Source organism: Leuresthes tenuis, unplaced genomic scaffold, assembly GCF_036924035.1.
Source record: "Leuresthes tenuis unplaced genomic scaffold, fLeuTen1.0.hap1 SCAF_7, whole genome shotgun sequence".
In the NCBI taxonomy this organism is placed as follows: Eukaryota; Metazoa; Chordata; class Actinopteri; order Atheriniformes; family Atherinopsidae; genus Leuresthes; species Leuresthes tenuis.
In genome coordinates this window covers 19,790,247-19,845,113 of record NW_027325361.1, presented here as the reverse complement: position 1 = coordinate 19,845,113, position 54,867 = coordinate 19,790,247, and the positions used below count along the sequence as shown (strand labels likewise).

At 40.2% G+C, this 54,867-nt stretch overlaps 9 protein-coding genes across 10 annotated transcripts; 8 read left to right on the top strand and 1 right to left on the bottom strand.

Annotated features, from left to right (window-relative positions):
* Positions 1 to 4,124: 4,124 nt before the first annotated feature.
* On the top strand, positions 4,125 to 5,423 carry LOC140311330 (granzyme B-like). Its single transcript, XM_072388714.1, has 5 exons — positions 4,125 to 4,244; positions 4,334 to 4,481; positions 4,572 to 4,713; positions 4,808 to 5,074; positions 5,182 to 5,423. Exons 1-5 carry the CDS (start codon positions 4,184 to 4,186, stop codon positions 5,347 to 5,349), a joined length of 786 nt encoding a protein of 261 aa, XP_072244815.1. The 5' UTR covers positions 4,125 to 4,183; the 3' UTR covers positions 5,350 to 5,423.
* A 6,199-nt stretch (positions 5,424 to 11,622) lies between these two features.
* Positions 11,623 to 12,824, top strand: LOC140312090 (duodenase-1-like). The gene is made up of 4 exons (XM_072389762.1): positions 11,623 to 11,738; positions 11,838 to 11,970; positions 12,176 to 12,430; positions 12,523 to 12,824. The coding sequence occupies exons 1-4, from the start codon at positions 11,638 to 11,640 to the stop codon at positions 12,682 to 12,684; spliced, it is 651 nt and encodes a 216-aa protein (XP_072245863.1). The 5' UTR covers positions 11,623 to 11,637; the 3' UTR covers positions 12,685 to 12,824.
* An 8,809-nt stretch (positions 12,825 to 21,633) lies between these two features.
* LOC140311329 (duodenase-1-like) lies at positions 21,634 to 23,031 on the top strand. The gene is made up of 5 exons (XM_072388713.1): positions 21,634 to 21,717; positions 21,797 to 21,944; positions 22,046 to 22,178; positions 22,384 to 22,638; positions 22,731 to 23,031. Exons 1-5 carry the CDS (start codon positions 21,663 to 21,665, stop codon positions 22,890 to 22,892), a joined length of 753 nt encoding a protein of 250 aa, XP_072244814.1. The 5' UTR covers positions 21,634 to 21,662; the 3' UTR covers positions 22,893 to 23,031.
* Positions 23,032 to 26,197: 3,166 nt separating this feature from the next.
* On the top strand, positions 26,198 to 31,908 carry LOC140311390 (transmembrane protease serine 9-like). The gene is made up of 10 exons (XM_072388766.1): positions 26,198 to 26,283; positions 26,371 to 26,524; positions 27,067 to 27,196; positions 27,323 to 27,577; positions 27,690 to 27,839; positions 28,440 to 28,476; positions 30,676 to 30,823; positions 30,923 to 31,055; positions 31,261 to 31,515; positions 31,608 to 31,908. Exons 1-10 carry the CDS (start codon positions 26,241 to 26,243, stop codon positions 31,767 to 31,769), a joined length of 1,467 nt encoding a protein of 488 aa, XP_072244867.1. The 5' UTR covers positions 26,198 to 26,240; the 3' UTR covers positions 31,770 to 31,908.
* A 1,590-nt stretch (positions 31,909 to 33,498) lies between these two features.
* On the top strand, positions 33,499 to 35,281 carry LOC140311328 (mast cell protease 3-like). The gene is made up of 5 exons (XM_072388712.1): positions 33,499 to 33,582; positions 33,670 to 33,823; positions 34,245 to 34,374; positions 34,502 to 34,756; positions 34,869 to 35,281. Exons 1-5 carry the CDS (start codon positions 33,540 to 33,542, stop codon positions 35,019 to 35,021), a joined length of 735 nt encoding a protein of 244 aa, XP_072244813.1. The 5' UTR covers positions 33,499 to 33,539; the 3' UTR covers positions 35,022 to 35,281.
* Positions 35,282 to 36,993: 1,712 nt separating this feature from the next.
* Positions 36,994 to 43,462, top strand: LOC140312087 (spindlin-1-like). Of its 2 annotated transcripts, none has more exons than XM_072389758.1 (5): positions 36,994 to 37,095; positions 37,788 to 37,829; positions 39,621 to 39,868; positions 39,971 to 40,204; positions 41,377 to 43,462. In XM_072389758.1, exons 2-5 carry the CDS (start codon positions 37,810 to 37,812, stop codon positions 41,580 to 41,582), a joined length of 708 nt encoding a protein of 235 aa, XP_072245859.1. In that variant the 5' UTR covers positions 36,994 to 37,095; positions 37,788 to 37,809; the 3' UTR covers positions 41,583 to 43,462. The 2 variants fall into 2 exon arrangements, with proteins under 2 accessions (XP_072245859.1, XP_072245860.1); XM_072389759.1 differs by lacking the exon at positions 36,994 to 37,095 and adding an exon at positions 37,215 to 37,320.
* A 523-nt stretch (positions 43,463 to 43,985) lies between these two features.
* Positions 43,986 to 47,331, top strand: LOC140312085 (hydroxysteroid 11-beta-dehydrogenase 1-like protein). The gene is made up of 6 exons (XM_072389757.1): positions 43,986 to 44,235; positions 45,077 to 45,207; positions 45,493 to 45,696; positions 45,788 to 45,881; positions 46,301 to 46,466; positions 46,591 to 47,331. Exons 1-6 carry the CDS (start codon positions 44,151 to 44,153, stop codon positions 46,772 to 46,774), a joined length of 864 nt encoding a protein of 287 aa, XP_072245858.1. The 5' UTR covers positions 43,986 to 44,150; the 3' UTR covers positions 46,775 to 47,331.
* Positions 47,332 to 47,385: 54 nt separating this feature from the next.
* micos13 (mitochondrial contact site and cristae organizing system subunit 13) lies at positions 47,386 to 49,385 on the bottom strand. Its single transcript, XM_072389760.1, has 4 exons — positions 49,225 to 49,385; positions 48,640 to 48,796; positions 48,107 to 48,164; positions 47,386 to 47,877 (listed from the first exon to the last, which is right to left on the bottom strand). The coding sequence occupies exons 1-4, from the start codon at positions 49,251 to 49,253 to the stop codon at positions 47,780 to 47,782; spliced, it is 342 nt and encodes a 113-aa protein (XP_072245861.1). The 5' UTR covers positions 49,254 to 49,385; the 3' UTR covers positions 47,386 to 47,779.
* Positions 49,386 to 50,160: 775 nt separating this feature from the next.
* LOC140312084 (hydroxysteroid 11-beta-dehydrogenase 1-like protein) lies at positions 50,161 to 54,324 on the top strand. Its single transcript, XM_072389756.1, has 6 exons — positions 50,161 to 50,366; positions 51,910 to 52,040; positions 52,326 to 52,529; positions 52,622 to 52,715; positions 53,063 to 53,228; positions 53,356 to 54,324. The coding sequence occupies exons 1-6, from the start codon at positions 50,282 to 50,284 to the stop codon at positions 53,537 to 53,539; spliced, it is 864 nt and encodes a 287-aa protein (XP_072245857.1). The 5' UTR covers positions 50,161 to 50,281; the 3' UTR covers positions 53,540 to 54,324.
* Positions 54,325 to 54,867: the final 543 nt, after the last annotated feature.

The window sequence follows — 54,867 nt, the reverse complement described above, 5'->3', positions numbered from 1 at the left end:
TGAGGAAAAACATGAGCCAAATTGATTCAACACACACGAATACCTGCAAAGGAAATGTAATTTTTATTAAAACAACAGCTCTGTTTCTGTTTGAAGACTTTTTTCTCCATTGTGCCCTGAACTTGAGTGGCTCTTGGACAGTCTTGGCAGACTGCTGCAGGGCTATCAGACTGAGGGCTTCTCATCACTGAATGGATTAGTCTTCATGTCTGAAGCCACTTAGTGGAGTTTAGACAGGGCTGCTGAGTGGCACCTGCGCCACATTTCCCCTTAAGCCCTGCCATGCCAAGCCGCAGGTATGTGGTGCTGACTGGCCAAACCCCATGTCAGGCATTCTCTGGATGCTTGCACCCGTGCCAGACACTAGGGGATGAACTGAAGAGATGAGCGGAAAGATGATTGTGTGAAAGGGAAGCTGGTCCTAAAAGACACATTAACAAATTAAAACAGCAGTACTTGCTTTTTCACAGAGTTATATGACAAGACTGATACCACTCTTTCTTGTCTTTTTGGTAATAGAAGATGGAAACAGTCACAGTCAACCTTGTTCTGTGCAAAGGGAAAAAAAAATCTATCTGCCTTTAAAACATACTGATAAGCACATATTAAGTAAACATTATGTTCCCATCAACATCGTCCATTTAATGTTTAAATGTAAGAGCGACAGCCAGTTATTTCCTTTTCTCCAATGTGAATTGAAAAAAAGAATGCCGCTGTTGCTATGACAACAGAGGATGCTCAGCTGCTTTCCAAAGCATACCTAATTTAACTCTACTAGAGTAAGATAGCTAAGAAGAATCATGGCTGCATAAATGGGCTCCTTCTACATAGTTTGGTCAGCTGAGGCTGGCCACATGTTGGCCAACGTCCCAGTCAACATCATGAGGTTGTCTTTGGCAGTTAGTGACTGGAAAAGAACAAAGTCAGTGCCGCTTCACGCAAAGCTTGAGCTGTGCCAAAGCCTATCCACCCTGCCCCTCAAGCCCCACTTTGTGTGAAGTAATTCTTCATGCCAGTGAAACCAGACAGACTCTGTGTTTTGTCACTGCAGGAACAGTGATATTTCTTCTGCAGTCCGTTTAATTCCACTTCAAAGGTTAACAGGTGGATGGTCTTCTTTCACATTAATGCACAATGTCAAATTCTGCTCTTTTTGCTGCCAGGAAGGTTGAAATAAACACAGTGAGAAGGTTTTTATTGGATTAAAATGAAACAATAAGCAAATCTTAGTTTCCTCTCTCGCGGTCTTTCATCATGTTGTAGGAGACAGAACTTGACACTGGCTGGAAAATTAAAGCACAGTACATGCAACTGCAAATTCTATATTGTTACACTTGAATCCACACTAAAACTATGTATCAAAAATACAAACTGTGTATTACGTATTACTTTATCACATACTAAAATCTCCGTGGAAGGGTAAGACTTCAATGTGAATCTGCACAGGCTGGTCTGTAGGCCAAAAGATCTGTACATAAAAAAAAAACCAGTTAACACATTTATAAGAACACATCTGTCTGCTATGCCAAAACAATTATTGTGCCCGCACTAAATTGGAAAAAAGAAAAAGCTGCTTAAATATGCTGCTCGCTCTGCTTGGAATCAGCAGTAAAATCATGTGAATCAGAAGGAGCTGCTCTCACTTAGAATATTCAAATCTTAAACATACTGAAATCAGATACGTCTGGTTGTAGTGCGGTTGAACATCCTGTCCCAGTTTAGCTTGTGATGATAAAGGCAACAGCAACTTGTTTCTTATGCTTTTGATGTCTCTAATCATTGATGATAACTACATGTATATATTATTTTGTGCACAGTATGTGCATCGTGTTCATTTTTGTTTACCTGAGCCACTGCCTATCTAGGCTAGGACACTCTTGTAAAGGACATTTTAAATCTAATTTTGTCTAATTTCCTGATTAAATAAATGGACGAACAAATAAATAGATAGCGTTTAATAACTTAAAATTTCCGTTTTTGATGTGTTCCTTCATTGCATAAAAGCTGCTGCATTAATAAAAAACTTTTAATCATACAAGTTTGCAACAAACTATTAGAAGATGCCCATTGCAGATATGAAGTCAGCGTAAGATATTCATGTCTTTTCTGTCCTTCTTTTTCCCAGTCTTGCCTGCATCTCACAAACCCAAACCCACCCCAGTGCCGTTTCCCGGGTCATCTTTAAATCATGACACTCTGGAGTACAATTCCTTACCCACAGACAGAATCAAATACTATACATCATTTGTAATGAGCTACTCTGTGTATGGTCTCTCTTAAAATTAAAGAGTTTAGATCCATTTGAGAGTTTAGGTAGACAGATGCTGTGAGATTTGTTTAACATCTTCATTTCTGTCTACACACTTTTGGAGAAGAGGCTCCCTCTGATGGTCAACAAGATGCGAAACAGTGGAAGTCTTACAGTGAATTCTGGTGCTCTCTGCTGGACATCAAGAAATAATAACCAAGGCAACTGTTACAGAAGGAAAAGGGGATTAGATACTCCATAAGGTACAGTGTGGGTGTTTCTGTGTACATGCCTTTGTGGTGATGTGTTTTTGTTAAGTCAAAATAAGACATTAAGACATTCATCCATTCTTGATACCTTTATCCAACTCAGAGTCTGGGGGCTTATCCCAGCTGCCATTGGGCGAGAGGCAGAGTACACTTCAGACATGTCGACAGGGCCACACAGAGACAAATAAGACAAAGAACCGTGCACACTCATGCTCACTCCTAAGCTCAATTTACAATCACAAATTAACCTAACATGCATGTTTATTTTCAACAAGAGGAAGCAGGAGTTATGTGGAGAGAACCCACACATGCACAGGGAGAGCATGCAAGCGTCATGCAAACTTTATCCAACTTTTCATGTCAGTTCTAGCAAATCTCTGCAGAGTATTACTACACTATACAGACCATTTGGCCACATATTGCTTGACATCTTGTTGTTGTGCAGCCAATCTTAAATCACTTCTGTACCTAAAAGGCTGTACTGAGTAAAAGCAAATCTGACAAATGTTTATGGAATATGTCTGTATACAGTTGTTTGCTACAGTCCAAATGACATCATGTCACTTCACTGAGGAGCGTCTTTAATTCCTACCTGTTAAAACATAAAAAGACTGTGTCACGATATTGCTTGGAATTGGTGACTGTTTCACAGCTTTGATGGCAGGGGTGCTCAAATCTGCAGACGGAAACTGTGGCTTTTGTGGTTCACGAAGACTGCAACTGCGCTCTGAAAAAGAAAAAAGGTTGAAGTTTATTTACATCCATTTCAAAGAACATTATTTCTGTTTCTTCTCAGCCTGCTTTGTCCACCTTAAGTTAATTTGAATAACGAAATGGAACCAGTATGGTCCACAATTAATTAACATCACAGACTGAGATGTCATAATGTGAACTGCACTAAAATGACTCATGTTTAAACTACAAGTAATTACACTCAGTAATTACCCAGCAGCAATGTAATGCATTGCTTTCCTCAGTAATTTAACCAAAAAGCAGTTATAAATATTCTGGAATAACTTCCTGACCATTCAGTAGCTAGACTCAGATTGACTTAGCTCTTCGCAGAGGAGTTTATCCCAGTTGCAATCAGAAATAAGGCATGTTGCAAGTCCATCAAAGGGCCAATATAATAACAAATCATGCACTCTCACTCTCAGAGCAAATTTAGAATCACCAATCAACCTAACATGCATTTTGGATGGTGGGAGGAAACCAGGGTATCTACTGGCACAGAGAGATCATGCAAACTCCACAGAGTAGTTCGAACGAAGAATCAAATGTTCTTTCAATTTCAATAAACAAGAGGGTCACATGCTTCATTGCAGAAGCCAAAAGTGCTCACACTCGAAGGTACATGTCGCTTTCTGAGGGGTTTCTGAGAAATGACACACTGAGTCATGGTGATACTTTAGACTTCATGCAGCAGGTTCAGAGACGCTCAGTGAATGGAAGAGTGTCACTTTTGCATGCGTTGTGAAATTAGTTATCAACAAAACATCCCGCAGAACAGCCTAAATTTGAGTGATGTGTTAAAAAAGAGAATTGAGGACTTTGGGGTAATTTCACTGCCCCCACCCCCACCCTCGGTGCAGAGGGGGTTTAAACCACAGGCTGCATATAAGACAATGACTTCATACACCAAAGACAGACTGAGCTTGCTGCCAAAATGATGCTTACTCAGCACAACCTGATGCTTCTTTACCTTCTGACAAGTCTCGGGCAAAATGGTAAGTTTATAAAATGTAGTTTTAATTCTCAGGAAAAAATTAGTATACATTAAATTGTTCTTGTGTTCCTTCCTCTCTTATTTTTGCAGCTCAGGGGAGTGAGATCATAAATGGTAGAAAGGTGCCTGAGAAACTGATGCTGTATATGGCCTCTGTGCAGAGCAACGGGGATCATGTATGTGGAGGATTTCTTATCAGCGAAGACTTTGTGGTCACTGCTGCCCACTGTGACAAACAGTGAGTTAATGAAACGCCCAGTTTTTGGAAATGTTGTTAATTTGATCTATTCAGCCAGCAAAACCTCTGACAAAAACTTCCCTCATTCAGGAATCCAACACATGTAGTTCTTGGAACCCACAATCTCAAGAAGATTAATGATGAAACAATGAGATACAATGTCACCAGATGCAAGCACCCGGATTTTGACAATGACAATGTTAAGTCTGGTAATGACATCATGCTTCTCAAAGTAAGTTTCTATTTATGCACTCAGCTTGCCCATGTGATATCACCTGACTTCTACTAAGTTTTAGATTTGAGATCATGCCTTCTTGCATTCCCAGCTGTCTAGGAAAGCTCGACTGGACAGCAATGTGCAACCGATTCAGCTGCCAAAGACTGGGATGAAAGTGAAAGATAAAGCAAAGTGCCGTGTTGCTGGATGGGGTTTCACAAAAACTGGTGGTAAAGTTGTTGATACACTGAAAGTGGCTGAAGTGTCTATTATTGACCTGAAGGAATGTAAGAAAAGATGGAAACCCCGAAAAGTTGATCTTCCAGACAAAGTTATTTGTGCAGGTGGATATCAGACAAAGAAAGGCTTCTGTCAGGTATGTTTCTATATTTCTTCACATTCATACTCCTTTAACAAAGAGAAACATCTGGTGTTCAGTCTTAAATACTGAAAAAACTAAATCAGGCCATTTTCTCCTGACAGGGCGACTCTGGTGGTCCTCTGGTGTACGGACCGGTGGCCATTGGCATTGTGTCTTTCAACATGTCAAAAAACTGCGATTACCCAAACGTGCCCAACATCTATACGGACATATCAAAATATCTGCCCTGGATCCGGAAGATTCTAAAGCAAAAGCATTGCAAAACATAAGATAGCATGGCAACATTTATAATTCAGAGGTATTTCTGTGTTTGCTCTTTAACTGAAATGCAAATAAAACCAGTTCCAAATTCTGTTTTGTTTCATATCGCTTCACTTTCATTTGAACACAAACTTTTTTTTTTTAAACAAAAAAAACAAAAAAAAAATCTCCCCTTCTGACATACTAGAAGTAGTAGTAAAGTATACGTTAAGTTCTTTCTTTTTTTCTATTGCTGTTGTATAGCGTGTCCTATGGATTCAATTGTCATTACGCCATTAGTGTTTCACTTGTGTTATTTCAGCTCTAACTAACATGCATACTGCATACTAAGTTTGTGAATGTTTCCGCCTGCAAGGGGCTGCAGGAATAATTGTTCATATGGTTATGTTTGCACTTAGTCAGAATAGTAATTTGGAAAGATATTTAGAGTTTTCAGTTAACATATTGATACGAGTGACTTTGCTAAATTTTCAGTAAATTCAGTAAATTTTCAGTGTTTTAAAAAAAAGTGTAATCAGATCATTACTCACGAAATCGTGATTGTGAAAGAATTCATACTCAGATCTGGATGTGGACACTGGTTTCTGAGGTTTTCTTATCCTGTCACAGAGATTAAGCAGCTTGTCTGGTAATCTTAAACACGTCAAAACTGTCATGGTGGCTCTTAAGTTTTTCTTTTTTTTTTTCCTGTGCAACTCATTTAGATAGGGCTCATGTTCTGTGGTTTAGAAGTATGTATAAAGGCAGATTGTGATTGGGGGGGCAGGAAGAAAAAAATAAGACAAGCAACCATGCACACTTGTACTCACTCCTATAATCACCAATTAACCTAACATGCATGGAAGGAAGAGTACCCTGAGAGAATCCACACTGGCACAGGGAGAACATGCAAACTCCACAGAGTAGTTCGAATGAAGAATCCGATGTTCTTTCAATTTCAATAAACGAGAGTGTCACATGCTTCATTGCAGAAGCCAAAAGTGCTCACACTTGAAGATCCATGTCACTTTCTGAGGGGTTTCTGAGAAATGACACACTGAGTCATGATGATACTTTAGACTTCATGCAGCAGGTTCAGAGACGCTCAGTGAATGGAAGAGTGTCACTTTTGCCTTTGTTATGAAATTAGTTATCAACAAAACATCCCACAGAACAGCCTGAATTTGTGTGATGTGTTAAAAAGAGAATTGAGGAGTTCGGGGAAGTTTCACCACCCCTTTCAGGTATTAGTCTCATGACAGTAAAAAATTAAGCTTGACACTGTGGTTTCCATTTCTCATCATGCTCCGTTTTAGTGCAGCGTCATGGTGAAAAAAAAAAAAGAACCGCTCAAGAGTTTACTCATGAGAGAGGCAAAATGGTATTCTCAGAAAAGTGTTGTTAAGCATTGTGGAAAACATAAATTGAGACAAAAATGTGTTGAAAAGTTTGAGTCTTGCGCTTCAACTATTCACATATATCACTGAAGTGCCTTGAGATGATATTTTTGTGATTTGGCTTAATATAAATTTAAAGTAAACACAAGAAACTTGTGCTACAAAAGAAAATGGACCAGACTCATAATTCCCTAAATTCAACAATTCACCTTCTAATACTGGCTCAGTACCTGATGAAGAAAATCCTGATCCCTATAATTCCTATATAGACCAGTGAGCAACATGTCATTGGGGTCATCAGGTGGGAACCTCCTTTCATCAGTGTTTTGTCTAGTTTGGCCCATAACACCTCCGGGAGGGCTAGACAGTGATCACTTTCCCAGAGTCACTCTCCTAATGCCAGCCATCACTGCTCCTCACACCACAACAACTATCTTTTCTTCCACAACCACAAGCTACCCCAGCCAACTGCACACCAGTCATAGCGGGGTGGGGATACAAACCCTGGTTTGGGTAGGGGGTAGTTAAAGTATAGAGGGTGCCAGAGGTGGAGGCAGGACAAGACACACTGGCAGATTCAGCAGACAAACTCCCCTAAACAGTCCTATAGTCACTAAAAATGCCAGCAAACACAAGGCCATACAGGCCAACTCACCTGAAATGGCTGCCTGGTTTCAAAAGGCTCACACGGGCCACACTTTCCACTTAAATACATCCTGGATTACTTCCTTGCTCCTCCCAAGAGTCTGTTTACCCTAAGTGCTCCCCCTGCTGCCCCCCCAGCTACTATTGCTTCTTCTAATCCAAATCCACTGACTGGACCTTACTGCCTCTGACATTTCCTTCACCATTTTCCTCACACTCTGTCCACTTATACCCAACTACCTCAACAATGAGACAACAGACTTTGCAACAAATCCTCTACATCCTACTTTCACTGAACATATCCTAATTTTACATCCTTGCTGCTCTGCTTCTGCCCCCAACCCCACAAACCTAAGCTTTTTCCTTTCATATGCATCCACCACTAATACCTCCCAAGGAACAGTCAGTTCTATGAAATAGACTCTCATTCTACTCCTAGACCACAAGACTATATCAGGCATTAGATTTGTAGAGGCTATTTCCTGGGGAACAACAAGCTTTCTTCCTAAATCTACCAGCATCTCCCAATCACAAGCATCCTCTAAGCTGCCTTGCCTCCTTATTGTATTTTTAACTTTCACCCCCTCTTGAAAAAAAAGAATTGCCACTCTCTTCACCTTAGAACCTCCTAAATTCACCTGCCTTCGTTTATTTTCAATACCTGCAGCTAAGCTTCTTAATACTTGGTTATGTCGCCACATATACCGGCCTTGTGACAGACTAACCTTACAGCCTGACAGAATAATACCTGAACATAATGGGTCTCCATTTACCCAGAGCTTTAGGTTCTGGGGAGTTGGCAATACATCACATGTTGTCCCTATCAAAAATCTAATACTCCACAGCTCTTTCCAACTGAGCCTTTTCTTCTCTACACCTTCCCAATTCAACCAGTCCCTGCTTAGCCCGAGCCACTGCCTTTGTAACCCTTAACATGTCTTCCTGTCTATGACCCTACTCAACAACTAGCTTTCTCTTCTTCTTGGGACCTTCTCTTTCCTTGGGACCTGCTCTATTCCACAACAGTATGTCTGGGCCAAGCCCCAAGCCTCCCCGGCCTATTTGAACATTACCAACATTCTCTGTATGTCAAAGAGTTACCTCTGCCTCCTGAGCTGCCAGTCTTGGATTCCATTTCCTCCCCTTGGTTGGGTTTGGAACCACCTTACTAACTACCACATCTTTACTCCCAGCTAACATGAGCTTTAAACTCCTGTACTAGACAAGATAGTGGGAGCTGGAGTATGCCTTTCCCATACAGTGCCAGTACTTAAACGTTGTCACGGTGCGTGGTGCGAGAAGGGACCCAGATGCAGTTCTTTTCCAAAAAAATCAAAAGGTTTATTTACAAAACGGGGAGCAGGAACAAAAGGCGCGGCAGAGCCGGATTATCAAAAATACTTAACATGAAAAAACACTAAACAAAACAAGGCTATGAAAAAACACTATGACTAAGGCTATCTTAAACAGGCTATGAGGCAGGCAATCAAACTTATCCTTTGTCGTGGAAGCATGAAGGGATAGTGAGGTAAGGATTCTGCAGTGACTGAAAGGAAACCAGAAGACTAAATACTGTGGATGGAGTGATCAGTGAATGAGGTGCAGCTGTGAACAATTAACCAGGTGACTTGAGTGAACTGAGGTGGCAGGGGAAAAACAGGACTAGAACATAACTGAAACCATGATTAAACAAACTGTGACATAACATAAGCTTCTATAGCCGACTGTGACAAACGTCTAGGAACACCACAACTTCAACTTCCCTGGAAGCCCTGATTTATCTATTCTATCCAGTCCCTCAGCAACATATTTCCGAAACTGCACTACCTGCTCTCCATCATTCAATTGAATGATGGAGAGCTGAATTCAACAGAAAATGATAAGTAACCAACTTGCTGCTTAATTCAGTTTTGCATCAGCCTCTGAAGCAGCACAAACCCAAAATGGTTTATCATATCAAACTGTATACAAAAGCGGTCAGCTTTACAAAAATGAAAAGAAGATATTTCTCTTAACTGTTTACAGGCAAACTGGTTGTTTGTTCTAGTATCAAAATATTAGATAACAATTGGTATTAAGTGTCATGCTGAGCGGTGTGTGTGAGACATGCTTTATTGATGTAATGACAGACTTGGTGTTTGTCTTTGACTAAAACCTTTGCACATCAAGTGCATGACTGATGAGCATAAGAGTTCTGAATATAGAGTCTGTGGTTTGTCTTTGATAAAGCGGTCTGCAGAATTCAAAGAAATGTCTCAGAGAGTTGCGTCAAGTGTTTCCACACAAAAGAGTCTTGGTTTTGCATCTGTGTTCTTCCTCTGGATGGTCGAAACAGAAAAAACAAATACAATACATTTACACATTTGTAAAGTGTTTCTGACAGTCAGTTGCATTCTAATTATTCCTACTGTGTCAAACACTGTCAAACCTGCAAGCTGTTGCATTAAAAATAACTTTGACTAGTGGCTTTTCTGTTCAGAAAAAGCCAGTTATTTTATATTATTACCTTATTTGATAGAAAAGTTCACACACGCACACACATTTACACAATCACACACGTTACCTAATGGGGAGAGGAAGTACAAGTACCCTAATCTTAACCCATATAGTATGTAGTCCTGCAAAAAGTTTAAATAGATTTACTGGCTGCGAAACAACCAATCACAATTAGACAATGAAAAACATTGTCTTAATAGCATTGTTATAGTGTTGGATTGCTTTTCTAGATATTGCAATCTTTGGTAATATCAACCATTGCGAAAGAGTAAAACGGCTTTTAGCAAAACTGAAAGAGAGAAAACTAAGTTCCGGATCTCCTCAGATCCACAGCAAAGACTGAAGAATGCAACTTATACTCACCAACTGCAGGTGTTCTTGTGTTAGGAAATGAAAATGCAAAATCATACATCCCATATTCATTGCTTCAAAGGTTCCTGTCCATGCCATTAGGTTGGCAGGTTCCCTGAAACAACTGTAGGGATCAATAAAGGCAAGCAACGTGTCTATTTAAATTTACAAATTTGTCTTTAGGAGCAACAGAGAACTTCTTTGTCTTCTTTCTTGCAGACATTGTAAGCACCTTTGTAATCCAAGACCATGAACTGGCACACACAGTAAACCTTCCTAAGTGTGATGCAGTCCTGAATAATGCACTTGTGCTTTTCTGTGAGATGTAAAATGTATTGATAAAATCATTATGGTTAGAGCTACCAAAGTTTCCTCTGTGACCAGTACCCACCAATGTCACAGACTGAGCTAACTATGATATACAGCTTGTACAGTACACCATCAGATTAAAATAAAATAAAACAATAACAGATAGAAATCAATATTCTAATGTTTTATCTCATATCAAAGTAAATGGACTTGTACAGCGCTTTTCTAGTCTAGCTGACCACTCAAAGCGCTTCACTACATGCCGCATCCACTCACACACATTCATACAGCACGTCTTAGGATATATAACTACGTGCTTTCTAAGCATTCACACACATTCATACCCCCAATGATACACTGGGGGAGCAACGTGGTTCAGTGTCTTGCCCAAGGACGCTTCGACATGTATCCTGGGGAAGCCAGAGTCGAACCACTGACCTTCCGATTGGTGGGCGACTGCTCTTCCTCCTGAGCTACAGCCGCTCAAAGTACATATCATTGTAAGCTTCATAAAATGAATCAAGTCTGAAAGATGCAGAAATGTATTCATGCATGAACAAAATATGTGATACAAAAGAGCAAAATTAACACTGTGATAAAGTTCTACACCAAAGCCTCTTATTATTAATCCAAAATAAGTTATGTGACTCGAAAATAATAAAGAAAGGAGGTCCAAAAGGTACAAAGTGTCCTAAATTCAAAATATGAATCTAAAAGTGAGTGACAAATTAAATGAAATGTAGAGCAAGGAGGAAAATAAAATCAACTCACACGGAAAAATAAAGAGGTTTCAAAGATCATGAAAGATGATACAGGTTACAAACATAATTTCTACAAAGGATGTGGTTCGATATCAAGATAATGTTGATCACGCCAACAAATCCTAACTGCAGTATAAATGGGTCTGCCTGACACCATTATGAGCACAAGTTTGATTCGCTGCCATCATGTACGGTCTGGGCACATTTCTGCTTTTCCATCTTCTGACATGCGGTAAGAAATCCTAATCTAGTCATTCATGAGCTATTAAATAGGAGGTTAACCTGATTTTGACTTTTACTTATCTCTGCAGTGAGTGGAAGTGACATCATACATGGGGAAAAAGTGCCAGAGAACTCAATGCAGTACATGGTCTCCCTGCAAAACAATAAGGGTCATACATGTGGAGGATTTCTCATCAGTGAGGATTTTGTGGTCACTGCTGCACATTGTAGGTGTAGGTGAGTTATCAGACTTTTTCTAATGCAATTTCTCCTTGATGTCATCAATTATCCGCGTTTGAAAACGTACCAATAATGTTCGAAATATCAATACTTCAGTGAACCTACACACGTTGTTCTGGGAACCGACAATCTCAAGAAGGACAATGGTTTGAAAATAAACATTGAAAAGAGCTACATGCCTGATGAATACAAGGCAGTTGGACTGGGTTACGACATCATGCTCCTTAAAGTAAGTATAATTCATATTAGAAACAGTCTCAGATGATATACTGCTCAAATGTTTTGTATTGATTATATTAATCCAAGTGTCATTCCAGGCATCATAAAGCAATGTAACTTCATATTAAATAATAACTTTGCTCAATACTCCTGCTGCAGTCTGAGGAGGAAAAAGAAGTATGACACTGCTAAGTTTTTGCTTTTTGTGTCTCTAGTTGTCCAGAAGTGCTAACATTGGCACCAGAGTGAAAAAAATTCAAATTGCAACCAGTGAAATGAATGTAAAAGAAAAGGAGATATGCTCTGTGGCTGGATGGGGTAAGAATAGCACCAATGGTACAACTGTTGATGAGCTGAGAGCGGTGAATGTGTCCGTCATAAATCAGGAAGCCTGTAAGGAGCAGTGGGATAATCTTCCTCTCGGTGTCATCTGTGCGGGTGGAAGTGGCACAAACAAAGGATTTTGTCAGGTATGTTTCCTGCTTTTATGTTTATGAATTGTTTAAACATCAAATTAAGTCGCAATTATCAGTGAACTTACCAATATTCCTCCTCCTCACAGGGTGACTCTGGCGGTCCTCTGGTGTGCAATGGGATAGCGGTCGGTATTGTTTCTTTCAACAAAAAACAAAACTGCAGATATCCAGATGTGCCCAATGTCTACACAGATATCTCCAAATACATTTACTGGATCGACAAAATTCTGAAGAAAAACGATCGCTGAAAGAAAACGTGTTACACTTTGCTTCACCACACGTTTATTGTACTGTGTGGGAGGTGAAGTTGTGCCTCTTCAGTTGCTCTGTCAGCATATGTTCTTAAACAGAAATGAATAATTAAATGATAAAAACATCATTCAAATAATGTTCCCTCTTTTCATCATCAGACAACAGAAACACATAGACAGAAATGTCTCAGAGTCGGTTTATGTAATTGGTTTGTGCTGACACATACAGTACGGTCAGAGAACAGATCAGTGACATCACTGAGGTTGAGACGTAAACATTTTGAGATAAAGCTATGTCAGGAAAACAATAAAAAAAACCAGTGAATTGTCATTCCCTTATTTCACAGCTCAGGGGAGTGAGATCATAAATGGTAAAAAAAAAAAAAAGGTCCCTGAAAAATGTATGCTCTTCACAGCCTCTGTACAGAGCAACAGAGATCACTGCTGCACACTGTGACAAAGCATGAGTGCTTAAAATTTACAATTCTTTGAAGCTTTGTTAATCTTATCTATTCAGCCAGCAAAATCACTGACAAAAACCTCCCTCGTTCAGGATTCAAACAAATGTATTTTGGGACCCACAATCTCATGAAGAATAATAATGAAATAATGAGATACAATCTCACAAGATGCAAGCACCCAGATTGAAGATGAATCAATAATGAAGAGATGTTGACAAAGATGAGGAGTCCAGGACTTTACTAGAATAGTAAAGAGTTTTCAGTAATACAGGCCTTGTCTAGGGTTCAACAAAGTCCCTTATAATGTCGCTCATTCACACAAATGCTCGTAAAGCATTTCTGCAAATGAATTTTAATTTTCAAATTTTACATTTCAAATTGAATTTTGGTATCTATTAGCTGGGGTGTATTTTGAAAATAATTTTTCATTTTAATTAAGTGAAAGATTGAACACTCTTGAAGAAGAAAATTAAAATGCAAACAGGATGATTGATTACTAATTTCATTTATGAGTCAAATAATGCAGCCACATTCTTAAAATGAAAAAGCATTTCTGCAAATGCATTTTAATTTGAATTATGGTCACGATTCGCTTCCATAGTTTCCACCTGTTTCCTACTTCCCTCCATGTGTACTTCTCGTCTCGCTTTGTCCTGTGCCAGTGTGTTCATTACCAGCCTTATGTTCGTGCGTTCATTCTTGCCTTTCCATAGTATTACCAAGCCTTGTATCACAGCCATTGCATTCTGCTTCTTTTGCCTCCAACAGAGTGATTTTGCCTCATAGATTTAGTTTAGCTCTGCTAAGTTTTCATAGCCTTTTGTTTCCTCCGTTTGGAGTGATTTTGGTTACATTTCATAGTGCCTCTGTTTTTCAGGAGTGATTTTGTTTTGACGTTGCCTCTTTAGTAAAAGAGCTTTTGATATTGATAAGAGTTTATAGTTTTTCGTTTTTCTCCTAGAGTGGAGTGATCATTGTTTTGATCATTTTTATAGTCACACTTTTTCTTCTTTATTTATTGGAAGAAATGTGTTAGACATTTTCATAGCCTTTCTATGTCTCTGTCTTGCAGAATTGCAAGTAGTGATAATAAATAACTGCTTTATTAAAAATCCCTGCATCTGTGTCCTGCCGGGTTGTGACAGTCATGTCATATGAAGTTTCTGACTTAAGCAAAACTTAATCACTAAGAAAATTATAATCAACTCAATAATTAAAGCTATGCCTAAATCTTTTTTTATGTTTAAAATGTTGGGGCTTTATTGAGTCTGACTCCCATTACTGTACGTATGCCGCACCGATAGGAAACTGTACCGTCAGTGAAAGTAGATTCCCAAATAAAATCTAAATCTATCTGCACCATCTTTTTGGAGATGCGCTGGAAGTATTTGCTATTTTGCAAACCCGGGCCTAAAAATAAACACCCTCATTACTGCGGGTAAAGGATAGCACAGTACCATGAGAAAGAAACAGACATACCAGCAGTGATCCACTAATATCGAAGGGAGGCCCTACACTGAATCAAGCTGCACAATAAGCAATTGCACTTCAGGCTTGGGGAAGTGGCAGCACTAGCCCATCAGAAAAGGAACTAAGTGTCCCTGTAATTCTCATCTCTATTGGCACTGTTGAGGTCCTCCTGATAAAACAGCTCAGTTATGATTTCCCAGAGAAAAACAGTGAAGAAAAACAGGAAATATCAAGTGACCGCGTCGAGTTTATGGACTCTGTTAATGAAACAGTGAAAAGGTTAGAAGGGCATTACAATCTCAGTATTCCCTTGAGAAACAAAACAATTAAGATGCCAAACAGTGTGGTTATAGAGAGAAGAGAGAACCGAAGAAACACAAGGATTTTTTTTTTCAAAAAGAAAAAGCAAAAAGAGTACCACCATAAGACGGTGAATCTTCTGTGATTTCTCGATGCTTTATTAATGTAATGACAGACTTGGTGTTTGGCTTTGACTGAAACCTTTGCCAATCATGTGCATGACTGATGAGCATAAGAGTTCTGAATATAGAGACCCTGGTTTGTCTTTGATGAAACGGTCTGCAGAACTCAAAGAAATTTCTCAGAGTTGCGTCAAATGTTTCCACACCAAAGAGTCTTGGTTTTGCATCTGTGTTCTTCCTCTGGATGGTCAAAACAGAAAATAAAAACAAATACATTTAAAACTGAAGAATTAGGGGAGGGAAAGAATGAAAATTTGTCTGACAGTCAGTTGCATTCGAATTATTCCCACTGTGTCTTGCAGCACTATCAAACCTGCAAGCTGTTGCATTAAAAATAACTTTAACTAGTGGCTTTTCTGTTCAGAAAAGGCCAGTTGCAACTTGTAGTTTTTTGTGGCTCTGAAAAAACTTCACACACGCACACACAAAGGTTACCTAATGGGGAGGGGAAGTACAAAGTACCCTAATCCTAACCCATATAGTATGTAGTCCTGCAAAAACTTTAAATAGATTTACTGGTTACGAAACAACCAATCAGAATGAGACATTCAAAACATTGTGTTCATAACAGAGTTCATAGCAGAGTGTTATATTGCTTTTCTAGATATTGCAATCTTTTGTAATATCAACCATTGCGAAAGAGTAAAACGGCTTTTAGCAAAACTGAACGACAGGAAACAAAGGCCCGGACCTCCTCAGATCTACAGAAAAGACTGGAGAATGTAACTCATAATCACCAACTGCAGGTCTTCTTGTTTTAAGAAATAAAAAGCAAAATTATTATTTCCAAAATTTCCCGTCTGTACCATTAGGTTGGCAGGTGGTGACCTGTTTGGTGTAACGTCTTCTCCAGAGTGTCAGAGCTGTGAGTGTATTTAACCTCACAACAACTGCTTAATACAGTGTAAAGCAATCAAGAGCTTCAATATACAGATGCAAACATAAAAAATAACTGTCTACAGTTTTTATCCTATGTCCACATAGTACTATCTATGAATTGTTTGATCTTGATGAAGTCTTCAGCAGCTCAACCTACAGCTGACCTTGGACGAGTACATGTGTGGCTTACAGTTTCCACATGACTGAGCCGCCTTTCATCATCCTTTCCTGGAAACATGAAGAAATCTGATGCCTGTGAGAGCAGCACTCGGGTTGAAAACGAGGCAATCTTGCAGTTCATCTAGATTATCAATCAGTTCATGAAAAAGAAGCTGCAAATACCACAGGCACCGCTACTTTGCTTTACTTTACTTTACTTTACTCGATCTGGCACCGCTACTTTGCTTAAGTGCATTCAGATTCAGATTCAAAACATTTGTAGCAAACCAAGTGTCAGTCATCAGTGTTGGTGTTTTACAAAGCCAAGTCAGTGGATGTATGTTAACTCTGAGTTGAATCTTAGTGACTATGCTTCACGAGGGATTAAGGAAGATGTGTTTATTAAGTGTCAAAACTGGATTACTAGGCCAGAGTTTTTGACACTCGCCAGTTTTCAACGATGATGTTGAAAGTAAAGGAGTAGTAGGTGTGAGTCCTACAAATGCACATGGGAGTCCTCTTCATAAGTTCATCTGACATTATCCAATGGCAGAGATTAAAAAAAGCAGTTTCATGGTTATTGAAATTCAAACACCTGCTTCATAAGCTGAGCACACATCACAAGTTTCTCATATCACAAGCAATTGATTCTCTTAGTCAAGAAGATAAAACTGAGATGGTTGAAAGGCAAATGCAGCAGTTCAGATAAACTACCAAGGGATGTTTGCTTACTGTTGCAGATACTGTAATGGGAGAAAGTGAGAGAATCGACTTTTGTGAAGGTCAGAGTTTCAGTAAAGAGCTTTGAACTCTTCAGAAAGGTGACACATTTAAAAGAAGCAGTCTCTTAACGTGGAAGACGGTCTCTTGCCATCTGCATGATGTGGTCATCAATGGACGCTTGTGAAAATGAATATAAGAACATGAACATGTAGAAAAAACAGATGAAAGATAATAACTACAAACAACATCCTGCTTAACAAAGTGTTGCCCCAGCCTCTTAAGCAGTACAAACCTAACATGGTTTATTAAATGGGCTGTGTGTAAGTTCTGCTGTTCGTCAGATTCTGTCATTTACGAGTACGTTCGAACGGTATTTGCTAGATTCTGTAATTTCCAATTGCGCATTGAATGCAACTCTACATGCTTCATAGAAACTAAGGTAGCCTGACGCTGCATGGGGCACACACTACCCAACACATCCATCACTCAAATGTGTCACGATGTCTTCTCCATCGAGTGAAACCATCTTTTCAAGTTCTGAGGTTACGTTTAGAGATATAAATTATAAATAGATGTTACATTTGGTTAGATATTCTGAGAAAAGATAACTTGACCCAAACCTCCTTGACCCAAACCAATCTGGGTTTAAAAGTGGACACTCCACCGAAACGGCTATGTTGGCTGTGACAGAAGCTTTAAAAGAAGCCAGAGCGAAAGCTCTGTCCTCTGTACTTATCCTGCTCGACTTATCGGCTGCTTTTGACTCTGTCAACCACAGTATCCTTTTGTCCATACTCTCTAGCATGGGCATCGCAGGGAGAGCACACTCCTGGTTTGAATCATACCTCACTGGTCGGTCATTCAAAGTATCCTGGCTTGGTCACACTTCTGCAGCACACCACCTTGCCACAGGAGTCCCCCAAGGTTCAGTACTGGGACCTCTTCTCTTTGCCATATACACCAACTCACTGGGACAGATCATCCGATCACATGGCTTCTCATACCAATGTTATGCTGATGATACCCAGCTCTATCTGTCATTCCCACCTGACGACCACACGGTCTCAGCACGAATCTCAGACTGTCTCTCTGACATATGAACATGGATAAAAGTCCATCATCTCAAACTTAACCTCCCAAAAACTGAACTGCTTGTCTTCCCAGCCAAACCAACCATACACCACAGCATCTGCATCCAAACTGAATCCCTATCTCTTGCTCCATCAAAGGTTGCTAGAAACTTGGGTGTCATGATTGATGACCAACTAACCTTCAAAGATCACGTTACCTCGGTTGTTTTTGTTTCTTTGATGACGACTCGTGGTCTTTAGAGGTTTGTTTTTGCAAAGCAGTAAGTGTGGTCCGCCATGTCTATTCAGATATCTTCACAATATTGAAAAACTTAAAAATATATTCCGACCGTTTCCTCATGTTCCTTCTTCCTCTTCTTCAACAGCATCACATCCGGCTTCTTCGTCTGCAAAGTAGTGACGAATCACGCTTGCGCCAGCCTTTGTCCCTTCTAGGCCACTGTAATCAATATGGCGACGCAAGTGGTGTCCTTCCGGGTTAGCCTTTGTGTCCAGCGGACTGCGATATATGTAAATAAAAAGGCGAAATCTAAGGTATAAAAACGTGACGACTCGTTTCATAGGGTGACTATGTAGCACTAACAACATAGTTCTATGTATTATATTTCATTTCTGTTAATAAATCACCATAATTATTACACACTGCTCCTTTAAACTGTAGACGCACTAAACATTTCTAAAATGTTCTCTGCACTTGTTGACAGGAAGTTCTAGTATCGAAACATTAGGTTGCAGTTAAAATTTGTGCCAAGTGTCTGTTAAGTTCAAGTGGAAAAAGTTATTTGACCCAAAGTGAGAGGTGTGTGTGACATGCTGTTTTTGACGTAAAGACAGACTTGGTGTTTGGCTCTGACTAAGATCTTTGCACATCATGTGCATGACCAATGAGAAAAATAGAAACTGTGGTTTGTGTTCGATGAAGCTGTCTGCAGAGTTCAAAGAAGTGTCTTGAGAGAGCTGCATCAAGTGTTTCCATACCAACGATTGGTTTTGCGTCTGTGCTCTTCCGTTGGATGGATGAAACAGAAAAAACGAATACATTTAAAACTGAAGAATTAGATGAGGGATTAGATTTACCTCATTTTCAGCATTATTTCTTAGCCGATAGGTTACAATTTATATCAAAATGGTATAAATCTAGCCCACAAGATGAAACATGGATAAATATAGAAGAAGCACTATGTGATAATCTGGAAATCTTTGACCGGCCAATTAGTTCAAACATAAAACATCACAAATGTTTTAAAAGCATTAACATCAGCACCTCTCTGACAGCCTGGTGGGAATGTCTTAAAAACGTCTCCCGTGTAGGCTTACTGTCACGTTTTATGTTTTGACATTCTTGTTTTCTGGTTCTTTGTTATGGTTTCAGGTTCTCACCACGTTTTCAGGTTCTGGTCATGTGTTTCTCCCTGTCACTTAGTCTCACTCTAGTCATCTGTTTTCTGTTTCACAGCTGCACCTCATCACCAGTCACCTCCCCACAGTATATAGTTTCCTGGTTACCATCAATCATTGCAAAATTCTCACTTCACTTACCTTCATGTTCACGCCACGTTTGTGCATTTCTTATCAAGTCAGGCTTTTGCCCCACATTATTTATACCATATATACATAACGTCTTCTTGTTTCGTTACCACAGTTTAGTATTTTTGATGATCCTCAGCCGCGTCCTTCGTTCTGCCTTGTGCTTTTTTTGTAGGAATAAACCTTTTGATTTTTGAAGTTCCGCATCTGGGTGCCACGACCATGCCTGCACCGGCGGTCAGAGCCCCTCCTTCCATCCTCCCCTGAACTAGGATCGTCTGGGAGCAGTTCCTTAAGGGGGGGGTTGTGGGCGTCGCCGGCGGTGGGCGCATCTTCATCCTCACCTTTGCCAGTGGAGGCCCAGGTGGGCGCATCTTCGCCAGTGGGAGTCCGGGCGGGCTCGCTTCTGCCCTTGCCTCTCCTCGCTGCTGCTCTGGAGGGGTGTGCGGGTTGCCGGAGGTCTGGCCGTCTGCCGGAAGGGCATGTAGCCAGATGTCTGGCCGTCCACTGGACGGGATCCGGCCCTAGGCCCTTCAGAGCCCCTCCCTCCCACCCTTTTTGGATGTCTGGAAGCCATCCTTGAGGAGGGGGCTCTGTCACATTTTGAGGTTCTTGGTTTATTTTCTTGTCGTGTTTTTTCCCTTGTCACTTAGTTTCACTCAAGTCACCCGTTTTTTGTTTCACAGCTGCACCTCGTCACCAAGCACCTTCCCCAGTATTTAGTTTCCATGTTCACTCGCAGTCATCGCGAAATCCTTACCTTCTTAATTACGTCTTACGTCTTAATTTATTCCATAGTCTTGCCTTGTCTTGTTTTTCATAGTTTAGTATTTCTGATACTCCGGCTCAGCGGCGTCCTCTGTTTTTACCTTTTGCCTCTTTTTGTTAATAAATCTGTTTATTTTTGAGAAGTCTGCATCTGGGTCCTCTCTTTTACGCAACACAGTCGTGACGCTTACACCCATGTGGAACAATCCTGACATCCTCCAAAACAAAAAAAAATGCTAAACTATACTTTGTGGAAGAACAAAGGAATAAAACATCTTCAACATATAATCCAAAATGGAAATTTGATTTCATTTGATGCGCTCATATCACAACATGGGATAGGCAGCAATAAATCTCTAGAATATCAACAGCTTAAGTCTATAATAAGTAAGAAATATATCTTTAACCAACTAGGCTTACAACTCACAATTAGATTAGGGTAGCAGAAAACTATCAAACTATCAAAAATATGTAAATTATTGTACAAGATAGATTACATAATTTCTCTACCATCCTCAAAATGGGAGGCAGATGTATCCATCAGTTACAATTATAACTTCTGTCCACAGGTGAGGGTGTGGGTGTAGCTTGGGCGGGCCTGGGTGATGGTGGGTCTCAGGCTCCAGCAGCTGCGGATATTGTGGCACGCACAGTAAACCTTCTTAGTGTGATGCAGTCATAAATAATGCACTTGTGCTTTTTTTTTGTGAGATGTAAAATGTACTGATAAAATCATTATGGTCAGAGTTACCAAGGTTTTCACTGTGATCAGTACCTGGTGATGTCAGTGACTGAGCTATTTGTGATATACAGCTTGTACAGTACACCATCAGATTAAAATAAAATCAAAATGCTTCACCAAAACCCACATTCATCCCATTTTAACTGCTAGAATATATCCAATACATATCAAAGTGTTACCAGTTGACTAGATTCACCCACTTTAAGTTTACTCATTGTAAGCTTCATAAAATGAATCAAGTCTGAAAGATGCAGAAATGTATTCATGCATGAACAAAACTTGTGATTCAAATAGAGCAAAATTAACACTGTGACAAAGTTCTACACCAAAGCCTCTTATTATGAATCCAAAATAAGTTATGTGATATGAAAATAATAAAGAAAGGAGGTCCAAACGGTGCAAAGTATAAAAAATTCAAAAATATGAAACTAAAAGTGAGTGGCAAATGGCATGAAATGTAGAGCAAGGAGGAAAATAAAATCAACTCACACGGAAAAATAAAGAGGTTTCAAAGATCATGAAAGATGATACAGGTTACAAACATGCAAACATAATTTCTACAAAGGATGTGGTTAGATGTCAAGATAATGGTAAAAAGGTCAACAAATCCTAACTGCTGTATAAATGGGTCTGACTGACACCATTATGAGCACAAGTTTGATTCGCTGCCATCATGTACGGTCTGGGCACATTTCTGCTTTTCCATCTTCTGACATGGGTCCAGATCGGTAAGAAATCCAAATCTAGTCAATCATGAGCTATTAAATAGGAGGTTAACCTGATTTTGACTTTTACTTATCTCTGCAGTGCGTGGAAGTGACATCATACATGGGGAAAAAGTGCCAGAGAACTCAATGCAGTACATGGTCTCCCTGCAAAACAATAAGGGTCATACATGTGGAGGATTTCTCATCAGTGAGGATTTTGTGGTCACTGCTGCACATTGTAGGTGTAGGTGAGTTATCAGACTTGTTCTAATGACTTGTTTCTCCTTGATGTCATCAATAGTCCGCCTTTGAAAACGTACCAATAATGTTCAAAAAATCAATACTTCAGTGAACCTACACACGTTGTTCTGGGAACTCACAATCTCAAGAAGGACAATGGTTTGAAAATAAACATTGAAAAGAGCTACATGCCTGATGAATACAAGGCAGTTGGACTGGGTTACGACATCATGCTCCTTAAAGTAAGTATAATTCATATTAGAAACAGTCTCAGATGATATACTGCTCAAATGTTTTGTATTGATTATATTAATCCAAGTGTCATTCCAGGCATCATAAAGCAATGTAACTTCATATCAAATAATAACTTTGCTCAATACTCCTGCTGCAGTCTGAGGAGGAAAAAGAAGTATGACACTGCTAAGTTTTTGCTTTTTGTGTCTCTAGTTGTCCAGAAGTGCTAACATTGGCACCAGAGTGAAAAAAATTCAAATTGCAACCAGTGAAATGAATGTAAAAGAAAAGGATATATGCTCTGTGGCTGGATGGGGTAAGAATAGCACCAATGGTGTAACTGTTGATGAGCTGAGAGCGGTGAATGTGTCCGTCATAAATCAGGAAGCCTGTAAGGAGCAGTGGGATAATCTTCCTCTCGGTGTCATCTGTGCGGGTGGAAGTGGCACAAACAAAGGATTTTGTCAGGTATGTTTCCTGCTTTTATGTTTATGAATTGTTTAAACATCAAATTAAGCAGCAATTATCAGTGAACTTACCAATATTCCTCCTCCTCACAGGGTGACTCTGGTGGTCCTCTGGTGTGCAATGGGATAGCGGTCGGTATTGTTTCTTTCAACAGAAATCACAACTGCAGCTATCCAGATGTGCCCAATGTCTACACAGATATCTCCAAATACACTTACTGGATCAACACGATTCTGAAGAAAAACGATCGCTGAAAGAAAATGTGTTACACTTTGCTTCACCACACGTTTATTGTACTGTGTGGGAGGTGAAGTTGTGCCTCTTCAGTTGCTCTGTCAGCATTATTTCTTAAACAGAAATGAAGAATTAAACAATAAAAACATCATTCAAATACTGTTCCCTCTTTTCTTCATCAGACAACAGAAACACACAGACAGAAAGTGTCTACAGTTTTTATCTGGTGTCTACATGTATTGTATGTCAGATTTTTAAGGTTGCTGTAATTAAACCTTTACTTAAAAAACCTACTCTTGATTCAGAAGTGTTGGCTAATTATCGACCTATATCCAATCTCCCTTTTTTGTCTAAAGTTCTTGAAAAAACAGTTGCAGTTCAACTTTGTGATCATTTACATAGAAATAATCTGTTTGAAGAGTTTCAGTCAGGATTCAGAGTACATCATAGCACAGAAACAGCACTGGTGAAAGTTACCAATGATCTCCTGTTAGCTTCTGATAGCAGACTTGTTTCTGTGCTTGTCCTGTTGGATCTCAGTGCTGCATTTGATACGATCGATCACAGCATTCTGTTACAAAGACTTGAACATGTTATTGGGATTAAAGGAACTGCATTAGGCTGGTTTAAGTCATATTTATCTGATAGATTCCAGTTTGTTCTTGTAAATGAAGAATCTTCCTCACACGTTGGAGTAAGTCATGGAGTTCCTCAGGGTTCTGTGCTTGGACCGAGTCTTTTTACTTTATACATGCTTCCATTAGGTAACATTATCAGACAGCATGGCATAAATTTCCATTGTTGTGCTTGATGATACTCAGCTGTACTTATCTATGAAACCAGATGAAACCTACAGGTTGGTCAGACTACAAGCCTGTCTTAAAGACATAAAGACCTGGATGACTCAGAACTGTCTGCTTTTAAATTCAGACAAAACTGAAGTTGTTCTCTTTGGACCTGAGCGCTTCAGGGAGAAATTGTCTAGTTATATAGTTACTCTAGATGGTATTTCCTTGGCTTCTAGTTCTACAGTGAGGAACCTTGGTGTTGTTTTTGACCAGAATTTATCATTTGACGCACATATAAAACTGGTTTCTAGGACTGCCTTCTGTCACCTTCGTAATATTGCTAAAATCAGGAACATCCTGTCTCAGGGTGATGCAGAGAAACTAGTTCATGCATTTGTTACTTCAAGATTGGACTACTGTAATTCCTTATTATTGGACTGTCCCACATATTCTCTGAAAAGCCTCCAGCTGATCCAAAATGCTGCAGCCAGAGTTCTGATGAGAACTAACAGGAGAGATCATGTTTCTCCAGTTTTAGCTTCTCTTCATTGGCTCCCTGTTAAATTCAGAATAGAATTTAAGATTCTTCTTCTCACATATAAAGTTCTTAATGACCGAGCTCCATCATATCTTAAGGTAAGGTATTTTCCTAACTGAGCACTTTGCTCCCAAACTGCAGGTTTACTTGTTGTTCCCAGAGTTTCTAAAAGTAGAATGGGAGGTAGAGCCTTCAGTTATCAGGCCCCTCTCTTGTGGAATAAGCTGCCAGTAAATGTCCGGGAAGCAGACACCCTTTCCACTTTTAAGATTAGGCTTAAAACTTTCCTTTTTGATAAAGCTTATAGTTAGGGATGGCTCAGGTAATCCTGAAACATCCCATAGTTAAGCTGCTATAGGCTTAAACTGCTGGGGGACCTCATCTGTCACACCTTTCCTCACTTTGCTCTCTTTTTCCCCCTGTTTAATTTCACAATTGATTTTATGTACATGTGACATTATTGTGGTTATTAAAGTATGTTTCCATGTTCCAACAGATATCCTTTGAATGGCGTTATGGTGTTTTTTCCCCCTCTTTTCTGCCTTCTCAAACCCCAGCTGGTCGAGGCGGGTGGCCACCCTTCCTGAGTCTGGTTCTGCCAGAGGTTTCTTCCTGTTAAAAGGGAGTCGTTCCTTTCCACAGTCGCCTCAGGCACGCTCAGGACGGGAGATTGGACTGAAGACAAGTTTCGGTGCAATCTGTTGGTTTCCTTAGCTAGGATATTAATTTTTTTAATTGGATCTATATGAATTAATTGGATTATGATTACAATGAATTGAATTCCAATTGGCTTGAATTGGACTATATTACTTAAGTGCCTTGAGATGACAATTGTTGTAATCTGGCGCTATATAAATAAAATTGAATTGAATTGAATTGAAATGAATTCATTATCTGAGCCTGGCGACGCCTTCAACTGCTCAACTTACAGCAGTGTGCATTTCATGAGTTCATCACACTTCTGGATAACATGAAGAGATCTGGTGCCTGGGAGAACACGAGCACTCCGGTTGAAAACCAGGCTATCGTACAGCTCATCTGGTTTGTCATCCAGTTCAAAGCACGGGCTGTGTGAAGGAGATTGAGGCTGGAATATTCTAAAATGTTGACGTTAAGCAGGTTCGACATATTCACCAGCTTGTTTAGCAGGCCAACATTTGTTGATAAGTGTTAAACTTATAGAACTCTGGCCATGTGAAAGAACAGGACAACCCAGCACAATGTCAACCTTGTGACGGTGTATGATGGCTGAATCTATTCCTGCATTCAAAGACATTGTTGGAATATGATTTGGATTTAAACACAGCAGCTCGTTCCCAGCTGATCTCTGTTTACAAGAAAATGTAAAAGCTCACTCTAATGAATGTATTATTCTTTTTCTTCTGACATCCATCTTCAAAGGGGCGTAAGTTTTTTTGTCTCCATGTTCTGTGTTCCACATACTTTGTTTTCTTTCAGTGTAACAGTGCCATCATGACCATGAATCAAAGTTTTCAAGAGTTTTACTTGAGAATTGAACCATCAATCTTGCACAGCTTAGAGACTCAGTCTTGCATGAAACATACCCACATTCTTTCTTCACAATTCCAATTTTGACCCAAATGTGATGTAACCGAATAGAAAACAGGAAAGTGGGTCCTTTCACACTTTGTGAGATTTAACTCCAAGACAGTGCCCAGCAGAAAAAGGGACATTTGTCCCTCATATAATTGATCATTCCAATTGATAATACGCATTTAAGAAACAATTTATCAGAAATGTTATTCCTTTCATATTATTTTCAGTTATTTGCAAGAGATGCTTTGGCTCAGCGTAACTTTATGAGTGTATTTGAGGCCATTGAGACTTCCTGTCTCTTTCATAAATTATGACACCCTGTTGTGAAAATCTTGACCCATGTCTTTTGTAACTGTTCAAACTAAAATGCCCAACTGCATGTTGGCAATACACTGAAGCAATAAAGACCACAATAAGAGGGAAGATGATTTCTTCTGCAGAAACTATAAAGTCATGAGAGAAATGTCTGGTTTTCACTAGAGACCATGGCAGTCAGCCTCTTACTCCTGCTGCTCTTTGCCCTCAGTGGTAAGCTATATTATCTTTGTATTAAAAAATGGGGGGTTGTACTTTACGACAAACCCTATATTAAAGACAAAGTGTTTTGTGCTTCAGGGACCGATGGTTCTCGTATTGTTGGAGGCAGAGATGCGGCCCCTCACTCACGCCCTTTCATGGCCTCACTGCAGGAACGTCGTGGCCATTTCTGTGGAGGAGCACTGGTGAGGGAGGACTTTGTGCTCACAGCAGCACATTGTAACATAGACGGGTAAGAATCTTTTTTTTTTTCCAACAATAGCAGCTAGGAATTCATAGTCATTTATCATTCATTTTAACCTGGCAAACAATGGTGAACCCATTCTCTTTCCTCATACCATTTGAGCAATGTCTTTAGGAATCTCAGTGAAAGTGTAAAGCATTTTTTAAAGTATTCAATAAAATTAGAACTCTTGTTATTTTCCTTCTAGCCTATTGTGCAATTTCATAACATTTCACCAAGACACGGAAGTTTTTTAAACAAATTTTTCCAAACTTTAGAAATGTCAAAATTGATGGAAAAGTTCTCGAACTTTGTCTATTACTCAAGAGGAAAACTTTTTAAAAATTCATTATTAGCAGCTCCAGGCATGATGTTTCACAAAACAACAGATAAGTAAGTTTTCACTGGGTTGAAATGATGGATGTTATCTGAAGGGAGGACACTGACCTAAAACCATGGCTTCTGAAAATGGTCAATATGGCAGATATTGGTGAGGAAAGACAAATAACTACCTAACGTCTCAACTTCTCATGCACTCTTGTGATTTCTAGACCGTTCACAGTTGTGCTTGGCATTGACACCCTGAGAGGTAACGAGCCAGCAAAGCAGGAGTTCCGTGTTCTGAAAGCCATTCCACATCCAAACTACAATGATTTTGCAAACGATATCATGCTCCTAAAGGTGAGGAAGCGTGTTTATGACACATGCAGCAGAATAAAAGTGCATCTATCTAATTATTATACAACGCAGAGACAACACAACCTCTAAAACTGCTGTTTTTTTTCTTCTGCCATCAACTCTTCTCAGCTTAGCGGCAGGGCCCAACTGACTGAAGCTGTGCAGGTGATCTCTCTGAAGCCTGATAGGCTGAGAACATCGACTAAGTGCATCATAGCTGGCTGGGGGGATATAGGCGATAACCAGACCCTGGCAAACAGGCTCCAGGAAGTCAATGTCACCATCCTGTCACGAACGACATGTCAAGGGAGATGGAGAGATGTTCCCATCATCAGTTCAATGGTTTGTGGTGAGGGGGCCAGAAGTCTTCAGGGCTTCTGCTCAGTAAGTAAATATGCTGACCAGTCACAGATCAAGCAATATTCAATACAAACAAAGATCCCACTGAGGGCATGTTAAACAATGGCCACTAACTTCAAGGTGTTTTTACCTCAAGGGGGATTCGGGGGGTCCATTGGTGTGTGATGGAGGTGCAGCGGGTGTTGTCTCCTTTTCTGGACGTCGATGTGGAGACCCCAGGACCCCTGATGTGTACACACGCATTTCATCCTTCAGGAGATGGATTAAAAGAGTGCTAAAAAACAATTAGAGACCAAAAGGCTTACTCCTTGTTGAGTCAAATGATATTGTGATATTTATCCCACTTCAGATGATAGATCTTTTCTCTTTTGCTGAAAAGTGAATTTTACATCGCAGTGAAATTACAAATATAAGTGAGAGTTAGGATGTTTCCCGAATCTATTTCATAAACTTAGAGGTAAACATATTTTCGGAGTGTTGAATAAAATCACCAGTGAAAATAACTGATACATAAAATGGTGTACACATTTTCAGTTTTGTAAAATGCATTAAAGAAAATCCTTTTGTGTTATTTTAATGGGCATTTTGTGGGTCTTCACAAAGGGCTGCATTCCATGTTTATGGTCACATTCCAAATGTCTGTTAGAACTATATAAAAAATATTTAGATAAAGGGACATGCTACAAATCAAAAAGGGTGAAGATTTCTAACTAATAAAGATCACCAGAATTCTTTTGGATGTGTGTGTGGATTCGTGTTCCACAAATGTTAATTGTAAGGGAAACTATATGTATCCATTATCCACCATCATACATCCGGACAACGGCTTTAACTTGCATATTTCAGCAAGACAACGCTAAACTGTGTTTGGCATCTGTTGCAATAGCATGGCTTTGTAGCAGATGAGTCCGGGCCCGGTACAGGTGAGTCATCAAAGGCAAAATACGACAAAGAAAACCCAGGACTGTTGAGCAGCTAAAAAGTAACACAAGATGAAAAACAACAACAAAACAGCAACAATGCAGGCCATGGACTGCTTGTGGTTGTTTTGTACGTCCAACCATTTCACATTCATTTGTGCATCATTTGTTATTTTTTTTGTCTCATTACGAACATTTTTAATGCCATCTTGGTCACGTTGTGTCATTTTGGTCTTCTCACATCTCTGTGGTAACTGGATATGTGCTCTAGTTGTGGTCATTTGGCATTAATACTCATTTTGGTTAAACTGTCCTTATTCAAGGCTACTTTCAGATCTTTCTCCTATTCTAAGATGCTTCCTCTGTATTAACTTAAATAATTCATTATGTTCGTGGTCCTGCTTATTTTCTAAAGAGTCTGGGTCCAAATGATAAGAAACTGTTTCCTAAGTGGAAACCTGGGAGGTGCCTTTGCTCTGCAGAAACGGGTTGTTGAGGCAAATTCCAACCAAACACAAAGAAAGGAGGTATTATGCTGCCCTCTGCTGGAAGAACCCCCCCATTGAACTAAGGCTGGCCCATTTTGATTAATTAAAAAAAATATATAACTTGAAGTATTTTCTCTTTCCTGCTATTAATTGATAAACTGTCTTCATTCATTATCTTGATTCTACTGTGCATTTGCCTGCACTTTTAATCAAACATGTATGCGCTTCTATATAACTCCACTTCACTTTGATTTTCTTATGGCTGATTTCTTACACGCTCATGGTCATTTTATGTCTTATTTTGTTTAATTTTGCATGTCTCTCTCATTCATTTATGTTGGTCTCATTTTGTTTCTTTGGGTCTCTGTGGACAGTTAGCATGTTACTGTGGGTTTGCTTATGTTTTCTTTTTTTTTTAATCACTTTGTTATTTGTTGATTTGAATTATTCCTTGCTCAATGTGTGACATGCATTATGCTGCATTTTGGTGATTTCAATGTTTTGGGATCATTTTGCCGCTCATCTGTGTAATTGGGCACTTTTGCATCTCTTTGTGAGCGTTTCATTCTGATTATAAAATGCAAAACTCTGAAGCCATTTCTTGCTGTTGTATGTCCATGGGGAGCAGAATTATGTGCAACTATGCATTTCAGCCTTACTGGCAACTTGGAGATTTATATAACATCCATTTGGTTTCAAGAAAATAGATATCTGCTGATTTATCACAATGGTTGATGAAAAATGTACTGATTAAATCATTATGGTCAGAGCTACTAAGGTTTCCACTGTAATCAGGACCCGTCGCTGTCACAGAATAAGCTAGCTGTCATATACATCTTGTACTGTACACCATCAACTTAAAATCCAATCAAAACATTTCACCGAAACCCACAGTAATCTCATTTGAAGTGCTAGAAATCACTATTCTGGGGTATAGGTACAGTATATACCCCATATGTAATTGTATGTATATGTAAATATGTATGTAGTGGTATCAATTTCAAGGCTTGAATTTTAGATTCTAATCCTAACCCTTAATGACATGCGTCCAGATCGGTAAAAAATCTAAATCTGGTTGTCATTCATGAGCTATTAAATAGGACATTATCCTGATATTGAATTTTACTTATCTTTGCAGTGTGTGGAAGTGACATCATAAATGGGGAAAAAGTGCTGGAGAATTCAGTGCTGTATATGACCTCCGTGCAAAACAATGACGGTCATACATGTGGAGGATTTCTTGTCATTGTGGGAGCGGGTGAATTATCAGTCTTTTGCTCATTTCTGCAATTTCTGATTGTTATAAAAAATTCACTTTTGAAAACGTACCAATAACGTTGAAAATATCTGTACTTCATGTTGTTCTGGGAACCCACAATCTCAAGAACAGCAATGATATAAAAAATAAAAATTGAAAAGAGTTGCATGCCTGATTAATTTAAGGAAGTTGGACAATGTTACAACATCGTGCTCCTGAAAGTAAGTACAATTCATATTCGCAATAGTGTCAACACTGTTAGAAGACACTGTGTGTTTGTCTGACTTACAGCGTCTTCCCACAAGTTTGATTCGCTGCCATCATGTATGGCCTGGGTACATTTCTGCTTTTCCATCTTCTGACATGCGTCCAGATCGGTAAGAAATCCAAATCTAGTCATTCATGAGCTATTAAATAGGAGGTTAACCTGATTTTGACTTTTACTTATCTCTGCAGTGCGTGGAAGTGACATCATACATGGGGAAAAAGTGCCAGAGAACTCAATACAGTATATGGCCTCCGTGCAAAACAATAAGGGTCATACATGTGGAGGATTTCTCATCAGTGAGGATTTTGTGGTCACTGCTGCACATTGTAGGTGTAGGTGAGTTATCAGACTTGTTCTAATGCAATTTCTCCTTGATGTCATCAATTATCCGCGTTTGAAAACGTACCAATAATGTTCAAAATATCAATACTTCAGTGAACCTACACACGTTGTTCTGGGAACCCACAATCTCAAGAAGGACAATGGTTTGAAAATAAAAATTAAAAAGAGCTACATGCCTGATGAATACAAGGCAGTTGGACTGGGTTACGACATCATGCTCCTTAAAGTAAGTATAATTCATATTAGAAACAGTCTCAGATGATATACTGCTCAAATGTTTTGTATTGATTATATTAATCCAGGTGTCATTCCAGGCATCATAAAGCAATGTAACTTCATATCAAATAATAACTTTGCTCAATACTCCTGCTGCAGTCTGAGGAGGAAAAAGAAGTATGACACTGCTAAGTTTTCCCTTTTTGTGTCTCTAGTTGTCCAGAAGTGCTAACATTGGCACCAGAGTGAAAAAAATTCAAATTGCAACCAGTGAAATGAATGTAAAAGAAAAGGAGATATGCTCTGTGGCTGGATGGGGTAAGAATAGCACCAATGGTACAACTGTTGATGAGCTGAGAGCGGTGAATGTGTCCGTCATAAATCAGGAAGCCTGTAAGGAGCAGTGGGATAATCTTCCTCTCGGTGTCATCTGTGCGGGTGGAAGTGGCACAAACAAAGGATTTTGTCAGGTATGTTTCCTGCTTTTATGTTTATGAATTGTTTAAACATCAAATTAAGCAGCAATTATCAGTGAACTTACCAATATTCCTCCTCCTCACAGGGTGACTCTGGTGGTCCTCTGGTGTGCAATGGGATAGCGGTCGGTATTGTTTCTTTCAACAGAAATCACAACTGCAGCTATCCAGATGTTCCCAATGTCTACACAGATATCTCCAAATACACTTACTGGATCAACACGATTCTGAAGAAAAACGATCGCTGAAAGAAAATGTGTTACACTTTGCTTCACCACACGTTTATTGTACTGTGTGGGAGGTGAAGTTGTGCCTCTTCAGTTGCTCTGTCAGCATTATTTCTTAAACAGAAATGAAGAATTAAACAATAAAAACATCATTCAAATACTGTTCCCTCTTTTCTTCATCAGACAACAGAAACACACAGACAGAAAGTGTCTACAGTTTTTATCTGGTGTCTACATGTATTCTATGTATTCATTATCTGAGCCTGGTGACGCCTTCAGCTGCTCAACTTACAGCAGTGTGCGTTTCATGAGTTATTATTCATCACACTTCTGGATAACATGAAGAGATCTGGTTTATGCTGGTTGCTGCAGGCGTGTTTCCTGCTTGACATTTTACAGACTAGAATGAATGAAACACACAAACTGAAAGCCGTAGCTGTTGTCCCACTGCTCATGTGACTGTGCTCCTTGTTCATGGATACATAGAAAACTGAAGATAACACACGTTTCTTACTGTAGCGAAGCAGAACACTCATCTGAAAAACAATGAAGGAAATCTGAATCCAAGTATTTTACACGAGGTAAACGTGAACATGACTGAGCACAGTCACAGTATCAGCTCAGTGAAACTGGACAAAGCAAAGTCTGGCTATGAGCAACCATCAGCAGTTACCTTGATCCGTATGAATGTTCTAAAATGTGTGTTAAACTTATAGAACTCTGGCCATGTGAAAGAACAGGACAACCCAGCACAATGTCAACCTTGTGACGGCGTATGATGGCTGAATCTATTCCTGCATTCAAAGACATTGTTGGAATATGATTTGGATTTAAACACAGCAGCTCGTTCCCAGCTGATCTCTGTTTACAAGAAAATGCAAAAAGTTCACTCCAATGACTGTATTATTCTTTTTCTTCTGACATCCATCGTCAAAGGGAGGTAAGTTTTACTGTCTCCATGTTCTGTGTTTCACGTACTTTGTTTTCTTTCTGTGGAAACATGAGCATTACTCAAAGCTTTCTAAAGCTTTACTTGAGAATTAAACCATCAATCCCACATAGCGTAGAAACTCAGTCTCGTGTGAAAGCAGCATTGCATGAAACATACCCACATTCTTTCTTCACAATTTTCATTTTAGCCAAATGTGATGTAACCAAATACAAAAGAGGTCCTATCACACTTTATAAGATTTAACCCCAAGTGAGACACTGAGGAATAAACAGTTGTGTAATTATCCATCACAAACAGGGATATTTGCCTGAACTCATATCACTTTTTCCCCATGTAATTGATCATTAATGTGAATAATGTGCATTTAAGCGACAGTTTACCAAAAAAGTTATTCTTTGTGGATCAGGTATATTGCATTCATCCATCCATCCATCCATTTTCTATACCGTCAATCCATCGGTCGGGTAGTGGGTGGGCTGGAGCCGATCCCAGCAGTCATCGGGCGAAAGGGGTACACCCTGGACAGGTCGCCAGTCCATCACAGGACCACATATTACATTCAGTTATTTGCAGATATGATTTGGCTGGAACACTCGACTGTGAGAAATTTGCGTTATCTTCAGTCTTGTGTGTATCCTATAAAGTAAAGTGATAAAGTAACACTATGAGACCCTGTTGTGAAAGTTCTGACCCATGTCTTTTGTAACTGTTCCAACTAAAGTGCCCAAATGCATGTTGGCAATACACTGAAGCAATAAAGACCACAATAAGAGGGAAGATGATTTCTTCTGCAGAAACTATAAAGTCATGAGAGAAATGTCTGGATTTCACTGGAGACCATGGCAGTCAGCCTCTTACTCCTGCTGCTCTTTGCCCTCAGTGGTAAGCTATATTATCTTTGTATTAAAAAATGGAGGGTTGTGCTTTACGACAAACCCTATATTAAAGACAAAGTGTTTTGTGCTTCAGGGACCGATGGTTCTCGTATTGTTGGAGGCAGAGATGCGGCCCCTCACTCACGCCCTTTCATGGCCTCACTGCAGGAACGTCGTGGCCATTTCTGTGGAGGAGCACTGGTGAGGGAGGACTTTGTGCTCACAGCAGCACATTGTAACATAGACCAGTAAGAATCTTTTTTTTTCCAACAATAGCAGCTAGGAATTCATAGTCATTCATCATTCATTTTAACCTGGCAATCAATGGTGAACCCATTCTCTTTCCTCATACCATTTGAGCAATGTCTTTAGGAATCTCAGTGAAAGTGTAAAGCATTTCTTAAAGTATTCAATAAAATTAGAACTCTTGTTATTTTCGTTCAAGCTTATTGTGCAATTTCATAACATTTCACCAAGACACAGAAGTTTTTTCAACAAATTTTTCCAAACTTTAGTAACGTTAAAATTGATGGAAAAGTTCTCGAACTTTGGCTATTACTCAAGAAGGAAACTTTGGCTTCTGAAAATGGTCAATATGGCAGATATTGGTGAGGAAAGACAAATAACTACCTAACGTCTCAACTTCTCATGCACTCTTGTGATTTCTAGACCGTTCACAGTTGTGCTTGGCATTGACACCCTGAGAGGTAACGAGCCAGCAAAGCAGGAGTTCCGTGTTCTGAAAGCCATTCCACATCCAAACTACAATGATTTTGCAAACGATATCATGCTCCTAAAGGTGAGGAAGCGTGTTTATGACACATGCAGCAGAATAAAAGTGCATCTATCTAATTATTATACAACGCAGAGACAACACAACCTCTAAAACTGCTGTTTTTTTTTCTTCTGCCATCAACTCTTCTCAGCTTAGCGGCAGGGCCCGACTGACTGAAGCTGTGCAGGTGATCTCTCTGAAGCCTGATAGGCTGAGAACATCGACTAAGTGCATCATAGCTGGCTGGGGGGATATAGGCGATAACCAGACCCTGGCAAACAGGCTCCAGGAAGTCAATGTCACCATCCTGTCGCGAACGACATGTCAAGGGAGATGGAGAGATGTTCCCATCATCAGTTCAATGGTTTGTGGTGAGGGGGCCAGAAGTCTTCAGGGCTTCTGCTCAGTAAGTAAATATGCTGACCAGTCACAGATCAAGCAATATTCAATACAAACAAAGATCCCACTGAGGGCATGTTAAACAATGGCCACTAACTTCAAGGTGTTTTTACCTCAAGGGGGATTCGGGGGGTCCATTGGTGTGTGATGGAGGTGCAGCGGGTGTTGTCTCCTTTTCTGGACGTCGATGTGGAGACCCCAGGACCCCTGATGTGTACACACGCATTTCATCCTTCAGGAGATGGATTAAAAGAGTGCTAAAAAGCAATTAGAGACCAAAAGGCTTACTCCTTGTTGAGTCAAATGATATTTTGGCACTTGTCCCACTTCAGATGATAGATCTTTTCTTTTTTGCTGAAAAGTGAATTTTACATCGCAGTGAAATTACAAATATAAGTGAGAATTAGGATGTTTCCCGAATCTATTTCATAAACTTAGAGGTAAACATGTATTTTTGGAGTGTTGAATAAAATCACCAGTGAAAACAATCAAAAGGGTAAACATTTCAAACGAATAAATATCACCAAAATTCTTTCGGATTTCTCACATTACATTTTGGATGTGTACGTGTGCGTTTGTGGGTTCGTGTTCCACAAGCATTAATTGTAAGGGAAACGATATGTACAAATATGCAAATGGTGCAATATCTTCATAAATAAGCACTGATCTGCAAAAAGCGGTGTGGAATAAATAAAGTAGTCATTGGGACGTCATTATGTTGTAAAAACTTTTTGAACACCAAAAGTACTTCATGAAAAGAATCTGATCTTTTGAACGAGCAATTTCGTATATTAATGAAAATGTGTCAATGAACAAGTCCTGTGCATCTTGAAACTTAAATTCGTGTTACTATAAGGTATGATTAACAAATTCATAATAATATTGCAAACTGATACTGAACTGAATGTAATAGACTGAGAGAATGACAACTAATTTCATATTTTATTCATAACTTTATACATACACACTTTATTCACAATACAACATAGAAAACACATCAAATGTTTAATGTGACGGATTTTTTATTTCATGAAGAAGAAAAAAGCAGCTCATCTTGGATTCGATGGCAGCAACACGTCTCAAAGTAGTTGGGATGGGGTAGCAAAGGGCTGGAAAAGTAAGTTGTGCTGAAAAGAAAGAATTGTATCAGCATGCTGTTGCTAAGTAGGCTAACTGGCAACGGGTCAGTAACATGATTGGGTGTAAAAAGAGACCCTTAGAGATCCATACGCTGCTGTAAAAGGCACCATCAACACAGAGAGGAATATACAGGTTTTAGAAGGAAGCATGCTCCCATCCAGACAACGTTTCCCAAGTGGAAGCCTGGGAGGTGTCTCAGTCCTGCAGAAACAGGTTGTTGATGCAAATTCCAACCAAACACAAAGTAAGGAGGTGTTATGCTGCCCTCTGCTGGAATAAACTCCCCACTGAACTAAGGCTTGTCCATTTTGATCAAATAAAAAAAATTATAACTAGTATTTTGTCTTTCCTGCTATCAGTTGATATACTGCCTTCATTTATTTTGTGTCATGGCATGGGAATCTCCCGAATCTTGAGAATAAACAAGTCAAATGAGAAAACTGTGGATTTTAGGAGAATAACAAGTTTAAGACTATTTTCATCCTGGGAGAAGAAGTGGAGGTGTGGAGAAGCTGAGACAATGAAGTGTGTTCACTGAGAGGCTTCCTCAGCTCCACTGCAACAAAGAATGGTACAGGAGGCATTCCCAGCCACATATCATTATATATATATACATATAGATATATATATAATGGCCAGGGGCTTCGTGACCCCTCGAGTCCAGTTAGCCCGTTAAACGTAATGAAATATTATAAATTATTATTATTATATTCCTTTTGATCATTACTTTGCAGTGTTGAAGCCTGTTTCTGGGGTCGTTTTCCCCTTTAAGACAATCCACACGCAACATCTGCGTCACACACAAAAAAAGCTCTGACCTCATTTGGCTTTACCTGCTGATCATTGTGTCCTTTATTTTGCTCGTCTCTTGTGCGCATCACCTTGGTTGTTGCGCGTCCTTCCGCAGCATGAATCGCCGTCCACATGAACCATTTAGCCCGGCTGTTAAAAGTCTGTGTTAGTGTGATTAAAACACCAATACCCATTTCCCTTTGCGCGGCTGCTAACGTTTCTCTCTGCCGTGTTGTTAACCCGCGGCATGCTGGGAACTGGAGTATTCTCTCCTCATGAAACCCCATCTCCCATTTTCCACAGGTTTCGCGAGATTTACACCGGCGGGTCGGGCTGGTGTGTGGCAACATTTTTTCTCCCCCCCCCCCCCCTGTCAAACGAACTCACCGATACTGACATGAAAACAGCTTAAAGGTAATTAAACTGTCTCCCACGCGGAGAACAAGGCTGAAAACTGTCCGTTGGTGTTGGTGTTTGTTAGCTGCCGTTAGCGACTCCGAGGAGCGGATGTAGCTGTGTGAACGCCTCCGCTTACCTACAGTAACATCTGCATTGAGGTAGCACAGTCAGTCAGTCAGTCAGTCAGACGAGTGCTAGCAATAGCCTACAGTGTGAGGTGGAGCGTTTAGTCCAGGACAGGTGAGCTATTACGTGAGTTGTCGCGTAGTGTATCTGGCTTGCCTCAACATATTGTATTTCTGAGTTTGTAAGTCACTGGCATTCAAATATAGCCGGTGTTTCATCCTGTAATTTCTCTTATAGGGCGGCTGACATAGTCGTTTATAGTCCCAATTAGCTCGTTTACTGTCTTGCTTTAGGTATTGTGTATGATAAACAGTGACCTCCATGGCGGTGTAGCCTTACTAAATACTCAGGAAGTTATTCCACCGTGCTTGCCCATTGGTCGTTGGAGTTGTCAGTCTGTTGAACAGACTGCAGCCCGTCATGTTTTTTTTTTTTAAATTTCCTCTGTCAGGCGAGCATGTCTATTTGAAGGAGAGAGAGCCTCCCTGATCTTGTAGCACTGTCCATGTGTTTGTCACTTTGGCAGCAGTTATGCCCAATTACAAAATCACTGAACATTGCCCTGTCTTTCTCTTACATAGTAACCTTTGCATTTCTGGAGGCATGTCCAAGAAAAGGAGCAGGTATGTAGACTCAAAGCTGTTGTCTTGGCCGTCGTGTGATACCATTTCATTTGGATTCAGTACACTTCTCATGTCCCAAATGGCTGCAAATAAAAGCAACTGGGGAAAAAAATGAATAGCTGATTGGAGCAGTTGCTGCCATGTACGGTAGAAGTCATACACTGTTTCCATTCACCGACATTCAGAAATGGCACAAATGGATAAGAATTTCAAGTTGTGCCAAGGGGCTTTAGCTGAGCTTGTTTGTGCTGCCATTACAGTATACAAGAGAACTGACTACACCAGGTACAGTACCGTTAAAATGATTAAAGATTGCATTGCCTCTCAATAATTGCATTGCTTCTAAGAGGACGAGCAAAATATTTGCTCTTACGAACCGACAAACAATGAAGTTAACGGTGGATGATTTGGCCAAATAATCCAACTGTTTATCTTCAGATATAAATGGTCTGATGCCTTTTCTTTAGTTTTCAATGTTTCCAGCTTTGCTGTTGGCTTCACGTGAACATTTTGTGTATTTTATTGCGGTGTGTTTCATGTGCATTGTTGTATTGCTGGCTGTCTTTCCCAGGACGTTCTTGAGAGAAGACATTTCAAGTCTCTTTATCCTACCTAAGTACAGGTCTAAATGGCATGTCCGCATCCATCAAGACGCAGTTGCGGCAGCCAGCGAGAAAGGTGCTCCACAAAGCAAGTTCAGCTCAGCCAGGCATTCTGTGCTAGCTGGCTCTACAGATCCTAAACCTCCGCTAAGACATAACAAAGGTGGTAATGACCTTTCGTTAACAACTGAGGATTTCTTCTGCAGCATCTACACAGATAATACACATAAAAAGGATCTTTTTATGCGCCTTAATATAAAGTACACAGATACACTGACGGGTAATTCCTAAGAAAAGCACAAATGGAGATGTGTGTAAAGAAGAGCAGAAGAATCCTCACCGCAAAAAGCGACGCTGTTAGTGCATTTAAGATGTGGCGAATAAGGCTAGAGAGGACTGCAGTTAGAAAAGCGTTTGCTGCGCAAAGTCGCAAGCCAATGTATGCCTACTTTTTGTCGTGTGAGCGGCACGAAGCTCATAAACATTTGGGTAAACACTCAAGGAAGGCTTTTAGCACGTCACACTTTAACCGTGCCGTAAATGTGGAAATCTTCTGCGTCTCGGACCGGATCGACGTGAAATAAACTTTACTGACTTAATACATAGACGCATTTTCTGGTCCGAGTTAGGTCGGACGTCTGCATTATAACATGGACTTGTGAAAAGTTCGGGACAAAATGTATTTTAAAAAAACAACATATATTCACCTGCTGAAAATTATGTAATTTTTGTGGCAATCTGATGTTTAATCGCCATCAGTCAGTCGCTTTCAGTTTGGCTGCGTCAGGCGTATGCATAGATTTAACAGTTCTGCAGCTAAGTGTTGCCTCGGTCCGACTTAGCTGTCTTGGATGTAATTAGGAAAAGAATGGTTGAAAACAACAGAGCGCTTTACAGGCACTTCGAGCTCTGAACATTAACTGCTCTGCAGCAGGTTATGTCTTCAGCCTAGGTTACCATGGTGATCTAGCCAGGATAAAAGAGAGTCGCCTTTGAGACACTGACTCAACTCAACACACTAAGTCATTGGATCTTGCTTTGTGGTACACTCCTGCTGCCCCTTGACGTAACCCGATTTCCTTCTTTATTTATTTATTTATTTATTTATTTGGCTTCTATTGTTTGCCGTGCTATGTTTCAAACCTTAACCACCGGCATACGGACCTGCGTTTTCATCTTGTTTTACTAGAAAGCGGAGCAGTGGGGAACTGAGTGACACCGTAACACCGGACCCCAACTGCATTCTGGGAGTGCGCATTCAGCATAACTGGCGAGAGAGGGGGAACCAGAGCAAATGGAAGGGAACGGTGCTCGACAGACTTAGTGTCAATCCCTCTCTCTTCATGGTGAAGTATGACGGATTTGACTGTGTTTACGGCATTGAGCTGTTCAAAGATGAGAGAGTGTCCAACCTGCAAGTCTTGTCAGAGAAAGTCGGTGAGTCAGAGGCAGCCGAGATTTGAAATGTGACAGTGGGGTTGTATTTTGCCATCTGCATGGCTCTCATATTGGCCACCCTTTGTGCTCGTGTCTCCACAGTAAATAATAAAATCAAGATACCCCCGGGGGCGGAGGAGCTGGTGGGCAAAGCTGTGGAGCATCTGTTTGAAAAGGAGGATGGAGAGAAGAATGAGTGGAGGGGCATGGTCCTCTCCAGAGCTCCAGTCATGACCAACTGGTATTATATCACTTATGAAAAGGACCCCGTTCTTTATATGTACCAGTTATGGGACGACTACGCTGATGGAGACCTTAGGATTTTGCCTGAAGCAGGTACTGCTAATTTCTGTTCAACAAAGAGAGATTGATAGCTCACAAAGCTGCATTAAGGCTCTGATAATCTGGTCCCGAGGCTTTATGAATTACAACAAGAGGCCGCTATGTGTAGATGAATTAGTTTTCTGCTTTGGAAGATCGCTTCATCTTTTTTTGTCTGGCGTAGAAACCATGTGAGCTGACCAGCAGTCATAGAGTTTTGCATTTATTCATCAAGTTTGACTTCCAGGACTAAAGAGGGAACAGATTGTATTATATGCAAACACAATACGCTGCCTGAAGGAAAAGCTTTAACTCAAAGATGAAGTCATTCAAAGAGAAATGAAAGTTTTCTTCTACGGCTTGATAACTCGAAGCTGTGTCTTAATGAATCATTTCAAATGAAGTCTTTGGAGTCATATCCCGGCACCAAGGTTTCCGCCGAGTGTAACTTCAGGAGACTTTTTTTGTTTTGGTAACCCTGCAAACAGAAAGGAACAAATAAATTACACCAAAAACAGGCAGAAGCGAAGTAAAGAGGTACAGAAGTAAAGAGTCGAGACTAATCGGTGACATCATCAGACGCCTGACGGGCCGATTTGAGTGGTAGGTCTTAAACTCAACGAGATGCGGTGATACTGACGTGAGAGACGCTGCACAGGTCCGTGTCTTTGTGACAAACAACTGGTCACAGATTACAGAGATTTCACACCAGCCCACGGGAGCTTGTAATTTAGACTGTCGAGTAGCGGCAAAAATCGAATGATTTGCACAGCAGCCTTGACATTTTTCGACATTTTCCCAAAAGGCCAGCTTGTGATTTGGGATTTCTCGCAGAAATTACCCAGCGCCGCACACTCTTTGCATCATGTCTCATATCACAGTATCTCCAGTGGACAGTCTCCTGCCCTGATGAGCATATGTTAACAGCAGCTGCTGAGAAAGTCCAAATCTAAATGGAATCCTGCTCAGAAAGGTGTGAGAATGATTGAACCTTTTTATCGGTTACACTCAACGTGCCCCGGAAGGTTTTTAGTGGGCGTCTTTTACGCCACGTGACTGAAAATTTGGATGACATGACAGTGCTGTACAGCCCTGAGAGAGAGATTTTATCACACTGTATATGCCAAGGTGTCCATGTTATCAGCAACTGGGGTAGAGACGACGTAATGATTTCCTCCTCTTCGCAGAAAACAAGCACCTGTTGCCCGCTGACAGAAAGCCGGGAGAAGAGACGGAGAGTCTGGTGGGGAAACAGGTGGAGTACGTTACCGACAAGGGGGTGAAGAGAACAGGCCTGGTCATCTACCAGGTCCCGGCAAAGCCCTCGGTCTACTATATCAAATACGATGATGACTTTCATATTCATGTCTATGACCTGGTCAAAACCACCTAGTGGACACTTTGTCACTTTCCAGCCTCCTGCCATCCGCTTCTGTTCCACTCTTTGTAATCTGTTGTTGAGGCCACAGCCGGTTGGAATAGCTGACATGCTGTGTCATTCAGTGCAATTTTCACTTTTCCTTTTTTTTCTCATTATCTTTTTTGTATGCATAGCCGAACTGTAGCATTGCTATGCTTGGCTTTTTTTTTTTTTTTTTCTTCCCTTAAGTGTGAGAGTTTTCTTTTTTTAAGTCACTGCTGCTCTGCTCATTACATAACTTTTAAGTTTCGACAGTCGGACATTTGCACCGCTACCGGCTGCGTAGCTCTTAACTGCCTTTGCGTTGTGACCATTGAGAAGTCTTGTCGAGTGGTTCTCTGAATTCCATCTCAAAAGACTATGAAAGCTACACAAAGATCCCCGAGGAACCCTTTCTAGAATTATTGAAATAGTTAATAAGCTTGATAATACTCAAAAGTGTTTTGAGCCGACGTTTTCGTCCTCGCTGAGTTCAGAAAAGGATGAATTGAAGCGGCAAAGCCAGCTTAACGGGGCACTTTTACTGTTGAACGCCAATGTACTCCTGCGTCTTTGCACCATATTTACTGTTGTAACATTCATAGCTGTGGTATATGAATCGGTAATATATTTAATTATGTGAATCATGCTTTGCTTCTCCTTCTGTAAGCGTTGGCTCCAAATCCTAATTTTTAACAGCACGAGGAACATCGGGACGTTTGTGTTAACGAGTAAATTTTCTAAATTCGACTTTGAGTTTGAACGCACACAGATCATTAAGTGCCTTCCGGCTTGTCATTTTGCAATATCGTGCACACCGTTTGTTTGGACCGTGCACTCGTCGTTCACCTGTGCTTACGAAGGCTGCTATTTAGTTCTCATTCCCAAAGTTTCGCAACCATGAGTTCGTGATAGTGATGTCTTCGCCTCCTAATGCCGAAAATGTTCTTCAGCTGTGACGCGCATCATCTTAGGTTGTATTATCTTACTGTTGATGTTGTGGGGAGCACTTTATTGTATAAAGTTTACATATTTAGGTTATGCTAGAGTTCTAATAGTTTCTGCAAAGTGCTTTTACTTTAAGAGAAAACGTTGGCAGAATTATGCTTTAATTTACACGCATGAAGGAAAAGAAAGAAAGAAAAAAAAAAAAGCAAACTCGCTGCAATACATTCAGAGGACAGTATTTAATCTGTAAAACTTGTGTATAGTTCCTTGTAATGTTGCTTGTTGTGATGACTCCAATTTATACAAATATCTCAAAATATCAGCCTCTGTATGAAAAAAAAAAAAAGATGAATACACTTTAAACCAAATATTTCAACATTATTATTTCCAGCTACCTGGCTCTGGCCTTTCAGACATCATGTGCTCTTGCAGACATCAGATGTTTGCCTGCATAATGGATTTCATCCAAACGTCGTAGCTGTGTGGTCGTCTCAATTAGTGTTGGCCTTTTTAAAACTTTATGTATTCCTCTGTCGACACTTTTTCTTCTTTTTTCTTTTGGGTCAAAACTCTGCATGCATCACATGGGCAGTGCCTGGAGGTTCTGAAACTTTCCTTTGACATCAAGGCGTGACAGAGTGTGGTAGAATCGGCTCTCATTCAAATAAAGGAAGAGGTCAGCGCTACATCCCCGCTAGCAGTGCTTTTAGACTGTTTGTGTAGATTTGAGCGCTCTTCGTGCTTCAGTTGCCTCCCCCTGTTCTGAACTTGTAGCAGAATCAAATGACATTTTGTCATCATTATTATTATTATTATGATTATGTAATGAGTAATAAAGATTTTTGCACATTTTCTGTTGTTTTTCTTTGTTGTTGCAGACAGTGTGTAAAATAGCTTTGACTCAATAAATCAAACAAAAGACAGGACATGTTTTACGGTTGATTTTACCTAAATGGTCCACAACAAACACTCTTTTTAACATTGGGGAAGGTTGAAAACGGTGTCATAACACTATTGGACGGTGGGGACATATTTTAGGTATACACAAAATGCTTTAACATGGGATTTAAAACGCATTCTAGCTTCTCTGCATTATGTACAACTTCCACCTAATGCCACTTTCAGTTAAAGGACTAATGCACCTATTTATCAGAGGGCACTCCTTGTAGCTGAATTTCACTTAGAAGTTTTCTTTCATTGAGCGTCTCATTTCTCTTCAGGGGGAGCAGGTTGGACAACTTTTTAAGCAGCAATCTCATTCCTCAAGTGCAACAGACAACCAGATTTCTAACGTGAGGTCACCCAGGCTGTTCCTGCTCACTCGATGAGCTCTTTTACTTGCTGGTGTTATTTTAAAGAAGCGTGTTTTTTGTTGTTTTTTAAATAGTGAGGGTGCTTTAGCTATTTCTGCCTGCGAGAAAGTGCAGGCCTGGTGAAGGTCCAGTCCAAACTGATCAATAAACTCTGAAACGTCAGGAAGAAGGAAAAAAAAAAGGCAGAAAGAGACGGAGCGTTTCATAAACGGCACCGCCTCAAAGGTGCATTTGTAAAAGTTAAAGCACACTTCTATAAAACTTTGCCGAGAAGTGTCCCAACCGGCAGCAAGTTTCTACAATGGGATCGTTCACAAAAATCCTGATCGCGAGTATTTTTGTCGCTTACATAGCTGTGAAGTGGACATCACCCGGGTTCGACCCAGGTAAGTTAAAAGTGACTGAGTTGGTGCTAAAGCTGTGTATTTATCTGTTAAATGCGAAAACTTTGTGTTCGGTCACGAAACTGCAGCTAAATAAAGAAACACAGACAACGATGGCTGTGAGATATGATGAGCTTCTAAAACAGGAGCCTCTGCACACGGAGACGGTGGAGCGAAATCTTTGGCTAATTCTGGGATTGTATCCCGGGCAGATTTAACGAGAAGTGCAGGCCGTCTGTTTAATCCACGTGATAGTGACGTCATTATTCAGGTCTGAGAACGTCATGTGCCCACTGAATTATGTGTTGACGTGATTATGAATGACTTTATGTACAAATGTGTATCCTTATTACAAAGCAGCTACAGGGATAATGAAATATAAACTCAGCACTATGTAATATGTCTAATATATCGCACAGTATCCATTGCAATGACTCATTTTGCCAGAGCCAAGCAATAAACATACTGTTGCAGAAGAAACTTCTGCATAAAGTCAAAAACCACTTCCTATCATCCAAGCTTTCACTAAAGGTCCATAAACAGCTGAAGACCCTATATTTGGGAATGCCGGGACTAAAGTTGCCATGAGACAGCTGCAGAAAGCAGTTTGTTCACACATTTCTGTGTATGTTGGGTCAAAAGGGTCCGATCCGGTGTTCATCAAGTATTACACACTTATTTTCTGTCAGATTTCCTTTCTTTGCTGTAGTACGCATCTGTAGTGTCATTAACAGATGTGTTATTAAACCAGCTGCTTTGCAATATATGGATATGTGTTTTCTTCTTGTGAGTTTCTCACAAAGATGTGGTTGGACCTTTTTTAAATGGGACTAATTTGTTTCAGAATCTCTCAGAGGTGCCAGGGTGTTGGTGACGGGGGCCAGTACAGGTATTGGTGAGCAAATGGCATATCATTACGCTCGCTTTGGAGCCGAGATTGTCATTACAGCAAGGAGGGAGAAAGTGCTGCAGCAGGTCCGCAAACTTGGCATGATTCTAATGATATACCAGCTGAATGAAATCAAGATATCTCACAATAAATGTTGCATGCAGACATTTGTCATCCTGTCCTTTGGCTGCAAAGTGGTTGCACAGCTTTATCTGTCCTGTCAAATGAAATATTTTTAAATGAAACCTTGCAGGACAGAAAAATGTCTTTCCAGAACTGGTCTCCAGGTTTGGGTTACTCACTTGGGTTATTTATGATCTTTCAACTAAACTTGAGCTGTTTTATCAATTCTTGCTGATCTTGGCTCACAGGTGGCTGAGAAGTGCTTGAGTTTGGGAGCCCAGAAAGCTCTTTATATTGCAGCAGACATGGCCACTGACTCTGACCCTGACAAAGTGGTAGATTTTGCTCTGAAGAAGCTGGGAGGTCTGGATTACCTGGTTCTCAACCACATTGGGCCGAGCCACTTTAGGATTTGGGATGGAGACGTAGAGCACACCAGGGGCCTAATGAAGGTAATGGAGCATTTGATGGTCTGTCAGCCCATCAAATTAAATTAATTCCCTCATCTTTCTACATATGTTCATGTGTGCTTGCTTGTCAAAGATCAATTTCCTCAGCTACATTCAGATGGCTTGGAGAGCTTTGCCATTCTTGGAGCAAAGTAAAGGATCTGTGGTGGTTGTTTCATCACTTGCGGGTAGGTGTGGCTCATTATTATATCCACACTACGAAATTTAAACCGTTTATATACTTACAGTAGTAAATGCAGAAGTGCTTTCTCCCACTAAGACCATCTGATTTAGTCTAAACTAACATTTTAAGTTTTCTCTTTACAAACTGCTGCCCCTAACAGTAGTAACAGATACACTGTCATCGTTTGAATTATTTTTCACACAATGATGATTAAGTTGTAAAAAGGACTTCTTCGTACGGAGGAAATTTTGAAAGTGCGAAAAAAAGACGTGGATGTATGAAACTTATTTCTCTGAAAGCAGCAGACGATGCAGAAGCCTTACCTTCGTGTCGAATTAGAAGCTATCCTCGGGCTTTCTGTTTCATGAGCTGAGCTTCAAAGGAGGAAACACTGTGTTTTTCTCAGTCGTTTGCGTTTCACAGGTAAAATGAGCAGTCCCTTGGTGGCGCCATATACCTCGACAAAATTTGCCTTGAATGGGTTCTTTGGGTCCCTTCGACATGAGCTGGCTATGAAGAAGAGCAACGTGTCCATCTCTATATGCATACTGGGGCTTATCGATACTGAACATGCAATGGAAAAAGTCAGGTTCGTCAAACAAATAGACATAATGCATATGTATGAGGAGGAAGAAACAGCTAGAATATGTGGCATCATTTAAAAGTGCGTCCGGTGTTTGCGTTACTTAAGTGCATATTCTTCTGTATTCCAGTGGAATCACTAAGGTGCCAGCCTACCCAGCCACAGATGCAGCTTTGAACATCATCATCACAGGAGCAACACGACAGCTGGAACTTTACTATCCCTGGTACACGTACATTATGACTATCACCAAAGATTGGAGTCCCTCTATAACAAATTATATCATCCAGAACTCCTACAACTACAATCCATAAAGAACATGTATTTGCAGCAGTTAAACTAACATGGACTTGTGTAGAGTTTTACCACCAAATTTATGATGGTCATTAAACGGAACAATACGATGGATATTGCACTTATATTCTTCTTTAAAAATGTCTGCAATATATCCAGAGGACAGTGTTTCATCTGTAAAACTTATGTATAATTCCTTATAATGTTGCTTAGTTGTGATTAGTCCAATTTATACAAATATCAGCCCCTACTAATTTCTGATATTTAAAAAAAACATGAATACACTTCAAATCAAATATTTCAAAATTGTTCCTACAAGGCTGTTGCTGCAGCGGTTTCTAGCTCTGGCCTTTCAGAATCGAAGGCGTGACAGAGTGTGGTAGAATCAGCTCTCAATCAAATGAAGGAAGAGGTCAGCGCTACATCCCCGCTAGCAGTGCTTTTGGATTGTTTGTGTAGATTCGTGCTTCAGTTGCCTCCCCCTGTTCTGAACTTGTAGCAGAATCAAATGACATTTTGTCATCATTATTATTATTATTATTATTATGTAATGAGTAATAAAGATTTTTGCACATTTTCTGTTGACAGCGTGTAAAATAGCTTTGACTCAAATCAAACAAAAGACAGGACATGTTTTACGATTGATTTTACTTAAATGGTGAAATTGCATATATACAACAAACACTCTTTTTAACATTGGGGAAGGTTGAAAATGGTTGAACACGATTGGACGGTGGGGACATATTTTAGGTATACATACAATGCTTGAACAAGTGATTTAAAACGCATTCTAGCTTCTCTGCGTTATGTACAACTTCCACCTAATGCCACTTTCAGTTAAAGGACTAATGCACCTATTTATCAGAGGGCACTCCTTGAAGCTGAATTTCACTTAGCAGTTTTCTTCCATTGAGTATCTTCTCTTCAGGGGGAGGAGGTTGGACAACTTTTTAAGCAGTATTGTCATTTCTCAAGTGCAACAGGCAAACAAATTTATAACGTGAAGTCATCCAGGCTGTTCCTGCTCACTTGATGAGCTCTTTTACATACTGGAGTCCCTGATTTGTATATTCGGTTGCTTTTGTTGGAGCCTCTGAAAGGCTTGAAATTGTCCACCGCACTCCTGCAATCAAAAAAAGATCAGTTCCAAGAGTTAAGTAACAGAATAACATGAATTGCAAAATCAATGTCAACACAGAAACTGATAGCTGACCTAACCAAATGCCAACAGTTGACACTGATTGTACTTAAACAAGTGAAGTGTACAACCACAAATACAGGAACACGCACTCCCGACCTTACTAAATCTTAACCCCTTTCTGCTTTTAAAATAACTAAAACTCAGCTCTTACCAGAGTTCCACGTCTGAACAGGGGAGAATTCAATCTTCGGCACAGTTGGAAGCTGAGCCTGAGGACAGAGGCAGAGGGGTGGGGTGTATGTTTAAAAATTGCTTTGCTCCACTGCATGGTGGGATTAGTCATATTTCTGTCACAGCAGGATTATAAAATGTCCCTGAGATACTTTTTAAGACGATACATCAACAATTTATTGTCCCCTTTTAAAACACAATGTTGGGCAGATGTGATCGGGTATAAACCAAAGCTGCGGGAAGTGAAAAATTAACCCTCAATAACTGGCATGTTCTTTATAAACTATGAAAGCCAGAAAGATGTTTCTACCTACTCAGACTGGATCTGTTATCCTGCCTTTACTACTTGAAATGGATCAAAACATTGTTAGAAGTGAGAAGTAATTCAAACATATATTCATACGTATATTGTCAGATAGACAGTCATAAATAAGCTCCACGTACAGTATTTTCCCTTTCGGAGTTGCATTGATATGTGTCAGAGCCAGCCACTAAAGCACATCTTATCTTTACCTCCACACCAAAGTACTTCATCCATTCCTCTATGGCGGGTGGTATAGCCGCTTTGGCTTTCTGAAGGGCCTCTGAACCCTGCTCACTGCTTCCAAGCAGACCAGAGTCATAGGCAACGTAAAGAGCTCCTCCTGCAATGGTCACCTTGGTAGCCAGTCTGCAAAGTAAATGAACAGAGGCAGCCATGCTGTTAGCTCAAAATAACCAGTTATATGTTAACAAACGTTTCAAACTGAAAATGCAAACACGTTACTACCAATACACTACACCACTTAGTGGTTCCTAGATTGGGAATGAATTTACAGTTAGTACTACTCAGCGATTGTTTGAGCTCACATCGACAAATAAAGTTTGTATAAATTATCCCGACGTCCCATTCCACTGAATAAATATACCGACAAAAATACTGCTACGGGTGAATAATTAAGCTAACGTAGTAGGCAACGTGTCTAAAGTTTACAGCTAGAAAGCACCTGGGCAAACTGGGTTATCATAGCACCAGTTAGCTAGCTGGCTAATCGAGTATTTCGCACTTCCCCGGACAATATTTAAACGAAAATTACGACTGAATTTGAAAATACTAACTTCACAACGGGCAAAATCCTTGCCGCCATGGTCCACAGCTGTGTGAGTTCCCTTTACGTGTTGTTTTTGAAAAACAATCTAAACGGAGACCCGTAGGGAACACTAGCTAGTTAGCTGCATTGAAGGGCAAGCTCTAGTTGTTCCCTGTGCACAAGCATTGTGTCAATAAAGTTGCTCTTTGAACAGTTCAAGATATTTCAGAGCGGCAGATTCGTTGATTCCGTTTTTATTTGTGTATGTGTGTGTATCCCCCAACAACAAATGTTATTCACATAGCACGTTTTGTACATTTAAAAAAATATATAGCACAAAGTGCTTTACATAATAAAAACATTGACAACCCCCCCCCCCCCCCCCCCCCCCCAACAATGATAAAAAAAAAAATATGTGTGGCTAAATATGGCTGGGCACGGAGTAACCAGAGAGACTGAACACTATCACAGGGAGCCGTCTGCATCGGGAGGCAGCCGCCACCACCAGAAACCCGGCTGCCCGTGGGTTCTTGCATTAACAAATGGAGTGATTAAAAGGCCGGTCAGAGTCCGTGAGGGTTCGTCAGGGATGGACTGGGACCAAAAAAAAGGCCCTGGACTTTCCAAATACTATTTGGGGGGGTTAGGCTGCTATAGTGCAATATTGATCTGTCATAAGAAAACTCACAGGGCCGAACGCACAGATTACCTGTCCGCCCCGGGGGTTCATAGTGTGAAAGCAAGTCTGCGATAAGACTCCTTCAGTTCCGTAAAACTTATTGACGTACAACACAAAAACGTGTCATCTTAGTGCGCTTAGCGTTGTCGTTTTTTTAAAGCTGGTTTTGAATGTAAATGTCGTAAATGCTTCAGATATCTGTGCCTCAGAATAAACTCGGGCGTGATTGAAGTCCAATACGATCTCATTTTACGCGCCCACTAAACGCCAGAAACGTCAGAAAAAGGGGCAGAAAGAGACGGAGCGTTTCATAATTGGCACCGCCTCACAACTACAGTTGTGACAGTTAAAGTACACTCATATAAACTTAGCAGAGAAGTGTCCCAACTTGCAGCAAGTTTCTAAAATGGGAACGTTCACAAAAATCCTGATTGCGAGTATATTTGTCGCATACGTAGCTGTGAAGTGGACAACACCTGGCTTTGATCCAGGTAAGTTAAAGGGGACTGAGTACTAAAGCTATGTCTGTTAAATCCGAAAACTTTGTATTCGGTCACTAAAATGCAGATTGTAGACATGCAGCTAAATCCAGATAACAGCACGACAGTGTTAAACCCGCTGGAGAAAGTGCTATTTTTAAATAGAGTCTACACACTACAAATGCCTGGTGGTTTTAAGCTCCAACAGTGAATTAGTAAAGTGCACAATAAAGAAATACAGATAACGATATGAAGAGCTTGTAAAACAAGATTTTCTGGCACACTGAGATCGTAGAGTGTAATATTTTACTAATTATGGGACTGTTTCTAAACCAGATTTAACAAGAGGTGCAGGCCGTCTGTCCGTTTCCAACAGTGAATTAGTAAAGTGCACAATAAAGAAATACAGATAACGATATGAAGAGCTTGTAAAACAAGATTTTCTGGCACACTGAGATCGTAGAGTGTAATATTTGACTAATCATGGGACTGTTTCTAAACCAGATTTAACAAGAGGTGCAGGCCGTCTGTCCGTTTCATCATTTTTTATTCATTTATTTTTTTCAAACAAACAGTTGCGATCTGAATCTGAACTCTGAACAGATCTGAATATGAACTTGAACGTGTTCTTTGAATTCAGGAAATGACTGTCTCTAAAATACCATTAATAATACCTACAAAACATAATTTTCTGACATTTTTGGGTCCGATAAGAGTGTAAAGGTGACATATAGGGCTGTACATATCACACATGTGCTTTAAAACAAAAAAATGTTGATTCCATGGTGACTTGATACATGCTTCACACTTTGCATACGGACGTGAACGTGTCGTATAACTGTCGTGGTGATAAGACGCTGCACATGCCCATGCTCTGTACTGAACAAATCAGTCCCTGTGTTATAGCGATAATGAATGTTTAATGTTCCTTTTGGGAAATCTGGAAGTGGGAGCACAAACTGAGCGGGTAATTGGTGTTAATCTGCTTTCTGCATGTGACTGAAAGGCCTTACCATGGAGAAAGCACTGCATTTATCCACCCTGTGAGGAAACACTGTACAGTCGGTTTTCTACAAGTAATGACATGATTTGGTTTGAGTTAATGGTTTAGTGTCTGTGCGCTTACAAATAGCATGTAGTGTTTTCAACAGCAGCAACATTATGCTACCTAATTGGAAGCCACAACCAAGCACAGGGTCAGATATTTTGTACACAAGGAGTCAAATGAGCAACACGAAGAGGAACCTAAATGTCCTCCAACATGAAACAAGCCATGGAGGACTTTGATCCAACATAAAAATGGGGATCGTTGTGAGATAACTGAGCTAACTCATGTGTGTCATCAGTGTCATCAAGTATGTTAGCAAACATTTACACACACATCTCTGTGATTTACAGACATTTCCTTTCTTTGCTGTAGTACGCATCTGTAGTGTCATTAACAGATGTGTTATTAGACTGACTGCTTTGCAATATATGGATATTTCTTTTCTTCTTGTGAGTTTCTCACATAGATGTGGTTGGACCTGTTTTAAATGGGACTAATTTGTTTCAGAATCTCTCAGAGGTGCCAGGGTGTTGGTGACGGGGGCCAGTACAGGTATTGGTGAGCAAATGGCATATCATTACGCCCGCTTGGGAGCCGAGATTGTCATTACAGCAAGGAGGGAGAAAGTGCTGCAGCAGGTCCGCAAACTTGGCATGATTCTAATGATATACCAGCTGAATGAAATCAAGATATCTCACAATAAATGTTGCATGCAGACATTTGTCATCCTGTCTTTTGGCTGCAGAGTGGTTGCACAGCTTTATCTGTCCTGTCAAATGAAATATTTTTAAATGAAACCTTGCAGGACAGAAAAATGTCTTTCCAGAACTGGTCTCCAGGTTTGGGTTACTCACTTGGGTTATTTATGATCTTTCAACTAAACTTGAGCTGTTTTATCAATTCTTGCTGATCTTGGCTCACAGGTGGCTGAGAAGTGCTTGAGTTTGGGAGCCCAGAAAGCTCTTTATATTGCAGCAGACATGGCCACTGACTCTGACCCTGACAAAGTGGTAGATTTTGCTCTGAAGAAGCTGGGAGGTCTGGATTACCTGGTTCTCAACCACATTGGGCCGAGCCCCTTCACCATGTGGGAGGGAGATGTAGAGCACACCAAGTGGCTAATGAAGGTAATGGAACATCTTGATGGTCTATCAGCACATCAAATTAAATGAATTCCCTCATCTTTCTACATATGTTCATGTGTGTTTGCTTTTTAAAGGTCAATTTCCTCAGCTACATTCAGATGGCTTGGAGAGCTTTGCCGTTCTTGGAGCAAAGTAAAGGATCTGTGGTGGTTGTTTCATCACTTTTGGGTAGGTGTGGCTGTTTACATACTTACAGTAGTAGATGCGAAAGTGCTTTCTCCCACTAAGACCAAACACATTGTGTTTTTACAAACTGCTGCTACTAACAGTAACAACATATATACTGCCATCATTATTCATCACATTACGATGCTTCAGTTTTAAAAAACACTTTTTCATAACAAAGAAATATTGAAAGTAGGGACATTTGGAAGTATACAATAAAAAAATTAAAAAGTGGATTTTTTTCAAATCTATTCTTTTTAAGAAGCCTTACATCTTTGGTCTTTCTGTTTCATGAGCTGAGCTTCAAAGGAGGAAACACTGTGATTTGCTCAGTTGTTTGCGTTTCACAGGTAAAACGACCAGTCCCTTTGTGGCGCCATATACTTCGACAAAATTTGCCTTGAATGGGTTCTTTGGGTCCCTTCGACATGAGCTGGCTATGAAGAAGAGCAACGTGTCCATCTCTATATGCATACTGGGGCTTATCGATACTGATTCAGCAATGGAAAAAGTCAGGTTCGTCAAACAAAAATATATTTTGTATATGCTTGTGTGAGGGGCAAAAAAAGCTAGAATATGTGGCATCATTTAAAAGTGCGTCCGGTGTTTGCGTTACTGAAGTGCATATTCTTCGGTATTCCAGTGGAATCACCAAGGTGCCAGCCTACCCAGCCACAGATGCAGCTTTGAACATCATCATCACAGGAGCAACACGACAGCTGGAACTTTACTATCCCTGGTTCACGTACATTATGACTATCACCAAAGATTGGAGTCCCTCTATAACAAATTATATCGTCCAGAACTCCTACAACTACAATCCATAAAGAACATGTATTTGCAGCAGTTAAACTAACATGGACTTGTGTAGAGTTTTGCCACCAAATCATGAGGTTTACTAAGATGTATAATAATCATCCATCCATTTACTATACCCACTTAATCCATCAGTCAGGTTGCGGGGGGGCTGGAGTCTATCCCAGTGGTCAGTGGGCAAGAGGCAAGGTATACCACCTTGTAATTGACCCTTAGCCCCTCTCACAAACACTTAGCGAAGGGTCAATTAACCTAACATGCATGTTTTTGGACAGTGGGAGGAAGCTGGAGAACCCAGAGAGAACCCACACTTACACAGGGAGAACATGCAAACTCCACACAGAAAGGCCCCCGCTGGGAGTTGAGCCTGGAACCCTCTTGCTGTGTGGTGACAGTGCTGCGTGCTAACCACCACACCATCGTGCAGCCCATCATGTATAATATATGTATTGAAACACTTACATTCTTCTCTTTAAATGTCACCGTATACCTCATTTTGTGCTTTAATCTTCCACTGTCCAATGTCAAAGGGCTTATGGCTTGTTTAATTTTCGCCAACCTTCAAAACTCCTGTCTGCATAGTCCACCCACTGCTGTTCCCCAGCTGCTCTACTCTTGCTAAAAAATGCAAAGTCAGAGGGAGGAAAAAAATAAGACAATACATCGACCAGAAAACAGTGGGAGAAGATGCAAACTGACTTCAATCTCAAATTGTTCATTTTCCCTCTTCGTCAAATAAGATGCAGCAGAGAATTGGAACTTGAATGAAAATTAAACACATTTCCTCCTCCAGTTATATGCTATCTTGTGCTTTTTAGTAGTGTCATAAGATTTGACCAAACTGTAGCTATTCAGGTTTTATTGTTCATCTTTGTTTTATATGATGATGATGAGGGATTGGCAGCAGCCCACAGTGGCAATCATAAGTCTTTGTGCGGTATAATGCAGCAATATAGTGAAACAGGTGTGTGAAGTGGATGGGGGAAGCTGCAGTGATGGCTCACACTGCAAAACCTCAGTACAATAAAAAAAAAATCAAAAAATGTAATGAGATTACATGATAAAGCTAAAGATAACAGATCACATCCACAAACAGAAGTCAACAGATTTAACAAGTCAACAGAAGTGACAAAAATAATACAAATAAATTACTTCCTACAAATTGATAAGACATTCAGATAAATTGAGGCAAGATCAAAGGAACAGTGTGACAGTTACTGGCATCTAGCGGTTAAGCTGGCGATAACAACCCTCTCAAACACTGTCTACAGTCTACACACTATCCAGTGTTGCTAGATTTAGCTCCAGTAACAAATAACCAGCTGGAGTGCAGTTGTGA

Bases quoted from the DNA above. Each gene is read 5' to 3' on its own strand.
- LOC140311330 (XM_072388714.1), top strand. From the start codon at position 4,184: ATGATGCTTACTCAGCACAACCTGATGCTTCTTTACCTTCTGACAAGT. The intron at 4,482-4,571 runs GTGAGTTAATGA...TCCCTCATTCAG, and splicing joins GCTGCCCACTGTGACAAACA to GAATCCAACACATGTAGTTC. The intron at 4,714-4,807 runs GTAAGTTTCTAT...TTGCATTCCCAG, and splicing joins ATGACATCATGCTTCTCAAA to CTGTCTAGGAAAGCTCGACT.
- LOC140312090 (XM_072389762.1), top strand. From the start codon at position 11,638: ATGCAGTACATGGTCTCCCTGCAAAACAATAAGGGTCATACATGTGGA. The intron at 11,739-11,837 runs GTGAGTTATCAG...TCAATACTTCAG, and splicing joins GCTGCACATTGTAGGTGTAG to TGAACCTACACACGTTGTTC. The intron at 12,431-12,522 runs GTATGTTTCCTG...TCCTCCTCACAG, and splicing joins CAAACAAAGGATTTTGTCAG to GGTGACTCTGGCGGTCCTCT.
- LOC140311329 (XM_072388713.1), top strand. From the start codon at position 21,663: ATGTACGGTCTGGGCACATTTCTGCTTTTCCATCTTCTGACATGGGTC. The intron at 21,945-22,045 runs GTGAGTTATCAG...TCAATACTTCAG, and splicing joins GCTGCACATTGTAGGTGTAG to TGAACCTACACACGTTGTTC. The intron at 22,639-22,730 runs GTATGTTTCCTG...TCCTCCTCACAG, and splicing joins CAAACAAAGGATTTTGTCAG to GGTGACTCTGGTGGTCCTCT.
- LOC140311390 (XM_072388766.1), top strand. From the start codon at position 26,241: ATGGCAGTCAGCCTCTTACTCCTGCTGCTCTTTGCCCTCAGTG. The intron at 27,578-27,689 runs GTAAGTAAATAT...TTTTACCTCAAG, and splicing joins GTCTTCAGGGCTTCTGCTCA to GGGGATTCGGGGGGTCCATT. The intron at 31,516-31,607 runs GTATGTTTCCTG...TCCTCCTCACAG, and splicing joins CAAACAAAGGATTTTGTCAG to GGTGACTCTGGTGGTCCTCT.
- LOC140311328 (XM_072388712.1), top strand. From the start codon at position 33,540: ATGGCAGTCAGCCTCTTACTCCTGCTGCTCTTTGCCCTCAGTG. The intron at 33,583-33,669 runs GTAAGCTATATT...TTTGTGCTTCAG, and splicing joins GCTGCTCTTTGCCCTCAGTG to GGACCGATGGTTCTCGTATT. The intron at 33,824-34,244 runs GTAAGAATCTTT...TGTGATTTCTAG, and splicing joins GCACATTGTAACATAGACCA to ACCGTTCACAGTTGTGCTTG.
- LOC140312087 (XM_072389758.1), top strand. From the start codon at position 37,810: ATGTCCAAGAAAAGGAGCAG. The intron at 37,830-39,620 runs GTATGTAGACTC...TTGTTTTACTAG, and splicing joins ATGTCCAAGAAAAGGAGCAG to AAAGCGGAGCAGTGGGGAAC. The intron at 39,869-39,970 runs GTGAGTCAGAGG...GTGTCTCCACAG, and splicing joins AGTCTTGTCAGAGAAAGTCG to TAAATAATAAAATCAAGATA.
- LOC140312085 (XM_072389757.1), top strand. From the start codon at position 44,151: ATGGGATCGTTCACAAAAATCCTGATCGCGAGTATTTTTGTCGCTTAC. The intron at 44,236-45,076 runs GTAAGTTAAAAG...AATTTGTTTCAG, and splicing joins ATCACCCGGGTTCGACCCAG to AATCTCTCAGAGGTGCCAGG. The intron at 45,208-45,492 runs GTCCGCAAACTT...CTTGGCTCACAG, and splicing joins GGGAGAAAGTGCTGCAGCAG to GTGGCTGAGAAGTGCTTGAG.
- micos13 (XM_072389760.1), bottom strand. From the start codon at position 49,253: ATGGCGGCAAGGATTTTGCCCGTTGTGAA. The intron at 48,797-49,224 runs GTTAGTATTTTC...TTTACTTTGCAG, and splicing joins AGGATTTTGCCCGTTGTGAA to ACTGGCTACCAAGGTGACCA. The intron at 47,878-48,106 runs GTAAGAGCTGAG...TTTTGATTGCAG, and splicing joins TGTTCAGACGTGGAACTCTG to GAGTGCGGTGGACAATTTCA.
- LOC140312084 (XM_072389756.1), top strand. From the start codon at position 50,282: ATGGGAACGTTCACAAAAATCCTGATTGCGAGTATATTTGTCGCATAC. The intron at 52,041-52,325 runs GTCCGCAAACTT...CTTGGCTCACAG, and splicing joins GGGAGAAAGTGCTGCAGCAG to GTGGCTGAGAAGTGCTTGAG. The intron at 52,716-53,062 runs GTAGGTGTGGCT...TGCGTTTCACAG, and splicing joins GGTTGTTTCATCACTTTTGG to GTAAAACGACCAGTCCCTTT.